Consider the following 72,089-nt stretch of genomic DNA (forward strand, 5'->3'; position numbering starts at 1 on the left):
TAAAATTCTCTCTGGAGGGTCAATTTTGATGGATTTCCAGAAATTAGCGGGGTCTTCCAGCCCAATGTATTGTGAACTGAGGGGCACCCTTTGTGCCATGGATAGACATCGAAGATTCATATGTCATGTTATTGTCTCTGCTCACGCAGCTCCTCTCCAGTGAAAGGTATTGCCGTAAAAATGTTGGCGGAGGGAAGACTGCTGTTTTTGGACGAAAATCAACTCTGGACAGGGATCGGATTTTTCAATTCAGAAGTGCCATGAACATCTCCCTGCGACGTCTTGTTGCCGAGATATTGACGGTTTAATGGGACAACTTTGAGGTCATGTTACCCATTTTTTAGTTTTATGGGGTTGAGGCATCAGATGTATGGGCGGCTCTATTGGGACACAGGTATTCAGAAAATAAATCGGAAACATTGCTCGTGCCGATATTTCCTTATTTATTGTTAAAAATTCTCTCCAGATAATCATTTTTTACTCATTTTCAGAAATACCTGGAAACTTCCAGGCTAAACTATTGTGTTAAGTGAAACCCTTTAGTGTCTTGGATGGTATTCGAAGAGTCCTACGCCTTATTATTGTCTGCATCAATGCAGCTCGCTTCTAGCCCGAGATATTGCTGTACAAATGTTGGCGGAGAGTACGACTAAACTCTACCTCTTTTTGGACGAAAATCAACTGTTGACGGAGATTGGATTTTTGTGAATTACTTTAATCCCAGTACATCGAGAGGAATTTAGAGAAGTCATGAATGCCTCCCTGCAACTCCTGGTTGCTGAGATATCGTTGGTTTAATGGGAGACAATTGGAGTGCATGCCAATATTTCTCTATTTATTAGCAAAAATTCTCTCCAGATAGTCGATTTTGACTCAATTTCAGAAATATCTGGGGTCTTCCAGGCTAAACTATTGTGACTTGATGGGAACCCTTGGTGTTGTGGATAGTGTTCGAGCAGTCCTCCCCATATTACTGTCTGCGCCAATGTAGCTCGCTTTCAGCTGGAGATATTGCCGTACAAAAATTGACGGATGGAAAGACTAAAATCTTGCCTTTTTTGGACTTAAAAAGTTTTTGTCAGGAATCGGATTTTTGTGAATGACTATGCCCCTAGTACGTCGAGAGGAATTCAGAGGTGCCAAGAACGCTCCCTGCGACGTCTTGTTGCCAATATGTCGTTGGTTTAATGGAAGACGGTTGGGATCAGAATGCCCATTTTTGAGTATTGGAACTTTGAGACTGCTACCCTATTGGAGGCTCTATTACAACTGAGGGGTACAGGAAACATATCGGACCCATCGCACGTGACGCCATTTCTTCATTTGATGGATAAAATTCTCTTCAAAGTCACTCCCTAGGGGTTGCATGACCTTAACGGTGGTGGGAGTGTTTGTGTGGTCTGGTGATCCTTTGGGCTGTGTCGGCGGTAGCGTAGCTACTGGCAGGGTCTCCCATGCCGGAGAGGCCAAAGGTGAAGGCCCAGACAAAGAAGCAACCCAAAAGAGGAGATCCAACAGCTCTGAAGGCGGATGAGAAATGAGAGTTCCAACGGCAGAAGAGGCGGAAGAGATCCCTCAACGTAGAGAGAGGCAGATTAGGCTCTGCAGCTGTAGAGAAAGCAACTGATCTAGGAGATGGTAATTCCGAAATCAAAGGACCCAGCCCTCCAGGTTGGGGGTTGGGCATAGGGCCAACGACTCTACCCCGTAAAAAAAGTAATCTGTTCAGAAAGCTGAAGCAAATGAAGCCGGATGGATAATTAATAGACGATTAAGGCATAAGAACAAAGGACGGGAATTTAGTATAGCTACTTGAAATGTGAGAACCTTGTTACAAGTGGGAGCTCTCAGCAATCTGAAGGATGTTATGAAAAACTTTACGAGATATATGGTGAACTGCATATAATGGAGTAATTAGAAGTGCAAGGTTGAGATGGGCTGGCCATGTTGAAAGAAGTGAAGAGGGATCGTTACTTAAAAAGATTTATACAGGGAAGCTGGATGGTAGTAGATGTGTTGGGAGACCTAGGAAGAAATGGATTGAAGGCGTTGAAGAAGATATGAAGCAGATGGGTGTAAGGGCGTGGAGGAGAAGAACTCAGGACAGAAGAGAATGGACTTCTATTGCTAGGCAGGCTCTGTTCCTTCAAGCAACGTAATTGCCATGGAGTAAGTAAGTAAGTATTCTCAGAAATTTTGATAGATTTCCATTGATTTCCAGGGTCTTCCAGCCCAAACTATTGTGACCTGGGGGGTACCCATGGTGCTATGGGTAGATATCGAGGACCCATACGCCATGTTATTGACTCCGCCCATGCAGCTCCTTTTCAGTGGGAGATATTGCCCTACATTTGTTGGTGGAGAGGGAGATTAAACTCTCTCCTTTTTGTGCGTAAAAACACTTTTGTTGGGGATTGGATTTTTGTGAATGTCTATGCCCCTAGTATTTCGAGTGGAATTTAGTGGTGCCAAGAACGCCTCTCTGCGACACATGGTTGCCGAGATATTAGGGAGAACTTTTGGGGTCAGATAGCCCATTTTTTTGTTTTCTGGAATTGCGCCCACCTGTACTGGAGGCTATATTGCGACACAATGATACAGGAAACATGCCGGATTCGTCTCACGCGCCACTATTTCTTCATTTCTTAGGTAAAATTCTCTCCGGGGGGGGGGGGGGGGTAAATTTTGATGGATTTTCAGGAATTTGCGAGGTCTTATAGCCAAACTATTGTTAGCTGAAGGGCACCCTTTGTGCCATGGGTAGACACCGGAGACCCATACACCATGTTATTGTCTCTGCCCATGCAGCTCTTATGGGAGGTATTGCCCTACAAATGTTGGGGGTGGGGAAGACTAAATTCTTGTCCCTTTTTGGACGAAAATCAGCTGTTGGCGGGAAATGGATTTTTGTGAATTACTTTGCCCCAATACGTAGAGAAAAATTCAGAAGTGCCATGAAAGTCTCCCTGCGACGCTGGTTGCCGAGATATTGACGGTTTAATGGAGAACTTTGGGGGTCAGATTACAAATTTTTGTTTTATGGGGTTGTGGCGCCAACCATACTAGGGGCTCCATTGCGACACAGGTATACAGGAAATATGCCGAAATTGTTGCGTGTACCAATATTTACTTATTTATTGGTAAAAATTCTCTCCAAATAGTCGATTTTCACCCAATTAAAAAAATTTCTGGGGTCTTCGAGGCTGAATCATTATGAGTTAAGGGGAGCCCTTGGTCTCGTGGATAGTGTTCGAAGACTCCTATGCTATATTATTGTCTGCGTCCATACAGCTCGCTTCCAGCCAGAGATATTGCCGTACAAATGTTGGTGGAGGGAAAGACTAAACTCTTGCCTTTTTTTGGACGAAAATCAAATGTTGTCTGGGATTGGATTTTTGTGAATTACTTTGTTCCCAGAAAGTCAAGAGGAATTCAGAAGTGCCATGAACACCTCCCTGCAATGCCTGGTTGTCCAGATATTGACAGTTTAATGGGAGAATGTTGGGGTCAGATTGCTCATTTTTTAGTTTCATGGGGTTGAGGCGTCAACCATACTGGGGTTTCTATTGGAGAAAAAGGATATAGGAAATATGCCGGAATTGTCGCGCATACCGTTATTTTCTTATTTATTGGTAAAAATTCTCTCAGGTCCGTTTTTTCCCTTATTTATTAGTAAAAATTATTTCAAAATAGTCGATTTTGACTCAATTTAAGTAATTTTCGGAGTCTTCCAGTCTGAACCATTGTGTGTTGTTGGAAATCTTAGTATCATAGACAGAGATCAAGTAACCGTTGGCCCTGTTGTTATCTACGTCCATACAGCCCCTTCTAACAGGAAGTATTGCTGTACAAACGTTGTTAAAGAGGAAGCCCTTTTAATTCTTGCATTCATTTTGATGGAAATCAACTTCGTATGGGTAGAATTTTTGTGGATTAGGCGTACTTGCATCGAGAAGAATTCAGAGGAATGAAGAATGCCTGTCTGAGATTCCTGGTTGTTGAGATATGATCAGTTTAAATGAGAAACATGATTTCAAAACATATTCAGTCCACAGGTGTACGAAATTGAATTTGATACATTTTTCTTATTTTAACTTTCATGCTCTGAAATATGATCATTTCAAGGTGTCATATTTTTAAAGTGTGCAACATATGCTTAATCAAAATGAAGGAGCTGGAGCAGGCGCTACTTGCCAATACTTTTCTCTTTATAAAAATGTTGGCAAGTACACAACAAATTTTGATGGCGAAGTTGAAGCCATTTATACATCACTTCAAAATGTATTTGTTTGGCTAAGCCAGTGCAAAAACATAGTCATCCTGTCTGACTCCAAAGCTGCAATCCAGTCCATCAGCTCAACTACATCCCCTAAAATGGAAAAAGTAAAAGAAATTCATTGCATAGTAAAACAAATTCAAATGCTAAATAAAAAAAGTGGTCTTCCAATGGATCCTGGCCCACTGCGGACTGAACGGTAACGAGAAAGCAGATATGTTAGCAAAGAAAGGAACTAAAATCAACTTAAAAACAAATTTCAAGTTCCCATATGAATCAATAAAGCGAGTCATAAAAAGAATAAGTTACAGCGAACAGGCAAAACATCAAAATTCAAAATGGAAAGAATCATTCAAAGATCCAAAACTAATTCCTGATCTTCCTCGAAAATCTGCCTTGGCCATGTTTAGATTGATTACTGGTCATGATTGCCTCAGTAAACACCTCCATCGTATTGGAGTACTGAATTCACCTAAATGCTTACTATGCACCAGAGAAGAGGACATGGAGATGGAGCACCTGGCTAATTGTGAAACTCTTAGGACATTTGTGGACCTTCCATCAAAATATTGGGAAGCAAGAAGGATGATGACTTCATTGTTAAATCCAGAGCATTAGATACACACACACACACACATATGCTTAAAGTGGTTGTGTTAAGTGTAATGAAAACTTGTCTAGTTTATGAGTAGGTCGGTTTTTCATTATTCCTGTAAAGAAACTGTTTCTTGTACATAATACGATTTGAAATGATGCTCCTCAAATTGAGATTTTTGGGTTTGAATGTCCAATTTTATTTGTTAGGAGAGAGTGAGGTCGAAGCAACAACTATTGATATCATTTCATTTTTTTCTTATGGTAACAAGATTTTATAAGGAAGATCTTATGAAGTATGGCATGTGGCTGCATACTCTTCCCCATTTTCTCTGAATTGAACTATTTCCCGTAACGTAAATTGAAGTAAACTTGGTTGCTGGGGTAAACTTAACCATAAAAAAATTATTTAAAATCATATGCACTGAACATATTTTTAAAGTCCATTATTTTTTTCCCATTTCTTAATTACAGTACTTTTTATTAATTTGTAACATATTGCGCTTATATGATGATAGATAGATAGATAGATAGATAGATAGATAGATAGATAGATAGATAGATAGGTAGGTAGGTAGGTAGGTAGGTAGGTAGGTAGGTAGGTAGGTAGGTAGGTAGGTAGGTAGGTAGGTAGGTAGGTAGGTAGGTAGGTAGGTAGGTAGATAGATAGATAGATAGATAGATAGATAGATAGATAGATAGATAGATAGATAGATAGATAAGATAGATAGATAGATAGATAGACAGACAGACAGACAGATTAGATAGATAGATTAGATAGATAGATAGATAGATAGATAGATTAGATAGATAGATAGATAGATAGATAGATAGATAGATAGATAGATAGATAGATAGATAGATAGATAGATAGATAGATAGATAGATAGATAGATAGATAGATAGATAGATAGATAGATAGATAGATAGATAGATAGATAGATAGATAGATAGATAGATAGATAGATAGATAGATAGATAGATAGATAGATAGATAGATAGATAGATAGATAGATAGATAGATAGATAGATAGATAGATAGATAGATAGATAGATAGATAGATAGATAGATAGATAGATAGATAGATAGATAGATAGATAGATAGATAAAACTTTTTTGTCGATGGCATAATGTATGCATAGACATAGTCAAATATATACAATTACAATTTAATGTAAAATAAGTCAAATATAAAAAAAAAAAAAACATTATTCATTTCAACGGCCCATGCGTGCATCCTCAAGACTGTAGGGACACAATTTTATTAATTTCGTTTTTATATAATTCTTAAATTTCAGAGAATTTTTTGTATATTTGATGTCATCAGGCAAACTGTTGTATATTTTAATACCAAAGACCATATATGTTCTACTAGTGTTTGTAAGGTGGTGAACTGGAATAGTTAAACTATTTTTGTTACGAGTGTCGTAGGTATGGAAATCACAATTTTGATGAAAATCAGACAGATTTTTATAAATTAGTAGTAAAACATTAAAAATGTATAAACCATAAACAGTAAGAATATTATATTGTAAAAAATGTTCCCTACAAGAGGTCCTACTGTCAACACCCGCTATGCATCTGACAATACGCTTTTGAGCAATAAATATATCATTCAGCATGGTTCCAGATCCCCAAAAACAAATACCATATGAAAGCCTAGACTCGACGTGTGCGAAATAATAAGACATTAATACATCGTGATTTATTATCGTCCTCAAAATTCTGATTTGATAACAAATGCTATTGAGCTTAGAAATTAAACTTGTGCAATGGGGTCTCCAAGACAAACAATCATCAAATGTAACGCCCAAGAATTTAGTAGTTTCCCATTTACATAAGTATTGATCTTGAATATAAATATTGATGTCCTTCAAATTTCGCTTTTGATGGTTTAATTTTTATGGTGAAGTTTACCCCACTTCACAATATATTTCCGATTTCCACAGACAGATCTTTTTAACTTCTTATATTACTTATGAGATACGTTGTTGTTTTCTAATGCCAGGCGTTTGACAATAAAGTCATTTGACCTCTTGCACTCCAATATTTTTCGAAGATATTATCATGACCAGCCACTGAAGCACAGATTTTGAGGTATTCCGAATCCATTTTTTGGTTTGAGTTGCACAATGGACAGTTAGGGGACTGATATATTCCAATTCTATGCAGGTGTTTGGCCAAACAATCATGGCCTGTTGCCAATCTAAATGCAACTACAGACGATTTTCGTGGTAAATCGAGAATTAACTGTGGATTTTGATGCAGAGAGTTCCATTTTTTCCCTTGGGATTGAGTTATCAAATTTTGTTTGTTGAAGTCTAAGTATGTAGATTTAATAAATCTCTTCACAGAGTAATACGTAGATTTAATACAGGTCTGTAAGTAGCAGTGCTGCCCTTCTTTGCTAAAGCATCCGCATTCTCGTTTTCCAGGATTCCACAATGGGATGGTATCCATTGGAATACAATTCTTTTATTGAGTGATAATAATTGAGAGAGCATTTTAGTTATTTCTGCTGTTTGAGATGAAGGTGTGTGTTTAGAGACGATTGATAGAATAGCTGCTTTGGAGTCTGACAATATAACTGCATTCCTAAATTTATTGATGTGGCATAGAAGATTCCTGAGACATTCACTTATTGCAATGATTTCACCATCAAAACTTGTTGTTCCATATCCAAGAGATCTATAAAGTGAGAAGAGACAGCACGTAACACCTGCACCGGCACCTTGTTCTCTGGAGATCAAGGATCCGTCGGTGTATAAATGAAGCCAGTTTTGTGGCTTTTGTGAGATATGTAATTCACATGAACTTGCTGTTAATATGACGTACATGCGAACAAATGAACACAAAGTTTTACTGATAAAGAATTAATTTTAATTTCAGTTAACATAAAAAACTGTACATTTATTTACAATAGATAATCACTGGAATTGTAAAACCAACACTAAAAACAGCCATGCAAATTATTACAGAAAATTATCCTATTTTATATTGAATTAAAAAAAATTGCTCTTTTATTATTTGAGAAATAAATGTCTGCTACATGATAATTCCTGCAGAAGGTACAACCAACACAATAGATATTTAATAACACAGTCTGGGTTTATTCAAGAAGAAAAAAGTTCACAAAAGATTACAGTACCTGTACCAGTATTCGATCAATTCCAGAAAAACTGATAACTCCATGATACACATTAACAATAATTATATAATATATGGAAGTAGCCATATTTTGTGATTCGAAATCTGCGATTCAGTCTATTGTTTCATTAACATCAGAAGAAAAGGGAGTGAAAGAAAGCTGTACTAAATTTAAGTTTCTACAAAAATAGTTGCATTGCAATTTGATACTTTCTGATATTTGAGCCGAGCTCGATGCGCCAGTCATCCAACTAGTACATCATCTCGCCCGACAGAGTTCACTCCGACAGCATATCATAGATAGCGCCACTTATCCTTTCATTTTCGTACCTAATTTCCCATTGGCCAGTTGGGTTTGTTAAACAAAAGAGAGAGAAAGGCGAGGTTTCTTGGTTACGCTCAGTTATATTTGACTTCACTCAGAAACCAGGCCTCGGATAAATAAGTACATTCAGGAACCGGCGATTGATTAGCAAACTACATTGAGGAACCAGGGCTCGTATAGATAGCTACACTCAGGAAGCAGGGCTCGAATAGTAAACTACACTTTGGAACTTAAGTTCGATGTGTAAGATTGTTCCGAGAATTGTACATTATTAACTTCACTTAGGAATCTACGGGCAACATGAAAGATTGTTTGGAATCTATTTTGGGATTCAGTGCTGTGCGATAAGGTTGTATTAGATTGATTATTGGAGCAGTTAAATTAAGGTGGTGAAATTATTCTGATATTTGGTTGTGTGTGTTTGCAATATATTGGTGGATCGTGTATGGAAATCACTCGCTGATGATAGGTCTTGGTTTATGTATTTGGGATTGTGTGAGGATATATAGTTGTGATGAGTGACGTCGAATTGAAATTCCAAGACAGTCTGGTGAAATCGCGGTGATTACGATCTCTATTGGTTACATCGTAATAGGCGGTGTAATGAAACTAGAATAGTATGGGTCTCGTAATTATTCTAGTATTTACTATTCCAAATTGGTTATCATTATTTTCTACACGCTGGTATTCATGAATCCGAGTGTATTGAGTTTCAGTTGGTATTTAGACGAGTACACATATTTGAAGCTATTGTCGGTCATATATTATTCATCGTTTCTCTCTCTCTCTCTCTCTCATTTGGGATTAGGTTGATTGTAATAGTACAGAGATTATTACTGTGTGTAGAGTTTATGCAAGATTAATGTTTAATTAGTTATGTGTACATTGATCAGTCGTGTGACAGCTTCATATTGGGTTACCTTTGTGGAATACTGAGTCAACATATATGTTGAATGTGTTAGTTGCATTTCATGGTAATTGTAATCTAATGGGGCACGTGTTAAGAGTTATATTTGCTGGGCATTCATGTTGAAATCTCATATGTTGTTGCATATATATATTGCGAGAATGTTCCAGCGGGTAAACATTTAATAGGTCAGGAACCTATTAGTGGGAATTGGTTAAACAGATTGTATCATGACTTGTAGGTATATTGGTCTCGACGGTTCAGTGATTTGTTTATTGTATATTTGAGATTAATTTGCAATATCTTTCCTTTTCATTTAACTTCATACTTAGATGTTACTTTCATTCAATCATTCATGTAATTGTTATTCATTATTTGTTAATTATATTTGTTACAAAAATTCACACTATTTATTTGTAAGTCTTCCACTGCGCATATCCCAATTATCTGATGCACCATTCCATCTGGCGAATAACAACCCGGTTAAGATGATCGTCCCTCTCATGTTGTGGACTGGAAAGAAATGAAAATGCATACTTTTTGGTAAAGAAAGAAACCCCAATCCAACAAAGACTTTATTCTGAGATTTTGTATTATTCAGCAAAATTATTAATAAAGAAAAGTTATAAACAAACAATATTAAATAATAAAAAATATAAAAAAAACCATTACTGAAAATAAACATCGATGCGAAATAAAAAAACATAATAATAAAAATGTGATTCCTAATTCTTCAAGAAGAACAGCAGTGGCTATCTACAGACTAGTAACTGGACATGACTGTTTGGCAGTGTGTCTCTTCAGAATTGGAATTTATACACCACCAAAATGTGTTCTCTGCAGAGAAGAAGATTCAACTATTAACTTGCATCACATACTGAACTACAAAGCCATTAACACTTCAGATAAAAGTGTTAATAACTTTACAGACGTTTACTGGCATATTAGAAAACAAATGAAGAAAAACCAAGGTTCTGAACATTTTGATTAAATGAATTATTTGCAATAGCCAACAACCACTAATTTAGGAAAGGGTAGTGCCTTTGTTTCATTTAAGCAAAGTTTTTAACTGGTTCGTATTTTATTTCTTAATCGTTTATAAAAACGGAATATTTATAATATTAAAAGTATTGTTCTCATAATTTTTCTTCATCTTAAACTCGAGAGGGGGAAATTTTCCACTTTCTGTCCCTCTTAATGACTCCACTGGACAAGAACTATACTTTGTTGGAGGCTTTAATTGTCTCTTCGTATTCCTTCAACTGATGGATGAATCCTGGATTAGGTTGGATGGATGGTCTCACTTCCTTCAGATGGGAGAACGCATGCTGTAAGCTCATACCTTGCCGCTTCATGAGATATGCAATCACCACTGAGGGTGATCTAGAGACCCCGGCATTGCAGTGCACAAACACATGTCCTCCTGTCTCAATCCCACTGTCTATGAAGGAGAAGCATTCATCTAACACGCTGCAGAGTCTTGTTTCAGGAAGGTCTAGGAGCTCCACAAATCTGTACGTCATGGCTCTACGTTGTAACAGTGGTCTGATGCCAAGACTCAGGATATGAGTGACTGAATGTCTGGCCAGCAGATCTGAGTCTTGTACGACGTCCTGCGAGCCCACGCTCAAGCCTGGCAACACTACCGCTAGCTGCAGGTCGGGTTTTGTGTCCACAACAAAGCCGAGAGATGCATGGGGCTGTGCTTCTGATGTCACTAAAATCCCACCTGCTGAAATCTTCTCTTTGTGTCTTTCTCCAGAAGCGCTGGTAACTAAAATTTCGCAAGGCTGCAGGCAAGATATACGAGCCTTAATCTGTTCCAAGAAACTCATTCTGAAACGAGAAAAAAAACAAGTCCCTAGAATATGAATAATTACAGTGGAGCTTCGACTCATTTCTGTTATAAATCGATCAATAGTTACTACTAGGGTTCCCATAAAAGCTGTAAAATAAGAAAACACCCTTTTTTCGCTAATGTGTCCCAGTGTCCTGAAAGAGGTCGTCAGGACATTTTTTTTTTACCCATACTTAAAAATTAGAGACTAAAAAAACAAAAGTGAGAATATCAATTGCTACTTTATTACAAATATCAGTCTCCATCACTGTTGGTAACATTGGAATTTGCTACATTGGTAACACTGGAGGTGACACTGAATGTATACAGTGTTCATAGTGAAGCAAACTGCTACAAGATCAAACACTGTTGAATCTCGCTTGTTTGTTGAGATCATGTTGTAAAAAATGTTCTGAATTCCAAAGATGATAGTGAATTGAAAGAGATTATATAAAAAAAATATGAAGTTTAGGTAGATGTGTTGAAAGTATTGATGAAAAGCTCCCAAATTTAAAAAAAATATTATTTTATATTTTACTCATTTTCTGCATTATTTACTCCAATGTGCAACGATGATCAGAAGATGTAAAGAACAAATTCATTTTCTTTCCTGAACACAGGAACAACTAGTAAGATGTTTATCAGCGAGCTTTGTGTTGAATGTCGGAAGGAGGAAAGTCAGTGGTGGAATTCTACCTACTGGCTAAATGTTCCTGGATAATGAATAATGAATATTTTATATGAAGAAGTAACAAGCCTCATGATGTTGTCTTATTGGTGTCACTTATGAGATTGAAACCTGTGTTCGGACAGTTGATTGAATAACAAATATATATATATATATATATATATATATATATATATATATATATTCATGAATATCTGGTACACTTTGTCAGTTCTGATAGCTTTTAAATAAAGAAAGTTTTTTAAATGATTATGATAATGATAATAGATACTCTATCTGTGTTTTGACTCATGAAAACAAGAAAAGTTGCCAGCCTTACATAAAACGGATTCCTTCAACTAGCAACTTCACAAGACACACTCAGTTCGCTGCCAGACAAGTTCTGCTGGTGATCTTCATTAGTTTCTTGAGGCATCACCATGTCAAGTGGATCATACTCCACGTCAACTAGGTACAGTCCGTGGGGAGGGACGACCACGATTTTGTTATTCCAGCTATCCTTTGAAGGGTTCTCCAGCATATATCGCACCTCCTCAACAGAAATGTGTCCTTTGGCAACAGCAATGAGAGCACCCACTATACGCCGCACCTGTGGCAAAGAAACCACATCAATGTGTGGGAATGTCAGCCCAGATAGTCGCAAAAACTAATGCTAAGGCAGACTTGCGACTTAAGAGTATCTACAATTGAGCCAGATTTCACAAAGCAACATGAACCTTGTTAAATATGTAAGTGTCATTTATATTTGTTACTGTTGAAAAGATTCATTAAATATACATACTCAGACTTCAACAAACAAAATTTGATAACATAATCTCAAGGGAAAAAATGGAACTCTCTGCATCATAATCCACAGTTAATTCTTTATTTACCACGCAAATAGTCTGTAGCTGCATTTAGATTGGCAACAGGCCATGACTGTTTGGCCAAACACCTACATAGAATTGGAATATATCAGTCCCCTAACTGCCCATTGTGCAACTCAAACCAAGAAATGGATTCGGAACACCTCAAAATCTGTGCTTCAGTGGCTGACCATGACAATATCTTTAAAAAATATTGAAGTGCAAGAGGTCAAATGACTTTACTGTCAAACGCCTGACATTAGAAAACAACAACATATTTGTTACTGTTGCTCCAAGATATTTGAATTTTTCCACTTCTTCATAGGATAAATTTCCAGTTTAATATACTACAGTGTGCAAATGTTTTATGAGTAGAACATGATTACCAGCATAACTTATACAACATTTTCTGGGTTTCTGGCAAAATAAAATATGAGGTGACACTGAAAAGGTTTGCATAGCACATTACTTGTATAATGCATGTGAGAAGGGAATGAAGTATGTGCTTTTTCATGTGCTAGAAAGGAAAGTAGCACCAAGGCCAATGAAAGAGAGGGTAAATAATTTGCTATTATGCAAACTGTAAAATGTATAAAAAAATAAATTATATTTCAACAAAATCTTAATGCGCTATAACATCTAAGTAATGAGTAGCCATCACTGCTAATTTAATCGAAATTGGTTATCACATAATATATGAGCGACATTGTCATAAAACTAATGCAGTACCCACTTGTCTGTAAAGGAATGACTTGGACTGGCAAGTGATGTTCCAGAAGGTGTAATGCGAGCAGTACGGGTCGAAGTGTGAGCCTAGCAGAGGTGAGCCCGGAGTTATGTTCAGCTTGAACAACTGTCTGACTGTGGGAATGTCACGCAGAGTCGCCTTACTGTTCATGAACGTCCGGAAGTCCCTAGTGCCAGGAAAGAGGGCAGCTGCATCTTTCATGAGAGAGACATCGAACTGGTCCACCATCCTGGCAAACAACAACAAATTCCAGGCTTCAGTGTTGAAACTCAGAACTATAGATGCACAATATTTCTTACCTTTATATATAGGATGTTCTGAAAAAAGATTCCAATATTTAGAGGGGAGGTACTATGCATTAAAACAAGTAATAAAAATCCTTTAAATAAGAGTCCTAAAGAAAGTGGAAACAAGCAAGGACCTCACTAGAAACCTGAAGATGGCCGAAATCAAGCTGAAACTAGTCATTAACTAAGATAAATACTTCCTTACTTACTGGCTTTTAAGGAACCCGGAGGTTCATTGCTGCCCTCACATAAGCCCGCCATCGGTCCCTATCCTGTGCAAGATTAATCCAGTCTCTACCATCATATCCCACCTCCCTCAAATCCATTTTAATATTATCTTCCCATCTACGTCTCGGCATCCCCAAAGGTCTTTTCCCTTCTGGCCTCCCAACTAACACTCTATGTGCATTTTTGGATTCGCCCATACGTGCTACATGCCCTGCCCATCTCAAACGTCTGGATTTAATGTTCCTAATTATGTCAGGTGAAGGATACAATGCGTGCAGCTCTGCGTTTTGTAACTTTCTCCATTCTCCTGTAACTTCATCCCTCTTAGCCCCAAATATTTTCCTAAGAACCTTATTCTCAAAAACCCTCAATCTCTGTTCCTCTCTCAAAGTGAGAGTCCAAGTTTCACAGCCATACAGAACAACTGGTAATATAACTGTTTTATAAATTCTAACTTTCAGATTTTTTGACAGCAGACTAGATGACAAAAGCTTCTCAACCGAATAATAACAGGCATTTCCCATATTTATTCTGAGTTTAATTTTCTCCCGATAACTAAGATAAATAACTTCAATTAAAACAGGAAAGTCGTTTATATAACAAATTTACCAAATCTTTATTAAAATATGATTATTGCTGAAATCACTAAACATATACTTACGGAATAAAGTGACATCTGTTCCATTCTAAAAATGGAATATCTGCCTGCCCGCTACTGTTGATTGGTGGAGCATTTGGATTCCGCACAGCTAGTCTGTACAAGTAAGTTCTGGATACGACATTGTGACGGGCATGGAAAGTGTCTGGTACAATGTGCGCACTCTGAACTCTGCAACAAGAGATTTTAAGCAATTTTCTAAAGCCTGGTGTTGAAAAAATGACATATATATACAGAGTGTTTCAGTGGGACATCCCACTTCTTAATGAGCTATAACTCTGTGTCCATAGGTGACTTTTAAATCTGTTACTGTAATTCTGCGTCCATATGTAACTTTTAAATCTGTAAGTACATTCAAATGATGCACAAAATCAGGAGTTTCAGTGGATAGGATAACGGCAGATGGCAGAGTGCCTTCAATACATTGTTATAATAATTTTCATTGTTGTCACATAACCATTTATCTCTCAGGCTATGCAAATTCTCAAAACACAAAGATATGGACGTCAGAAAATCCTCAGGTGTACATGACACATAAAACGTTGGAGTGTGGTGTGCAGTATGCAGTCACAGGATCATTTGACTAATTTTCTTTAAAAAAACTGTAAATACTGATGAGTATAAGAATATTTTCATGGACTTCTTGGAACAGCTAGACTACATCGAACTTACGCAGGGAGATTTTGAACAGAATGACTTCATATGCCACACTTCTAATGAATCCATGGCACACATCAGCAGCTTCTTCGAGGATTCTAAGATAGGTTTGTATCCTTTAAGGTCACCAGACTTGACACCAGTGGATTATTTTCTATGAGGCTATCTCAAGAAAAAAGTCTACAGAAACAAACCACGAACCATCCAAGATCTCCGGACATCATAGATGATATACAAATGTTGGGGCATGTATGTGACAGCATGGTGAAAGAGACAAGAGTGTGTCTCTAGGAGGAGAGGGGACGCTTCCACCAGATCTTGTAACTCTAAGTTATTTTCTCAGAGGTAATCTCTCATTTACACTGGGTTATGTCAATGTTTTGTTACTTAGTCAAACAATAGACCCATTTATAAAGTGGGATATCCCACTGAAACACTGTGTGACTGCTATCACATAAATCATGATGATAAATGCGTGCAAAACTTTTATCTCAAGTTATGGAAAATAAATTGGCTACTGGTACTCTATTCAAAATAAACAATCTCTACTATGCTACTTATCCAGTTGCAAGATCGATTCTGTTAATTACATAATCTACTAGTAATAATAATAATAATAATAATAATAATAATAGATTTTCTTACCTAAGATCAAGTTTTGCCTTTGCAAAATAGCGGTTGAACCCAACGGTTAAATATTCTGGAGTGTACTGCAGCCTGCCTTTAGGTTCCAAGTCAACATGAGCAGATGAACGAAGTGCATGGACACCTTGATCAGTTCTGTTATGAAATGGCAATAATATTACTATTATTACTAATATTACTCTAGAATAGCTCAGTAGCTAAAACCTGTGTTGTAACATAGCGAGAAAGAAGGCCAATTTTTATAGAGAAGTTTGTGAAATAATTATTCCAGGAAAAATACTTACTGGTACCTATCATTGGTTAATTTTTTTTTGGTTCAATGGAAAGTACAATTTTTTGGTCTAGGAAAAATACTCGACTATATTCGCTGATCATACTCATTTTAGCTTAATATTTTGCAACATCTACTAAGCTAGCCAAAATCTTTAGTCCAGGGATAATTATTCGGAATATAATGCATAACCTCTTTACTCTTCTTAATTTCCTGTCCTTTGGGTCAAGGCTCGACACAGCAAGGTACTTATGCTGGAACGAGTTGCGTACCTGTAGGCCTATATCTAAAGTTTAGCAGTGGATACAATTATTTTGCAAAGTTTAATATAAACCTATAGTATATACCTGCTTGAAACATAGACATATGGCTCATTTACTGGATTAAAACGCCTACAACAGATTTCAAGAATTCCTTGAATTGAGTCAGGATCCGGTTTTATTCCTTCTGCATGTACTACTTGTTTTTGAACAGCCCTGAAAAAAAGGAAATTGAGACAGTATAACATTAAATGACTTACATGGATGCAGTAACGGATAAAATCTACCATTTGTCACAATAATGTTGGAGATATTTTTCTTGCATTCTGTACAACTCCCTTATTAAATGATCATTTAATTCAAATTTCGCATGGAAGTCACCTAACCTAAAGTTCAATACCGGTAACTAGAATGAACAAGATTCGTTTACTCTTTTGAAATAAGTTGCAGTAAATGTGCAACTAAATAAAATACCGTACCCGGTAAGACGAAGAATACCGTTTTAAAGAATTTGGAGAAACTTGGGCAAGACAAGTTCAGGTGATTGTATTGTCTTTTTGGTCCAGGGAAAACATATTATCGTGACTCATGTAGTAGCCACCTTAAACATTAAACTTATCTCCACAAAAAAATACCTTATAAATTTGACGCTTTCACTTCCAAAATCACCTTAACTTGCGTGTGTTAGAGGTTAAATGCGCAAAGGCCATTGGCTTTCTAAATCTTACCTTACCTCACCCAACCTAACCTAAGTTAACCTAACCTTGCGTAGGTACAACATAACCTATGACTTCGTTTAGAGCCAGAGTGTGTGGCGTCTGCCATGTGAAAATATTACAGATCACGTTAAAAACAACTCATTATAGTTACTAAGAAATACCTAAATTGTGTTCCAATGTAGGATATAAATAATAAGTAGCGCTTCATTATAGCTTTTGTTTTAGCAATGCATCCAATTTATGAGCAACTACAGGATAGTCGTTTTGATAGCAAATTTATTCACGGAAATCTCATTAATGACTAAATAGAATAGCTGTATATGTCATAAACTATAACATAAACAGATTATCCCATTTAATTTTAAAGTTATAAGCACATATTTGTAGCTCTCGCAATGTGTTGCCCAAAAAGAATTGCAGCAATTTATTATTGAAGGTTGGTGTGATTCAGAGAGCGTAGACTAGCATAGACAAAATAATGAGTAACTGAATTTGAGATTTGGTTATATTTTGCGTATTTTGTGGGAAAATAAACTGTTGAATTGTTGTTTCAATGCTAAATGTCAAAATAAATATACTTTACTGGCAGTATAACAGTTGAAAAAATGCTTATTCCCTTTCATAAAATGGATTTATTCAATTTTACGTTCCACTGATACTTCTTATTTCAGTGATTGCTGTGACAATACATTTCACATCCTTAAATATATAGTTTCAAGCTATTCTTGTAACAGAAACTTATAATAATGTGATTTAATGTTTTAAATAACTTTAAAATGGAATTGGGTAATTTTTTTGTGGCTTTAACTTTGAGTTCTACTTTTGTCACAGAAATAATGACGTTTGCCATTTCGACCATATTGATATCTTAGCGATTTTATTTTATCTGTGACTAGTAATCTATGGCTGTGTATGGTTGATCGTTGATCTACGTGGAAATTTTCATGTAAGTATAAAATGACAGTTTAATAGTTTCAGCAAGAAATGTGAATAACTATAATACTTGTAACATGCTCAGGATTTCAACTAATGGTATTAAAATTCATACTGGACAAAATTTTGGAAAACATCCTGAAGGCGACTTTCGTCTGCTTTCTGGCACGGCTCGCATTAATGGATGAGGGAAATGTTGTGTAATTTTTAAATATATACATCTAAAATAAGTAATGTCATGTTCGCCGTCACAGCTTAACTATCAGTTATTTAAGTAGTTCAAGAAAGTGAGTTGTAGTATGTTGCATAACAGTATAATGGTCCGTTATGAAACATAACCTAATACAAAATTTATGTCACACAGGCCTGGAAGAGTATTTTATTGAACGAGTGAATTAGTAGATGTGGTGCGATATTCATCATGATGCAAGGTGATGATACGGTTTCAAATTCAAAGGGGAATGTTTTGTCTCAAGCATGGAAGCGGCTACAACAGGTATGAAAATGTGCATTCTTATATAACCAACTATATAATTAGACACTGTATATGTGAGCATATGATGAGCAATTAATATTATGACCAATCTTTGATATCGCCCCACACCACACACGAGTTTGACGTCTGATTTAAGTTTCTTTATGAGTTAGCTGGGTTAAATGAGGGCATAGCTAATTGACATTAATAGGCCGAAGTATGTGACAAGTCCGTGACGTGACAAAGTGAGTTAGTTGAGGGGATTATTTAAGTGATATGAGGCCGAGGAATTCTGTATTGTGGGGAGATACCAAAGTTTCACCAATTTTTAGTTCCTTGAGATGTCTGTGGTTGCCACAATAATCACGTGTTTTGCATAAAATAGTTTTCAATCTTTTTCAGTAATACTTTATTCTTCTTCACCTTGTCAAATATGTACATATTGACTAGAGAAACAGTTAAACATTTATTGCCCTTGTAATTTTATAATGTGCAAAAAAATTACATGTTTAAGAGCATGCCATTAAATATTAGAGATGGCTATACTACATATGCAGTGTACAAAATACGTGAGAAACCATTGCCTTTTCAAATACGTACCTAATTACTATAGATTGTAGGTTGGACAAATAGTTTGGAAATTATGGGAACATAATTGTACAAATAAAGGCGCTAAAACTTGTTAACAATAATAGCTTAAGCATTGCATCATCCTATATAGATATAATATCATTGCTGTCCTTGTTAACAACTTAGTTCCCTTACTAGTATATTAACTTAAGAAGAAACACATATTAACATCAATATATACCGGAACTGTTGATTTTACTGCTACTTTTTTTTCTTTGTTTTCACATAGAGGGGAACTTATGTACCGGTACACTTTTTTTTTCTATAGCACTCATTGAATTGTCACTCGCTATTTTTAATTCCTGTTCCTCAATACAGCCCTGAGAAGTAATTTCTCTTTTACTGTTTCTCATTTAGATTTCTGCAGTGCAGTAAGTGGTTTTTGTTCATCGTTGCATTGTTATTACACATGGCAGTTTAGGCCTTAGCTGTAACAGATAATTCTGTAGGACCAAAAAAAAAAATATATAGATTATTCGCCAACAGTGCATATATACTGTGGAGTCCTGGCCACTATAATCACTCAGATGAGTGCGCTCAGAGTGACAATTGACTTAATATATATGTCGAACATGGAGTAAGGCCACTAAGGGAAAGTACCAGAGGAGAAAGATTCAATCTGGTGCTGGTGATTGAGGTTTGGCGTAGCTCAGTGGTTAAAGCACCCAGTGCATAGTACTGGGGGTTCTGGGTTCGATCCCCGATGCTGGAACGAATTTTTGTTCATTAATAAGCAATTATAACATTAACAGATAATTTTGTAGGGTCAAAAAATTAATCTTTACGAATGTTTTAAACGTTTAGAATGAAAAAAAAATCCTTCAGAGCCTCAAAATAAATTACTAGAAATGCATACTGAGTGTTAGTTGGAAGACCTGAGGGGAAAAGACCATTGGGGAGATCAAGACATAAGTGAGGGGATAATATTAAAATGGATTTGAGGGAGGTGGGATATGATGATAGGGACTGGATTAATCTTGCTCAGGATAGGAACCAATGGTCTTCCGACGAGGGATAGGAACCAATGGTGGTAAGGGCGGCAATGAACCTCCAGGTTCCTTAAAAGCCATTTGTAAGTAAGTAACATGTTTTTTAAGGAAGTCTTTTGTTATGTTAAAGGAATACTCGTATTAATGGTACCTGCCTGAAACTAAGGTCCATTTGACAATATAAACATTTAACGTCCCTGACAATATAAGCATTTAACATTCCTATCTGTAAATTGATCGACATCTGATTGTTTACAATTCCTTCCATACATTACTTTTAGGGTTTGATGGCCATTCCTTGAAACTGACAGTACAGTACTTTTAGGTAGGATTGTATATTATCATCAAACAGTAGTTCTAACAAAGAGACAATAAGTCGCACCAGGAATATTTAAATGTTGTTGTTGTTTTCTAATGCCAGGCGTTTGACAATAAAGTCATTTGACCTCTTGCACTCCAATATTTTTCAAAGATATTATCATGACTAGCCACTGAAGCACAGATTTTGAGGAGTTCCGAATCCATTTCTTGGTTTGAGTTGCACAATGGGCAGTTAGGGGACTGATATATTCCAATTCTATGCAGGTGTTTGGCCAAACAATCATGGCCTGTTGCCAATCTAAATGCAGCTACAGACGATTTTCGTGGTAAATCGGGAATTAACTGTGGATTTTGATGCAGAGAGTTCCATTTTTTCCCTTGGGATTGAGTTGTCAAATTTAGCCACCCTATTTAAATGTATGAGACAATGTGTCTCACCTTCATGAAATGCCTACAATGAAATTAAGCATTCTTAAGATTTTACAGAACCTTTGAGTAAAAGTTTTTATTTTCAAAATGAGTAGATATAATTTAATTCAGAAAAAAGACAAATAGGTTAGAATTGTTCATCATGTGCTTGTCCCTGAAACAGATTAACACATCCTTGTGTCTACTTATGGCATAAATTATACTTCATACAAATGTATGAGAAAGCGTGACTTACAGATAGTGTGTATTAAATAACAAATCATATCTCCTACATAGATAAAGTAAAAACTGGGATAGTTTTACGATATTCAAAGGACATTCCAAAATATATTCCCTCTTTTGTATCAGTTCCAAAATATGTTCTCTCAAAATTAAATTTCTATCTATCATTGCCTTTGATTGAGGTTCTAGCTGATATGTATTGTCTATTATCAGGCAATACATCTCACTTGACGATATGTGTCAGAGGAAGAACAATTGTTTGTATATTAGAAATCTGATTAGTATAATATGTAGCTAATCGGCGATGGATGCAATGGAGGGGGGAAAGGAACTGGCCACCCTACCCCATTATCTCCTGGCCTGGTTGCCCCGTAAGTGATGCCTTGTTATCAGACCTGTCTTCCAACTGTTGACTAAACAACAAATGGGTACCTATTTATGTTGAAACAATAATCCATTAAATGAACTGTTTATTATTTTGGTTACTTACTGGTACACCATTTGGCCATAGTTACTTTTCTACGAAATAAGGGAAAATAATCACACCTTTTCTATTTGATACATCAGTTTTTAATAATGTAACATTTTTTGAGGAAGAAACATTGCACACTAAAATGAGAATTAGCTTGGAATAATGGGTCATGTAGGATGTAAAAAAAATGTGTGAGCAGTTACTTCAAAGTAAAATTAATTAGCACTGAAGAAATGCTTCATGTGACACATTGGAAGCTTCCCCCAACTTTTCAAACATTTTGTTTTCTGGCAGCAGTGGAAGAGAGTAATCCAAATTTCTTCTCATTATTATGCCATCGTTTCTCTTTCTTCTTTAAATGAATCATGGACATAATCGTGTGTAGAGTAATTTTTTTTTTATTTTACATGAGATTATACAGGTATTCACAGATACAACAGATTAGCTGTCCTAGCTATTCAAGCTGTACAGACTGTATTGTTTGTTTCAGATGTACCAGAAATTATTGGATGATGTCACACCTTACTCGTTGGCAAGGTGGTTGTTTGCAGCTGTTCTGACAATAGCCTTCCTAGGAAGAGTCTTTATCTTACAGGTACAGCTTAACCTACATAGATTTTCTTTAATTGTGTCTCATTAATTTGACAGTCTATTAAATATTTCTGACTAGGGAGAGAGCCTCGTGGAGTTTGGAAGATAATGGGGAATATGCAAATAGGATATTTCAAATTTCCAAGTCAAATTTTAGTAAGTAATCATTTTCCACTTTATGTCTTCTGTTAGAAAATATCACTAGATACCGTACATATCATGTAGAAAATTTTAAGAACTGGGTTGTATGTAACTGAAGGGGGATGATTTATTAATCTGAACTCAGAACTAAGTACAAATAAGAATTGAATATAAGTTAGTTTTCGAGTAACTAGGAATCGGTTTGACAGAATACAGAAAGCTGTAAGCACTTAAGGATTTTTTTAACTTGTCCAAATGTGTTTTAATCAGTAGAAACTGACTAGAATGCTTAATATAAAATACACTGCATACATTTACTGCGACATTTTTTCTTCAATCATGAATTCAGACTTAAAGGTTTCTTAATTACTATTCTTTGTATTAAGTTATACACTTTTATTATAGATCTCTTGCAATTTCACTTTTTGTTTTGTTGGGATTTGCCTTAACTTCTTTTATAAACCTAACTTTGTCTTCTAGCGAGTAGCTCTTTCTTTTACTGTCACATATGATTGGTAGACTGATAAGATTACTGAGTGACCTGCAACTGTCTTCAAATGTTTGAAACATATGCTGTGAGATAGAAGATAACCTAGTACCACAGTCTAGTATATACAGTCACGAAGCTTGAGTTGTGAGGGTGCTAGGAACAATAGACTGTGCTGGTACTATTTCGCATTGTTGTAATGAGGCTATAGTAGCGGTCCTAGTAGTTAGCAACTATCTTTGGATGCATATTTACTATGTACTGAGCTTCGTGACTGTATATACTAGAGTCTGCTAGCCTGTAAAGACAAAAGCATGCTGGCTCTGTATTCGTCTGGGCTGTGTGAGTTTGCTGTCTTATCAATACCATGTCCCATAACCTTGAGGTCACTGATGAAAAAAAGGCACTGTCACATGGATTATATGTTCCCCTGTATCCCACAGTTGACCTTGAGGATTGTAAGAAATTATTAAAATGTATTCAAAGTCATAAGGCAACTCATGTGAAGTTAAATGGAACTTTTTATTTACTTATTTATTTTTTTTTTTATTTATTGAGTATCCCCCAACGAGTATAACTCATATATAGGGGCTATACAAGAACACATACACATGTTATACAATGTAATTGAAAACGTCATGAAACTACAGTCTGTGAAAACAAACAATAACACAAGAATTTATTAAAGAAAGAAAGCAAAATAAGAACAAATAATAAGATGACAAAGTTTTGGGCAGAAAGAAGAAAAAGTTTGAAACTATGAAATAAATAAATCAACTTAGAATTAAAATAAATAATCTTCCCAAAAACTTTATTACGTATCAGAACTTTGAGTTCTGAAAAAGACTTGCATGTATAGTTCTTCAAAACTTATGAGAGGCATAGAGCATTAGGTATTCAGGGATACACAAAATAGCAACAGACGGACATTCTACAGTCTTATCTCTCACGCTAAATGTAATCTGACCCAGTTCGTTGTTTTTCTCTGTTTCAGGGCTGGTATATTGTTACTTATGCATTGGGAATTTATCACTTAAACCTGTTCATAGCATTCCTGTCTCCGAAGATAGATCCTGCGGTAGACTATGAAGGTACTTGTGCTGAAACATTCCTAGATGTCCTGGTCACATTGGAATACAGCTTAAAAGTATGCGGGTCCATCTCCCTAGCTTATTTGAATAATATTTACCGTTATAGATGAAGGTCCAGAGCTGCCCACAAGAGCAAACGAGGAGTTCCGACCGTTCATCCGTCGACTTCCCGAGTTCAAGTTCTGGTATTCAGTGACAAAGTCAACGCTAATTGCAATAATCTGCACTTTCTTCGATTGCTTCAACATTCCCGTGTTCTGGCCCATCCTCGTCATGTATTTCATCACCCTCTTCTGCATCACCATGAAGAGACAAATTAAGGTACGTTATTTATAACAGCTTGAAGTCAATAGAAATCTTGATTATCTTCCCTCTCTTCCTCATCATAGGTAAGAGTTTTGGTTTTAGTGAATAATGAGAAAATTATTTAAATTAACAAGAGAAGTGGTCCACTGCTGTGAAATAACGGTTATCATGTCTGATTATGAAGTGAGTGGGTCTAGGTTCAAATCCTGGTTGCGACAAGTTACCTAATCCCCATTTCAGTTTGGTTGATAGGCTTTCCCCTCTACTCACACTCTTTACATTCATACAGTCCTCTTTGTAGATTGAAAACTTAAAAAAGTTTCATATCCATTGTTCAAGAATTAAAACAGAAAATCAATATCCCGAATTTAAAAGGAAACTTACAAATTAAACCAAACCCTTTAACTCTATTAAATATAGAATATAATCTAAATTTAACAGAAGAAATACTGAAATCAGAAGTAAACACTGAAATACTGAAACATTTGTCTTTAGAGACAATTAATATTAGGTACCCTCCACAAAACTGGCTTCATTTATACACCAACGGATCCTTGATCTCCAGAGAACAAGGTGCCGGTGCAGGTGTTACGTGCTGTCTCTTCTCACTTTATAGATCTCTTGGGTATGGAACAACAAGTTTTGATGGAGAAATCATTGCAATAAGTGAGTCTCAGGAATCTTCTATGCCACATCAATAAATTTAGGAATGCAGTTATATTGTCAGACTCCAAAGCAGCTATTCTATCAATAGTCTCTAAACACACACCTTCATCTCAAACAGCAGAAATAACTAAAATGCTCTCTCAATTAATATCACTCAATAAAAGAATTGTATTCCAATGGATACCATCCCATTGTGGAATCCTGGGAAACGAGAATGCGGATGCTTTAGCAAAGAAGGGCAGCACTGCTACTTACAGACCTGTTACTAAATCTATGTATTACTCTGTGAAGAGATTTATTAAATCTACATACTTAGACTTCAACAAACAAAATTTGATAACTCAATCCCAAGGGAAAAAATGGAACTCTCTGCATCAAAATCCACAGTTAATTCCCGATTTACCACGAAAATCGTCTGTAGCTGCATTGAGATTGGCAATAGGCCATGATTGTTTGGCCAAACACCTGCATAGAATTGGAATATATCAGTCTCCTAACTGCCCATTGTGCAACTCAAACCAAGAAATGGATTCGGAACACCTCAAAATCTGTGCTTCAGTGGCTAGTCATGATAATATCTTTGAAAAATATTGGAGTGCAAGAGGTCAAATGACTTTATTGTCAAACGCCTGGCATTAGAAAAAAACAACAACAACAACACTACTCTTTACCATCCGTGAAGGGGAAGATGCTACTGTCTATCTTATTAACGTTCGACTAATTGACTTTGAACATAGTGAAAATTCTTATTATTGAAAATGTTTACCGGTAATCTATATTTCGAAAATCTACATTAAGCGTTTGTATTTCATTTGATTGTTGTTTATATCAACTGGCACATTAAAAAGCTACCGACAGCAGAAGATAAATGTTTTCTCCACCACTAGTTGCTACTCTAAGCATACACAATGGGACAATCTACACTGTGTCGCTCCCCCCTGACTTCATAATACAGAGTGATTTATATAGAACTGACATATTTCTTTCATTAATTGTTTCAAAACGAATTGTGCTAGCGACAACTTATTATACCTAAAATGTAGAGGAATTTTGGGAGATTATTTACCTCTATAGCAAATGTTGAAAATGTCCTCCATCCTGCATAAGGCACAAGTCAACACGTAGTTCCATGTTAGTGGCCACTCGTTGTAGGACTCTGTTGTCAGTAGCTTGAATCTCCTGTGTGATGTTGTGCTTCAGATCGTCCAATGTCTGGGGATGTGTGGCGTAAACCCTGTCTTTTAAGTAATCCCATAGAAAGAAGTCCGGCGTTGTCAAATCCGGAGATCTCGGTGGCCACAGGTTCCTGGAAATTATTCGGTCGTCAAAGAAACTTGCAATTAGTTCCATGGATTCATTTGATGTATGGCATGTAGTGCCATCTTGCTGAAAATATCCTTGACTCAGCTCTACATCGTCCAGTTGCTCAACAAACTCCATGAAAATCAGTCGGCACTCTGCAGTGTTCACAGTCTGGTTAAAAAAAATTGGCCCCACTATTCTCTGTGCGGATATTGCGCACCAAACTCCGATTTTAACCGGGTGCATAGGTGCTTCATGGATGACATGTGGATTTTCGATGGCCCAATGAAGAGTCGTTGATTTAATGTGTACTGCATTTTCACGTTGACACAAAATGTCGAAAACAGCTGCCAACAATAGGAATAAAACATAAACATCTGCGCATCTAGTGACAAGGAATCGAAACTCCAGAACACTCTGCTTAATTTGGTGCTAAAAATGGGTCATTGAATGAATTTCCAACAGAATAATTAAAGAAAGAAAAGTGTCAGTTCTATATAAATCACTCTGTACAAACTAGCATCCCTTTATTTAATTAATCATTAGTTGAAAATATTGCAAAAACGACACTGAAATATACTGAAACATGTAATTGTCAAACATCTGTGTCCCTGTATTTTATATCCATTTATGTACTTTATTTAATATTTTATTTTCTTGTGTGTACAACTTGGGGGGTGCAGGTGTAAGAGGTACCAGCTACCGGTCTGTTATAGTGACGAACTCAGGGCAAGTAGAAGGGGAAAGAAATGCCTTCGCATCCTCTCAACTTGTATGAAATGTCGTTTAGTTGAGGTTTTTCTGGGGTTTTCCCTTAACCCATTAAGAGTAAATGCTGTACCCTGGACTCATTTTGCTGGCATCATCACCTTCTTCTCACTCAGACACTACATAATCATCGCAGTTGATAAGGCGTCGTAAAATAAACCAATAAAGTTAAATACAAGAGAAGTTTAATTGTATTTTCAACTGTTGTACAGCACTTGCAGCATAGTGAATTTCTTAGAATTTGGCTCATTTTCAAGAAAAATATAATTTTAGCGATACACCAGAAATGTATATTCCTCCCTCCCTTCCCTCCATTTTAACAAAATACAAAAATGGCGTCTTTTATATATAGCAAGTTTGCAGTAATGCCACTTATCTTCTTAATTTGAATCTGACAACAATCAATGTTTACTAGAGTAATTGAATCACAAGTAATATTAATTCTGATCTCCTTTTGTGTTGTAAAGAATTTTGCAATGTCGTCAAAAAGTTAAGCTATGACTTCGATTTAGTGAGAGAATCATTGGCTTCAAAAGCAAAATGATTTTGTGAAAAACCTCTGTAATATCTGTGGTTGTCCATATCATATACTGATAGCGACAAATTTTTTTTCTAAATATATGTAACTTCGTCATAATGGTAACAGATGGAAGACTATAAAGATAATATCAAAATTTGTTGACTTTTCAAAATACTCTTACAAAATATGAGTGACAGGCCTGATAAAAATTGTACAGCATCTTTGATTTGCATATAATTTAACAGCAGAGCTATAATTTGAATTTTGAATGTATGAGTGACTTCAGAAAATTTAATCCAGCCAGTTACATTTTTTCTTGCACTCACCATTAAACCAATGACTTCTATATCCCTTAGTTTATACAGTGTTTTGTAATAAGGGGTAGTCAGTTCATAAATTGCTCTTTTCTCTCGATTATTGTATATTTTCTGAAAAATTTTCTTATTATGAAATGAGGTCATTCGTTCGTGAGTCAGCTAGCCCTGCTATCTGTGATGTGGTTATCATTTTGAAGTTCAAGCTTTGGTCATTCGAGTATCTTGCTTGTTCGTAGTATTCAGTCTGTTCTACACTGACTGAATAAGCATGATTTTAGTGTTTTCTGTTGTTATGAGATAATAAGGAATATTTCTTTACACTATGAAGAATTCAGTAGTGTATAGGCTTAGTCTTTGTGACAAGGACATTGAAATGCCATACACGAAATATTCTTTACAACAACGAGTGTTTCTATACATTACATTTTTGTTAAAACTAGTGGCGAAGCTCTTAAGAGGCTTTTCAGACTCAATCAACCCAAAAAATTTGAGTTATTATTCCTAATAACAGTAGGCCTATAACTTGGTGATAAGATGTATTTTAACACTTGGTTACATTCCGATCCTGACCAGCCTCATGTTCTAGTGGTCAGAGCTTCTGGCTATAGTTCATGAGATCCTGGGTTCGATTCCCGGTTAGAGCACAGGAATTTTTCCTTAAAGGGGATTATTCCTGTGTTCGTCCATGGTCTGGAATTTAGGTTAAGTTTAGATTTAAGACGTCTCCTGGCACTACATTATCATAATCATCCTATCACATCATCGGGGTAATGTAACTCCGCCTTCCAGGCGCCCCAACCTCAGAAGTGGGTTACAACTAAGCCACGGCCAGGAGAGAAGACCAGAAATGTCGAAAAGACAACCTGGTGGCATTGGATTAAAAAAAAAAATAAAAACATTTTTTTTTAAGTGTCTGGTTAGTATATTTTATTTTGAAAATATTTACTTCATTCAAAAAGCAGACTCTGTAGTTTTGTTAAACATACTTTTCAGAACATGCAGTAAAAAATGTCAGTGGAAAAATGACTTTGAACTGTCGATTTTTTTTTTTTTGACAATACAACGAAAAGGAATTTTTACTCGAAAACTGACCAAAATTTCACCCATTTTCTCCCTTAAAACGGGAATCAGTTATATTGTTTTTATGGTATGCTAGAACTTATGGAAATAAATCATCCCTAAAAACCGGGAATTTCTTAAAAGTGGGGTTCTTAAAATGAGGTTTTACTGTATTTTTCTCTGTATGATTTGTGAATGAATTATTATTAATGCTGTCCAATCTTTGTCTCTTTTCAGCATATGATTAAGTACCGATACCTTCCATTCACGCACGGGAAACCAAAGTACCAGGGGCATGAAGACTCTGGCAAGGTGATTAGTTCTAAATGACATTAAACTTATGAATATAATGGGCAGTGAAGATAAATAACACTCTGCAATGCATTGCAATCGAGATTTGGAAAACCCCCCACTGTGACGGGAAATATCCGATCCAGTCTGGGCTAGAACAAAATTGGAATGACTTCAATTATTGCTGATTCAACGATGAGCTTGAGGAGCAAATTGATACTAGGGAAAGCGGATATGAAAGCGGATTGCGAGAGTGTGTACACGTGCGCTGACATTTAGAAAAAAAAAATTATTTGAACACCTGTTAATTTCCTAGTCACCTGTGATGATGTTTTGAATGAACAAGATTTATCATTGTTGGTCATCTTTAGTGCTACATTTTTTGCATCTGTGTGTTTTTACTTAACGTATCAGTTTAAACTTTTCATGATGATTGCATCAGGGAAGATAAAACAAAATAAAGCTAAACTAAATTAATAAATTAATACACATTATATAATAATGTTTCAGGTCATTTAGTTACATACTTTATAGACTTTGTAGTGAAATTTGGGGATGTTGTTTTATTTCATTGTAGTCGGAAAAAGTATCGTTGGTGCCCGGAGCCGTAAGAGAAGAATGAAGCATTCTTCAATCCTCCAAATATCATTGTAAGGAGGTAAACTTGCTCAGAGAGTCCAGCATTATTTAGGTTATTTGTAATTACTCATAATAAATATCATAACACGTAAGAAAAGAAACATGTAATGTGCATTTTCTAGATATCATATTTTATCAACCATATCCTGTGTTATAATCATTTTGGCAATAACGTTGAAGTGCATGGGTTGTGCCTTTTATTGTTTTGGGGGTTTTACTGACTCAGTTTCATTCAAGGATCACAGTATTTCAAAACACCCAGTAATATAAGACATTGTTCGCAACTCTGTGAACATATGCAGCAGATACAGTGTGTTCCATTGCAAGTACATTATGTAGATTTTCAGTTTAAATCTTCTTATTCAGTCAGTCTTATCTGTTTATCCATTAATTACACCATTGTTTGAGTTTTATAGAAATGTCATTACAAATCTTTCCGAGTCATTGCTTTTATATTTTAAATTACTTTTCTAAATTGGTTTAGCATTAATGGTATTTTCTTTTTCCAGAGTATTTAACACGCAGACAGGTCACAGTCAAAGAGTTATTTTGTTAATTTTGTATACATACAGGGTCGATCTTATTCCTGAATTCATTTGGAATAAAAAAGATATTCATGTGAAAGTAAATACTAGTTTAGATAATAAATTACTATAACAATTTGAGTCTTAAAACGTGCATAAATTCTTGTAAAAAATATCACAACAAATTCTTAAAAAAAGTATTGTTAATGTGCTTATAATATAGAAAGTTGGAAGTTTTTTCTCTTGAAAAATAGTATTTACTTTCTCAGTGCTTTGTTCTCTTTTATCAAAATGACTTTTAGAGCATATTAAAAAATATATATATTTTCTGCTTGAATTATGCGTCTAGATGACCTTCATAATAAACAGACCAATTATCTGACTGTATAGAACGTCCTCTTTGTTATTTTATCTGCCTATCATGCTACATTTGATAATGCTGTGGAGGCAAAATGCTTAGTTTGTAGTGATGTTCTTAACACGAGGGATAACTGCATTAATTATTCAGAAGCAGATTCGTGTTTGTATGAAATATAACTAAAATTACCTCAAGAATAAGATCCCTTAAGTGCCAGTGGATTTTAAGCACACTATTTTATATATTTTATCTCAAAAATTAACTTTCTATGATAAATGGCTTTTTATCTGATTATCATTATTATTTAACATTGTTTTAAACTGTTTCTGGCTTGTTTTTATACATTTTGACATTATCGAGTGAAAGTTCTTAATATTTTGTATGTCAAAATTGTTGTATGCATTAAATTATTTGTGACAAAATTGGAGCATTGACAATTTTTCTTTTAGAAGAAATAAAGAAACTTAAATCTCGAATTGTAGACAAAAGAATACTTTTTATGTATTAATTACATGAAAACTCTGAAAATATAAATATAAATTTGTACAACATAAACATGTATTTTCTTTCCAGAAATCACAGTACGACTTTTAGCTATTAGTAGCAATAAGTATTTATAATTCGTAGACTGTTAGTGATCGTTTTAAGTCCGACGACGTTAGCATTTATGTAAGCTGTAAGACTAAAAAGAGAACAAACTTGTGATATGTTATCTACTTACATGTAACGGTAAATTATCATAAAAGACTATTAGGAAATTTAACTACTGGCTGAATGACTGAACATGGTTATCAGTGTTAGTTAATGACTCACTAATGACGTTTACAATGATATGTTAAATATGTTATCAGAGGTGACTTTGACCTTGGAATGGAATGCACTGTATTCTGTGGACCATGTTTTAATTTTTTATAACTTAATTTTATACACACATTACAACTTCTTGACTATTTTCTCATTGTGTGAGTTGGGTGCACTTGTAGCAAGGTGGAGGGTATCAAAATGTGAAAATATGAACATATTAAACAATTAAGAGAGACCTGTTAACAGAGTATTAAGTGTGAACAATAGTTTACTCTGTGGAATAAGCAATGTCTTTCTCACTGAACAATCAGGATTTCTATGCAGGATATTAAGATTTTTTTTTTTTTAACTAATGGCGGATACTTGACTGTCATTCACTCACATGAAGCCAGTTCTGTAAACCAATTTACCAACAGATTTGTTGCCCAGGGTGCGTCAAAGGAGGCTAGTCTACACTACACCCGCAATGAGATGAGAGGATGGAGATTTGTTGGGATGCCATAGGGGAACTGGAGCTTCTAGAAAAAAACCCTATGTTACCTGGACTACAGGCTTGCCCAACACAAGTTATAATTGAGGGTATGCCGGGGAGCGAACCCAGGTCCACAGAATTATGAATTCAAGACTTCAGGCACTGAACCACTGTAATGATTTCTTAAAAATATTTGCACCTCACAATCAGAATTTTAAAAATACAAAGCAGAAATGTTTGTGATTAACAACAGAGTCGTTGGCTGATCTCACCATTTTAAATTTGTGTATGTCACACATATTCATTGACAGGTGTTATGCATATAAGGCTATGAACCAGGAGATTCTGAATTGAGGGATTCCCACATGTTTTTGTACCAGAAACCTCCGGAGTAGTTGCCCTTCTATTGTCCAAAATTACTACCTCTCAGCATCAACAAAACCATTTAGTATTTTCCTGTACTACTTATGATTGGACAAGTTATTCACTCGTAGTACAATCTTGTTTACTCCCTGCCATGCCAGCTATTTCAGCTAGCTGATGTGATCAAATAATAATTCTAATAAATTCATTAAGGTTTTGTCTATCTTAGTTACAGACACGTTCAATATTAGTAACATAAGCAGCTAATTTATCTCAAAGTCCTTCAGCTAGTCTCAAAATATCGCGAAATACCTGCCAATATGAGCAAAAATACCCTCATCCCCTTCAGCTCAAACCTGGGGTTGCTAACCAATGACAGAGAGTTTCGCACATTTATCTGACAAAATTCACATATGTGGGGGAATGAAGGGGAAAGGCATACATCAATTAAATCACAATTGTTTAGAATCACTTTCCTCAAAATTTGGATTTTTCTTCTGCTCTGATTTAAAAGGAAAAGCAAATTACTTGTATATGAAATTACAATATTTGTAACTGCCATAGTTTCACATTATGGTGCCATACACAGTTTGTTAAAGTTTCTTGACACGTGTGTGTTTTTTTTTTTTGCTCATTGCCTTCTCACTCTCACACCCTGTCTTCCTTCTTTCATGAGTTGTACACGGTTTTATCTTTTGACACTGATATCTTGCTGTTGTGAGGAATGTGCCAAAACATATACAGTATATTAGTTTTCTTTCTTTTTATTACATTGTATTTTTTTTATCTATAGTTTATTTATTTTTTGCGAGTAATTTTAAAACTAGAAGAATTCGGTTTAATTTTAATGGAAGTATACAGTATGTACTTGCATATCTGACAAGCGACCGTCTAGCTTCAACCATTGACCACTTGCAATCAATCAAGGGCAGTAGTTATTTTAAATACAACGTAGTGCCAGTGTTAAAACGTGGGAGCTCTATCTACTTGCCCCCCTGTGCACGTCGGTAGTGTGTACACAGAAAAGTCTTTTTCCGTAATTGGTCACCATATTATGTCAGTGACGTCGACAGTTAAAAAAATACCTGATTATGCGCACTTGTTACTGTTTTCATTTATATAAACACAGAAACTATTTCACACTCTATTCTACATATTTTTGCTGCTACTGGTTTCTTCAATTGGTTTAATCATTGGCTGTAGTCTGTTTCTGAGAAAAATTTTTTGTGTTGAACATTCTAATAGTTTAGCAGTTTATTTATGAATTATATAATATTAATTTTATATTAAATTAATATCGACTGATTGGAATTTGATAAACAGTATTCATGGATGAGTTAGTAATAGGATGCAAAAGTATAGATTCCTCATTTCAAACACTAGAGCTCTATTGTGGAAATTCATCTTTCTGTTTTGTGTAGGAATAGCGAATAACTAACTATTCATGTCTAGCAGTGCACAAAGTGGCAAAAGTATAATGTGCATAAAACATTTACCACCTTTCTGAAACTATCTAATTTAATTTAAAATAAATAATTTCTGTTTTTATTACTCCCGTCTTTCACTGAAAATCCGAGTTGGAGCCAAAAGGAAATGTGAGGATCCTGATGTAACTGAGAAAAAACATAATATTTTACACTACCTTGCAATACAACTTTTAAAATATATCTAAAATGGACAGAAAAAAATGTTAGATTATTGAAATCGTATTGCACTATCTACTGTTTTGCAATACATTTTTTTTTATTTTTTTTTAACACTGTTTCATTTAAGGTCCATAAACATCAGCATATACACAGACATATATTTTCCTCGATTTTTCTTCATATTTCTTGTATAAGTTTGCATTCTTCATTTTTCCATGGATGTATCCATGTAACAGATAACTACAAGGAATTTTGCCATGATGTAGTTCTAATATTCACCCCATAATTTTTTTTTTTTTCCCCTCACATTCAGTACCATATATGATACTAAGCAGCAGTTGTTACTTCTTCCTGTAGAAACTAGAGGGTGTTGATCAGAGTTTTGCATCCTGTTTTCCATCCATGCATTATTCTTTTAGGTGTGTGCAATATTACCAACATAATTATGAGGTCATTCTCTTAGAAGTTTAATATGTTCGAGTCAAATAACTTTTTATATTGAAAGTTGAGATTTATTAACATGCATGAAATGTTTCTGTTTCTTTCCTTTTTCTTCAGTGAAACCTCCAATTTACCAAAACAGGAGGCCCATTATCCTTAGACTTTGTTATTTCAGAAACATTAGTTTAGGGATTATGCTGTCAGGAGTTCCCAACCATTTCCTATGGATAAAGGAATTTTGGTGCAATATTTGTGTTATTTACAGCTAGTTCCTTATTATGAGGGTGTTAAAAGTATCTCATGCCTCGTTTGGAGATTGTCCGCAAACATGTGGTTGGGTGTTCCTGCCCTTTTTAGATGTGTTGTATCTCACTGGAGTCCAGTATTCTCCTTGTTGTAAGGACATTTTTTGTTAGAGTTTTGCAAGATAGAAGTTTTACTGGGAAGTGTTATTTCTTATGGAAAATGTTGATATGAAACTGAGCAGCCAGCTTACATGGAAAGAAAATGTCATTTTTATTTTACACAAATGAAAACAAGAAAATAATAATAACGAATCATATGACCTGCACTAGTGTTTATTTTTTAAAATCCCTATCACTTTCATTTGACAGGCAGCATCGTGACTTGTGACTATCTGATTGTTATGATTTTGTGGCGAACTAATTTATCTTTATACATGGTCCAGAAGTTGGTTCTGACGAATTTCAGCATAATATATCATAATATTGTTTTATTTGAGGTTCAGTCTAATTGACATATCACAAGTTTAAAATCAATGACATTTACATATGTAAATGATCATTGTGTATTATGAAAATTAAAGCAAACGTTTTCGCCCTTCGGGCATCATCAGGCAATTTGCATACAATATCTTGTACATTTTTAAGTCTTTGTTGTGGAATGTGTACAAACTGATTAAACACAACCTTTATATAATAATAAAATGAAACAACTATTTATGATTAACTTATGATGAATAACAATCTAAAATATAAAATACGGGTATAAAATTTAATATAAGTAATAAAATTGTGGCTGAACTGGTCTTATAATGTCATAATTTAAACATAAGACCAACAGTTCAGCCACAATTTGATTACATATATTATATTGTATACCCGTATTTTATATTTTAGATTTTTATTCATCGTAAGTCAATCATAAATAGTTGTTTCATTTTATTATTATATAAAGGTTGTGTTTAATCAGTTTGTACACATTCCACAACAAAGACTTAAAAATGTACAAGATATTGTATGCAAATTGCCTGATGATGCCCGAAGGGCGAAAAGTTTGCTTTAACTTTCATAATACACTATGATCATTTACATATGTAAATGTCATTGATTTTAAACTTGTGATATGTCAATTAGACTGAACCTCAAATAAAACAATATTATGGTATATTATTATTTCGAATAAATTTTATTTTTTATTCAGCTTCCTCCAACTGAAGGCTGCCTAGAAGACAAAGCTTACCATAAAATTGTTGTTATAATGGGGAAAAAAAAATAAAACAATGGAGAAGAAAAAGAATAAGAAATAGCACAATTACAAATAATTGGAAAAGACTAAACAAAACATCATTAATTCCAGAAGAAACATAAAATTTCCTTGTATCTATTAGCTATTGGATGATCACAGTCGTCTATTTAGCACTGGTTGCAAGACCCAACTTAAGTGAGCAGATCGCCATAGCAAAGAGATCAATCTATATAACTGTAGAGATGGTTTCTTAGGATTTTTATAGATCCCTTCACTGCAGACATAGATACTTTAGTGACAAGAGTTTGTCCTAGACCAAACTGCTTACAAAAATGCGCGAATCTGACTATCTGAATATCTTTTTCATCATGCTTTCTAAGAATTTCAGCATGCTATTCGAAGCTAACTATAAGGGTTATAAATATCAAAATAACACAGGATATGGGCTGAACAATGCAATTTATTGGCATGTCATTATTTTTTTTAAATGACACATTTCAAATGATCTCCTTAGTATTTTATGGTTTGTTGCAATTTTACCTGGAAATTCTTCATGAAATGTTGGTTCTAACAAGTTTGGCAAAATTGTCGAAATGAAATGAAAGCAGCAACAATTAAACGTTGTCTAGGCACTGCATGAACGGTCAAGGTCAATACACAGTGAAAAGGTGGCTGTATGGTGTACTGTTTTTGCTGGAGTCATCATGGAGTCCTTACATTTTTGAAGATGAAAATGAGAGAGTTGTTACAGTGAATGGTGAAAGGTATCAGCAAATATTACAGACATTATTCAGAGACACAATAAACAGGGATTGCATTTGGTTTCAACAACTTGGGGCTATGGCGGTTGTTGAGAAATCTTTTTCCTGGGTGCTTAATTTCTTGGTTTGGTGATATCAACTGGTTGGCTCGATCCCCAGATCTTACTGCTGCTGATTTTTCTCTGTAGTGTTACCTCAAGGAAGGGGTGTTTTATACCACGACACATTGTATCCAGGATCTGAAGAACAGGGTACAGGCAGAAGTCCAAGAAATCCCAGGTTTATTGCAAGGTGTCATGAACAATTTCCTGCTAAGATTGCAACAAACCATAAGATAGTAAGGGGATCACTTGAAATGTGTCGTTTAAAAAAAATAATATGCCAAAAATTGCATTATTCAATCCCTATCCTGTGTCATTTTCATGTTTCTAAACCTTATAGTCACTGGAATAGCATGCTGAAATTCGTCAGGACCAACCGCCATGTTACTGGAATCTACCATGTATCTATTTAGTATCAGATTAAAAATTGTCTAAATCTTGACTTCTGGTAAGTTGTAGTAGAAATGTGAGTTGCTACAATAATAATAATAATAATAATAATAATAATAATAATAATAATAATAATAATGGTAGATAACAAAAAATTACAGCTGACCTTTCTAAGGGTTACCATGAAGATAAAGCCCACTGATCAATCCAAACAAGATAATAATTTAATTTATGTATAATAATAATAATAATAATAATAATAATAATAATAATAATAATGGTAGATAACAAAAAATTACAGCTGACCTTTCTAAGGGTTACCATGAAGATACAGCCCACTGATCAATCCAAACAAGATAATAATTTAACAAAAAATTACAGCTGACCTTTCTAAGGGTTACCATGAAGATACAGCCCACTGATCAATCCAAACAAGATAATAATTTAATTTATGTATAATAATAATAATAATAATAATAATAATAATAATAATAATAATAATAATCATCGTAGATAACAAAAAATTACAGCTGACCTTTCTAAGGGTTACCATAAAGATACAGCCCACTGATCAATCCAAACAAGATAATAATTTAATTTATGTATAATAATAATAATAATAATAATAATAATAATAATAATAATGGTAGATAAGAAAAAATTACAGCTGACCTTTCTAAGGGTTACCATGAAGATACAGCCCACTGATCAATCCAAACAAGATAATAATTTAATTTATGTATAATAATAATAATAATAATAATAATAATAATAGTAATAATAATAATAATAATAATAATCGTAGATAACAAAACATTACAACTGACCTTTCTGAGGGTTACCATGAAGATACAGCCCACTGATCAATCCAAACAAGATAATAATTTAATTTATGTATAATAATAATAATAATAATAATAATAATAATAATGATAATAATAATAATGGTAGATAACAAAAATTACAGCTGACCTTTCTAAGGGTTACCATGAAGATACAGCCCACTGATCAATCTAAACAAGATAATAATTTAATTTATGTATAATAATAATAATAATAATAATAATAATAATAATATATCCTCTGATTAAGATTCTGACTGATATGTACATCTATCACTTGACGATATGTGTCGGAGGAAAAACAATTGTTTGTATATATCTGAAGTCTGACTAGTGTAACATGTAGCTAGTCGATGAATTATGCAATGAAGGGGGAAAGGAACTGGCCACCCTACCCGTTATCTTCTGGCCTAGTTGCCTCATACGTGGTGCCTTCTTGGTATCACTTGTGAGGTTCGGACAGTTGACTAAACAACAACAATAATAATAATAATAATAATAATAATAATAATAATAATAATAATAGTAATAAAAATCACAGTGGAATATTTTTAATTCGAACTCTAAAGAGAATCTGGGGGAAAGAAATCGAATTAGTCAAAACTGATTTTCTTGGAAAACATAGAATTAATCTTACTTTGATACTATTCAATAAAAAAAGGGTGCAAAAAGATTGTACTCATATAAATCACTCTTTGCACCTTATAAAATACATTACACTGTAGTGTATAATATCCAATTTAATACTATATACAAAATGGAAGGGGATCGATGCACCAAAATTTAAGAGGTGATTCTACATGTTAAATATAACAAAACTTTTATTACGCTTTTCCTTCGATGACGCACCATTAAGCAGGAAAAAAAAAAATAGTCTTTGCACAATGTTTATAGCACTCTATTGTGGTAATGGCCCAAGAGAAATCTCTCCTCATGACCTATTACCAGTTTTATTTTGTAGTGGTTTATTGATTACTGCAAAGAGGTCATCAAAATATTTAGGAATTGGAGAAACGAAAAGCATCTTGAGACTTCACATGAATAGGACATTCTTCTGAATATATACAGGATTTTTAGAAAACTCTTCAAAAAAAAAAAAAAGACAACAATAACAACAACAACAAGGATCAAAACTATTAAAATCATTTTAGAAACTTACTCAAAAGCCAAATGGGGTACTGTTTCTGCAAGCTAACCTAGTCTTAATTAAGGTTCAGTTAGATCAAGGTTTTTTTAGTGAGCAGTTGTACACAATTTTGCAGTAATAAAAATTCAACAGAGTACTTGAAAGCAATAGTTCAAGATTTATACAGATTTACATTGTACAAGTTAATTGATACAATTACAAAGTAATGTAAACGATTACAGCAGAATTATGTAGAAGTAATGTAAAAAATTATCTTGCAAGATTCATCAGTACCTATCTTAGAACTTATTATTCTTTGTTGTGGCATTATCTTCTTGCGAGTTGTCTTCCTGACTCTCAGGATGGCTGAATATACCAGTGAAGTACTCAATCGAAATCATCTTAAAACTGAACTCTATAAAAATATTAACTCATCAAGTTGGCAACCCTGATCATTGTAGTTAACGTGCTTGCTAGACACTCAATTTTTAAACAATGGTATGTACACTCATATACCTAGTACATAGTTAAAATCTACAATTTATTGTTGCCATTATAATTATTTCCGGAGTCTGACATTTCACTGAAAGAGTCCCATCTAATAGTTTGAATAATAATAACTCTAATAACTTAGAGTATTCTCCATACTTGTGCTGTTCCTGGTTGGTATTTTTCGAACTTTCTGTGTATGTTACTTCAATAGAGTGCTTTATACTAGGTGTTCAGTTCAAAATGTATCATGGCTCGCTGTATGCCATCATGTGGCTAGCCGATGAGCCTAGAGAATTCAATCTTCCTACACTTCCGCAGAGGTGTATAACCTAAGAGGTAGAGAAGTTGCCTAGCAAGTACGGCGTTCATTCTGAAGAGTATGTACCGATACGTACGGTAATGCCGGTAGTGGCAGGAATGTGAACTGTTTGGAAATACGTACTGTCGGGATATGGGGAGAGGGTTAAGATGATTATTTACGTATTTGTTGACATTAACTTCGACGGTCAACATGGACACGGAGCATTTGATTTGTGTTGTGGAATGTTACCGTACGCAACCGATGATAACAAATACCCTGCATATGACTTGCCGGCGCAAAACACAGTTCGAAAGAGGTTATGGTAGCACACAGACCGTACAGACCACACAGACTGCCATCTATTGCTACGACGTTCAAGTTATACCGTACACGTTCTCAAGTTCAGATTGAAGAACGCCTTAAATAATAGGCAACTTCTCTAACATATAAGCTGAAACTCGCTTCAAATCGGTGACCCAACAACAGTGATGTCATGACACACTTTGAAATGAACACCCAGTATGTAGTGTATCTTAGATATTCTGTCAGGCTACATGTATAATCAGAGACTTTGTAGCATCAGTAATCTTACTAGGCACTAAAAAGATTCAAATAGAAATGTTTCAGATATGGTATACATACACATAATAGCAAATGTCTACCATCTGAAAATCTCCAAATTTCATGTTGGACAGAGGTAAGAAATTTTTATTATTATTATTATTATTATTATTATTATTATTATTATTATTATTATTATTTCAACTTTCAGATTAGTTCTAGGACTCTCAGTCTCTATGAATTGTAAATAAAGAGTGAAATATCAAAGGGTGAAGAGGCCGAAGTATGATACAGCTTTTCCTGGGATTGAAGCAATGATGACAAAAGGTTTGTATAATCTCATGCCACTTGATTTTTATTTGTGGGGATACTTGTGCGCTCTTGTCTATTAGAAGCCCTTAAATACTCTGGAACAACTAGCTGCTGCTGAAGATATCCGAGATCAAGCACATGAACTGTTCTTCAGTGTCCAACGGTCCATGATCCAATGATTTGAGTTGTGTAATCAAGGTATTGGCCGACATTTGAACACTATCGTGAGATACTCTCCAGTAAATCTGAATAAAAACTGATTTTTCACCTCTTATTGTCTTCTCTTCTTTAGACATCCTGTGCCTAAGACCCCATACCACTTCAGTATTTTTTAAAATTCCTCTGTACTGCTCTCTCTTTCATTCTACTGCCACATACCACGACACCACCTGCTGCATATCCTTCACATTATGCAGTGACAACTTGAGTGTTACATTTGGGACACCATGTTCCTGTCCTTAAAATGATCACCTAGACACAACCTATCATCCTTAAAACTTAATTCTGAAACATTATTTCTTTGCAGCAAACATGTCAATAATGTATATGAAGTCCATTTCATGAAATTCAATATGTCACTTTCCAGTCCAGTTGGGTTATGTTGGCACGGGATTTTTAGGAAGAGAAGGAAATATTCGTCCACACAGTTGCACACATCGTATGTGGCCACTGAATTTAGCAGTGGTGGAGCCGTCCCTGCCATCTGATTGTAAAGTTTTGCCTTATTTTTCAGTATCAGCTTCAGTAATTACGAACAGAAGTGAAATTATTAATATTCAATAAAAAAGTATTTATTATATATGCCGTTCCGGATTAATAATAATAATAATAATAATAATAATAATAATAATAATAATAATACTTTATTTATACTGGTAGAGTTAAGGCCATAGGGCCTTCTCTTACACTCTACCAGGTCACAAAGTATACAAGCAGTTAAAAATTTAACAGAAATTTAAAGAACAGAATACTAACATATTACAAATAATAATAATAATAATAATAATAATAATAATAATAATAATAATAATAATACTTTATTTATACTGGCAGAGTTAAGGCCATAGGGCCTTCTCTTACACTCTACCAGGTCACAAAGTATACAAGCAGTTAAAAATGTAACAGAAATTTAAAGAACAGAATACTAACATATTACAAATAATAATAATAATAATAATAATAATAATAATAATAATAATAATACTTTATTTATACTGGCAGAGTTAAGGCCATAGGGCCTTCTCTTACACTCTACCAGGTCACAAAGTATACAAGCAGTTAAAAATGTAACAGAAATTTAAAGAACAGAATACTAACATATTACAAATAATAATAATAATAATAATAATAATAATAATAATAGCATAATAAAATCGACACTAAACAACATGAAAATAATACAAAAATAGAAAAAAAGGAAGTAAAATACATTGGAATATAGTAAAAGCAATTCATTTAGTACAAATGGTTAATATGGAAAACGTAAGGTAGAATATAACAAAATGGAATGCTCATGATACTTAGGATCTATTCAAACTCAAAAACGTACAATGTGAACACCACTGATAACCATCAACTGACTCGAGTAGTGAGACAGCTAGGAATAAGATAATGACGACTGCATTTACTGCTTATTGAAAATCCTAAGCCTTAATGAGGATTTTGCATTGTGTTTCGATAAGGATAGAGGCAGGTTGTTGGTGAGAAAATTTTCTCTCCCTAACCACCTGTGCCAATATAAATGTATAGACAGTTTTGGTGTTCATGGTTGTACGGAGCTGATTTTATATCAATTTAATATTTGCAAATACCATCTACCATCAAGAGAATTAAAATGAAAAATTATTCTTCAGTGGATCCCAGCACATTGTGATTTAATTGGAAATGAATCTACAGGGTTTTTGGCTAAGAAAGGCACAGAAATCCTATTCTATAAAACTGCTAATCAAGAGAAAATTTCAATCAATGTACATACAAAATTGAAAAAACAATGTTGAAGGCAAGAAGTGACAAATTCTTATATCTGATCCAGGAATTGTTTCTCATTTACCACGAAAATCTGCAGTTGCAATGTACCGGTTAATTACTGGCCATGACTGTCTGGCAGAACATTTAAACAGGATTGGAATACTTAACTCTCCATTTTGTGTGTTATGCAATTCTAATGAATCCATGAACTTAGAACAATTAGGAAGATGTAGAACTCTACAAAAAGAAGATTCTATACCTCAGAAGTACAGGAGTGCAAGAGGACTAATGGCCTCACTGCCAAACATCTAGACATTTGAACAACTACAACAACAATATTTGAAAATGACCTGTACTCTTGACAGTTTGACACTATAAGTAGCGTACTAAATATATCGTATATCAACATTAGAAAATGTTTCTTTAAAATTGTGTTCGTTCAGGATTTCATAAAATAATATTTCCTTTGAAAAATTGTCTGTATAGTCTTGGATTTCGACATGAGTTCAGTAACAGTTCCCTTGTAAATCTTATATGCATCCAGTAATTTGATGTTCTGTTTTTCTTTCTTGCAAAAAAAACTGCGTGTAAGAATTGTAGCTAGCTTTATTTAATCTTGAAAAAAAAATCCATCTTGGCACCGCTCCAATCCTTAGTACTGCAAACATGAACACATATTGCTGTAGATTGTTTTACTGAGGGCCTGCTCTTTGTCTAGCTCTTGGGTCACTTGCTTTGCCAACTCTTTGCCACTGATAAATGTTTAATAAACTGTACTTATCAGACTTAACCGACTACTCTGATGGAGACAATGAAGAATAAACCTCATGTCACAGACCAGTACACAATTACCTGGAGATGCAATGAAGAGAACATCATAGTATCTACATTGTAACTAAACATTGAAATCGGAGCAGTCAAGGTAAGTAGCTTATTTTTTCGCAGAATACATCTGTGTTCGCACTGAGTATACAGGAGCCTAATTCATTCAGTGTGTGTGTTACGAAATTAGACGAGATTAGAAATTGTGAGAAAAATAATCCAAATAAAGCAAATTGTACTTCAGAGTATAAGAATGAACGTTTCTGAATGAATGGCTGGAAGCATATGATCACATCATAGATCTACAGACTTCGACAATGTAAAGCTCGTCAATGATAAAATCTTGTAAAATACAGACATTATTCTCATTCTATCTCTACATGCAAAATAATGGCTTAACAATGCACGACACTTGGACAAGAATGTGAAACTGAAGTAAGTTACTGTACTGGTACCTAACTTGGTACTTTAACCCTCCCAGTCCAAACACAAAAATTACCTTTCTGACATCTCGACAATCAGGTGTCTCAGAGAGACTTTTTCACACTCTGAATTTCTATACATTTTCTTTTTAGTTGGTTATTTAATGACTCTGTACCAACTACTAGGTTATTTAGTATCGAGATTGGTGATGGCGAGATGAGGCCGAGGATTCGCCATAGATTACCTGGCATTCACCTTACAGTTGGGGAAAACCTCGGAAAAAAACCAAATAGGTAATCAACCCAAGCGGGGATCGAACCCACGCCCGAACGTAACTTCAGACCGGCAGGCAAGTGCCTTAACTGACTGAGCCATGCCGGTGGCTTATGTTGTTCCATGTCCAACTCTTATTTTCAGGCTGTTGCTCCTTGTATCATAGATAGTGTCTTGAGACCATCATACGTTTACCAAGTGGATGCACGTTGTATTCATTAAAATCTTACAAAACGATTGCTTAAGGTGGAAAATTCCTTCGAACAAAATTGTGCTCATCGTAAATGGAGCGCATATAGATTAATTATTATCCCTGATCACATAATTATAAAATCACACATTAAGCTATTTATTTATAATTCCAAATCTTGTTATGAATCTTTATACATATCGTGATTAGATATATTTCGAGTTGCATAATAATTAATCTACATGCGCTCCATTATTACGATTCGAAGGAATTTTGCGCCTTTAGCAATAATTTTGGAAGATTCTCATTAATACAAAGTGCATCCGCTTGGTAGCGCTAGATGTATCGATACAAGGAGCAACGGACTGAAAATTAAGAGTTGGAAGAGGCATTGACAATCACAATGGTAGATTTTAGCTTAGCATGAAGTTCAGAAAGTTCAGAGCAGGGTGCAGCACATGATAGAGCGTCCATATGCTGCCATCTGTCCTGTATTCCGTAACCTACTTGCAAGTGAATAGCGACCGGATTTTGTTTACGAAAAGGATGCGTATGGTGATCGTCATTTTTCATTATGAGAATAATTTACATACAATCAGTAAAGCTAGTCTGAATACCTCCTCCAACTCTTAATTTTCAGTCCGTTGCTCCTTGTATCGATACACCCAGCGCTACCAAGCGGACGCACTTTGAATTAATGAGAATCATCGCTTCCAAAACAAGAATAAGCTACTTCATCATGCCAACCCTTTACTAAGAAACATAACATAAATTCAAACAAATACTTCCGTCTTTGACGGTCTTATTAATCAATTTTCTGTAACATAACATATTTACATTTCAATTTGTAAAATCATATTTTTGTAAAAGGCAAGGGTCCAAGAGACCCGGTACTTTTAATAAAAACATCTTAAAACTCACTCAAAAATTATTGTACAAGGAACGGGAGTGTGAATGGGAAGAAATGAGACAAATGCTGGCACATTACTTAGAATCGACATTCTGAAAGCACATCGCACCCCCAGTAAAATATTGTCGTATGTCGAAAATCACAAATTATTTTCGTAAATTATTTTCAACACAAAATATATTATAAAAAGAATTCTAACAGTCATTACATCACCCCAAATTAATTTTTTACCTAAAAAGCCAGAAACATGGAATTTTTTTAGAAATGGGAAATAATGTGTATCATTGTTACGAACTATGTCTATTCTATTTGGAGTGACTCCTTTTTCTTTCTTTCTCCTTTTCTAGTTCATTTAGTTATTTGTTAGACTTTAATAAATCAGCATTTGTTCTATTGCTTTGTAGATTTGATTGTTATTCTTTTCATTCTTGGGAATAACGTTTCGCTGTTTCACTTGGAAGTAGGTTACACAATTCAGGACAGATGGCAGCAACCGCACGCTGCATCATGTGCTGCACCCAGAGGAGACTTTCTGAACTTCGTATAAAACTAAAATCTAACAAGACCACTATACCTCTTCCAACTCTTATTTTCAAGCCGATGCTCCTGGTATTTCTTCAACTTTCGTTCATGAGAATCATCGCTTTCAAAATGATTATATATTTCTTTGAACAAAATGGTTCTCATCGTAAACGAAGGGCATGTAGATTAACTATTATGCAACTCGAAATATGTCAAATCACGATACATATAGAGATTCATAGCAAGGTTTGGAATTATAAATAACTGAATGTGTACTAGGCCAAATTGAGAGAACTACCGTTCTCTACCGTACTTACAAGAACAGGAGCACGCATGGAAAGAAATGAGACAATTGGAGGCACATTAATTAGAATCGACCTTCTGAAAGCACATCACACCCCCAATAAAATACTGTCGTATGTCGAAAATCACAAATTATTTTCGTAAATTATTTCCAACACAAAATACATTATAAAAAGTACTGAATTCTAACATTACATCACCAAATTAATTTTACCTAAAACGTCAGAAACATGGAATTTTAGGTAAATGTGAAATTATGTGTATCATTGTCACGAACTATGTCTATTTTATTTGGAGTTTCTCTCTTTTTTTCTTTCTGCTTTTCTATTTCATTTAGTTATTTGTTAGACTTTAATAAATCACAATTTTGTTCTATTGCTTTGTAGATTTGATTGTTATTCTTTTCATTCTTGGGAATAACGTTTTGCTAGTCGCTGTTTCAGTTGGAAGTAGGTTACACAATTCAGGACAGATGGAAGCAACCGCAGGCTGCATCATATGCTGCACCCAGTGGAGACTTTCTGAACTTCGTGTAAAGCTAAAATCTAACAAGACCTCTATACCTCTTCCAACTCTTATTTTCAAGCCGTTGCTCCTGGTATTTCTCCATCTTTCGTTCACAAAGCTTTGCATTCATGAGAATCATCGCTTTCAAAACGATTGTATATTTCTTCGAACAAAATGGTTCTTATCGTAAATGGAGCGCATGTAGATTAAGGGCAGAGGGCGGAATTTTTTTAAACTTTTTTCTATTTGGTGTAAAATATTAATTATATATATAATATTTCATTTAGTTATTTGTTAGACTTTAATAAATCAGAATTTTGTTCTATTGCTTCGTAGATTTCATTGTTATTCTTTTCATTCTTGGGAATAACGTTTTGCTAGTCGCTGTTACACTTGGAAGTAGGTTACACAATTCAGGACAGGACAGATGGCAGCAACCGCACGCTGCATCATATGCTGCACCCGGTGGAGACTTTCTGAACTTCGTGTAAAGCTAAAATCTAACAAGACCTCTATACCTCTTCCAACTCTTATTTTCAAGCCGTTGCTCCTGGTATTTCTCCGTCTTTCGTTCACAGAGCTATGTATTCATGAGAATCATCGCTTTCAAAACGATTGTATATTTCTTCGAACAAAATGGTTCTTATCGTAAATGGACCGCATGTAGATTAAGGGCAGAGGACGGAATTTTTAAAAACTTTTTCCTATTTGGTGTAAAATATTAATTTTTTATATATAGAGCGCTCATGGCTCTAGCAACTCAACCAAATATAAATATTTCGAAGAAAAAAATATTTGGATCCAAATTAAGAGAAAGGTACACCGTACTTACAGGAACGGGAGTGTAAATGGGAAGAAATGAGACAATTGGAGGTACATTAATTAGAATCGACCTTCTGAAAGCACATCGCATCACCAGTAAAATGCTGTCATATGTCGAAAATCACAAATTATTTTCGTAAATTATTTCCAACACAAAATATATTATAAAAAGTACTGAATTCTAACATTATATCACCAATTAATTTTTACCTAAAATGCCAGAAACATGGAATTTTAGGTAAATGTGAAATTATGTGTATCATTGTCACGAACTACCGGTATGTCAAACGGGAGAGGAAGTGGCAAGATTCTACTATTATTGAAGACAATTTTAAATCAAGAAACCTAATTTGATTTCTTATTGCATTATTGTTATAATTATTCGAAATACATATACATCAATCCTGTCAACAATACAGCTAATTATGTTCTTTGCTGCTGATTGAACATATTTTGCTGTTAATTTTATTTATTGGTATTCTGTAGGGAGCATTTCCCTTTTCTTTTCTTCTCAGTCAGTTATTTGTTTTTTTTTTAAATTTTTTTTTTTCATTTTAGTGGATTATTTTACGACGCTTTATCAACATCCTAGGTTATTTAGCATCTGAATCAGATGAAGGTGATAATGCCGGTGAAATGAGTCCAGGGTCCAGCACCGAAAGTTACCCAGAATTTGCTCATATTGGGTTGAGGGAAAACCCCGGAAAAAACCTCAACCAGGTAACTTGGTCTGACCGGAAATCGAACCCGGGCCACCTGGTTTCACGGCCAGACGCGCTAACTGTTACTCCACAGGTGTGGACCAGTTATTTGTTAGACTTTAATAAATCAATACTTGGTTTATTGTTTTGTAGATTTGATTGTAATTTTTTCTCTAGAAATAACCAACGAGTTAGAAAGAGATTCTCTTTCTAACTCGTTGGAAATAACGTTTTGCTGGTCACTTATTCACTTGCAGCCTGTAAGTTGCAGGTAGATTACACAATACAGGATAGATGACAGCAAACATACGATCTATCTTGTGTTGCACCCAGCACAGACTTTATGAACTTCGTGTAAAGCTAAAATCTAACATTACCTCTATAGTTCTTCCAACTCTTATTTTCAGGCCGTTGTTCCTTGTTTTGTTCCATTTTTTGTTTACAAAGTGAATGCAAACCGATGGTGTGCCGCTATCCTACTAAAGTTTTTTAAAACATTCTTTACTGTTGAGTTTGTGTTCCTCTACGCCTGTAGAAAGACTGTTCTCTGTTGCAGGATTTACCGACAAGGGGATCTTTGTCTGATTAACTTTTTGAGAATTATTTTTAAAGGAACAGTAATTATCAAGTTTAGGATAATGATTGAATTGCTGATATGAAAAAGGAAGAATGTCTAGGCATCCTATTTAGATATAACATTAAGAAACTTGTTAGCGAAAAATATTTTCTTCCAATTTTTTTTTTCAATAATCCAGCAGGTGTACTTTTTATGTTAACATTCTAGATTTCCAATAACTATATAAAAGCAGTATTGTCTCACAGAGACATCAAACATTTTATTTTATCTGTTCTAGAATACTGCACGAATAGCACAATAGTAATATGTATTTGATTCATAATTTTCATTGATCATATTAAAAAAAAAAGACCATGATGGCAGTTTTCACTACGGTACTTCAAACATGAAACATTTTAATCAGAATGTACATTGTACAGCATTGCTCGATAACCATTGAATAATGTTGGTGTAAAATTCCTGATACCATCAGAAATATATTTTATGAATAATTATGATTTATGATGTGTAGTTAATTGCAATGTTAATAAATTATAATCGAAATATTTTAGCTTTGAAACGAAATGTTCATATTTCTTGATATATCTTATCGAGTATTTTGAGGTATTTGAAATAGAAATATATTTTGACAAAATTTAAAAAAATGTTTTGTATTTGTATTTAAAATAATGGGGCTCGGTAGCTTAGTTAGTAGAGCAACTGGCTATGGACTGGAAGGTCCGGGGTCTGATCCTGGGTGGTGAAGGGATTTTCTCATTCCAGACTTCCAGAACAGCACCGAGATTCATTCAGCTTCCTATCAAATTGAGTCTTAATCCCTTCTATCTTCCTCACTTCTTCTCTACCTACAGTTTAATCGGTTTTAATTGTCTTTCATATCCCATCTGTGTCTACGTTAAAATCTCTGCTGTTCAATTCTTCAATGAATTCTTCCTTCCTTGGCGGCTTTCTTTGCATTTCTGTCACGAAACTTTGCAGTTTCTATAATCCACAAGCCTTCGTGAGTTTTATACAACTTCAGAAATTCAAATATTTGGTTATTATTTCACTTACTATTGTTTCCCATTATTTTTATATTCTCAAGAGAACAGAAAAACAATCAGCTGTTATAGGCATCCGACAAGGAAAACTCAGTGCGCAGAAACCAGTGGACGTGACTCTCTCGCGCAGATGACGTATGCTCCCGTTCCTAGCATGCTCTCACGCCTACTGGACAGAGGGGAGGGCTGAGAGGTATAGCATGCGCGCCGCGAGGAGTCTGAGCTGAGTTTTCCTTGTAGGATGGCTATAATTTAACGCTCATAAAACAGCTGTTAATTTAAATTCCCGCGCTTTTCTCCTTGAATTCAGGTTATCAAGTGACGTTCACACTCTTCAAGTTTAAAAAAATGTCCTTTCAAGTCAAGTGAAAAGTAGAAAGGGATTCAACTTCACTTGAAACTTGAATTCAAGCCATTATTTGAAACCCGAGTCACACGGGGATAGTTTACAGGAGTCAAGTGCTTGAAGCCTCTAAACTTGATGCTATATTTGTGATCACACGGTTGACATTAAACTTGAAACCATGCTTGAAAAAAAGCGCGCGTTGAATGTTGTATTCGTAGTGGTGTTTGATTTCTTGTATTCTGTTATAGTTAATAAAAATCAATAGTGACCTGGCATTTTTAGTTTGGTGAACTGAAGTTGCCACCAGCACATATTCAAGCATGTGTGTAGCTAATTGTATTGTATGAATTACAAAATATTCTTGAAAAAAAAAAGGAAAAGAGAACATGGGTTAAGAAATGGATTCGTAGAAGAATTATGCACGGTGCATCTAATACCTTGTTGAAAGAATTAGCTGAAGAAGGTCCTGCAGAATACAGGAAACATCTCAGAATGAGTCCTGTTTTAAGGGTTTTTAACTTTTTTCGAACAACTTCTACGTCTATGTTTTGGAAACCTTGTTCCATGAGTTCACTGACTAGTTTCTGGAATAATAATTCCCGCTTGTTTTTATTCAGGTATTCTTCGTCACGTATATTCCATACAAGTTTATACTTCTCATACACTTATGATATCGTTGGAATTCCACTTAGGGGCGCTTATTATTAATAATTATTAATTTACTTCGACAGTAGGCCTAAAACTACAAACTTTCTACTTGCCAAGTTGCTACAAGTTCGCATTCACACGCGGGAAGTGGTGGAGTCAAGTTGGTCACGTGACGGGAAAGTGGACACAAAAGTTGACGGGTCGTCAACTCGAATTCTGCTTGACCGCCAAGTCACAACTTGACTGTCTCGACCATATCACACGGGGAAAGTTGAAGGAAAGTCGACTTGCTCTAAGCACTTGACTCCTGTAAACTATCCCCGTGTGAATTAGCCTTGACTTCACGTCAACTTGGAACATGTTGAATCAAGCGACTAGAATTCAAGTTACTTGAAAAGTGTGAACGAGGCTTAACGAAAGTACGAGACAAGTTTCGGCATTGTTTTTACGCGAAATGGCGTGTTCTGTGCTACGGATAGTGAACAGATGACGATGTTTTTCCTACAATTTCCTTTTCTTTACTGGGAAGTCTGCATTGAGAACAATACTGGTCGTCGTTTCAACTATGGCGACCCCATATATGAACACTATGGTCCGGGGCGGAGTTGGACTTAATTCAGACGTTACACAATAGAGTGCAGTACAAAATCACCACCGTTATATCAAGATCTACTTATATATAATCTTCGTTTTTTCCACTTTCGGGCAACTATGAGAAGTTATGTTAGTGGATAAACTTAATTTGGCATTCACAATTTCCGGCATGTGTAATAAAATTCAGTGAATTTAGGTAAGTGATAAAAAACGGACGCGAGACACTTCCTCAATATTCTCCTATGTAGGCCTATGTAAGTTTTATTACGTGACTTTTAGGATTGTATAATAAGCCTAATTACCGGTTAATATGTTAGCATGACGTTTTGGAGTTGTTTCTACCTTCCTTTTTTATCCTCCTTAAATATCCGAATCAGATGTCTAAATCCTACCCAATTGAAATCTATCACATCTTCTTACACAGAAATTACAATATAACCACAGTCTAGTATATACAGTCACGAAGCTCAATACGTAGTAAATATGCATCCATAGATAGTTACTAACCACTAGGATCGCTACTATCGTCACATTAAAGGCAATGCGAAATAGTACCTGCACAGTCTATTGTTCCTAGTACCCTCACAATTCAAGCTTCATGACTGTATATACTAGACTGTGATATAACCTAACTCCAAAATTTGTCAACTACCGGTACGTAAGATATAAAAAATAACTCAATGGTGTCTTAATTTGAGAGAAACAAGAAAGAAGTAATTAAAAATTACTTCAAGGACACCAACGAGTTTATATTTTCCTCCCTCCATATCTTCAGCACCAAGCCCTTCACCATACTGACAACAAATCAGTTTTCTGGGTTCAACAACATTTAGTTAGTATCATCGACTGTGTTCAATGCTATTCCTCACTCATTTACTATAGCACAGAATATGCCTCTCTCTACTAACTTCAAGGTAAGCAAATCTAGATCAGTAACTGTTATACTAATACCTAATCGGCAACCTTCAGAGCTTCATATATTAACAGGATCTTAATTCACTCGACAAAGAATGAAGATCTTCACAAAAAACCTCTGATTATGTCTTAGAAATAATCAGGCATCTGTTGCCATTGGACGTTTCAATCACAAAGGTATAATTCGTACAGATTTACTTTCAAAATGAAGATAGATTTAACACATTTAAAAAGGCATTCTGCCGAAGTTCCGGTCTCTGCTAATAAGTAATAATTTGTGGGCTCCACGAAGCCCAGATCTAACACCCATATGAGAAAGGTTCCTTATATGTATCGAACACGATAGTGAACAAGTGGAGAAATTTTGAAGTTAGTGAATATAAGTGTGAATCACTACCAATATGTTTTAACATTTTTTAGAGAGACTGTGTGCCGGTATAAGGTATGAAACAGTATATGCGTGACATATTTTTATCTATGTGAACAGGATGGCGTCTACTCTACATGATGCAGTGGAGGAGCAGGAGGCAATACAGGTGATAGAAGATATACGCATCAAGGTAACACAATTGCAAGAGATGGAGAAAGATCTTAGGCTTGAATTGAAGAGTGAGAGAGAGCAGCGCTGGTGTCTGTTAGAGGAGCTGGAAGACAGGGATAGGAAGTTGGGGATATATAGACGGCGGTGCAATGAACTTCTAGAATATCTAAAAGTTGAAAAGACAAAATCAAAGGATCTCATGCATCAGATTCGTTTGGAGCAGATTAGGAATGAAGAGCTGACGAGCCAATTGGAGTTGAAGAAAAAGATAGACAACAATTTGTCAGAAAGTCAAGTGAAGATTAAACTTGAGCCATGTGACACAGAAGATCTTCTTCCCAACCATGTGGTGAGTGAAACACCCTTAATATTGATTAGAAGTATGTTGAGTCCTTGCATAGAACTACTGATTGAAGTCTAGAATTCTGTTAACGACTTAAGACTCAGTTGCACGTAATCTACACAATTATGCGCTCCCATGACATGGGATTCTGTAAAGATACCAACATATGCGAATGGTTTCATGTATATATATATAATTATGAGCATTACTTTTGTGGTAAATTTCCGAAGAATCATCAGTTTCATGTTGGATAATAATTGAAGCATGTAAATAACAATTGCAGGAACTTTTTCATGTGAGTTTTTTTAATTTTTTACAAACCATTTCATGGGAAGAGAATTGGAATGCTTCCTTTCCTTTTTCATTTCCTATCTTAGGTTAGATATTTTTCATTTCGGAATATGTATGATAAGACTTTCTTGTGTTAAATTCTAACGTACCCTGTTTACATGTTTCGACCTATTTATGGGTCATCCTCAAAACTGGTCGTTGTTGGTCTTGGCACCTCTTGTTTTGTTTCCTGTGAGGGTGTGTTCGTGTGGTATAGTGTAAAGTCAAAGAGTATGTGTGTTCTGAAATTGAGTTGTGTGTTGAGAATTTCGTTGGGGTGTGTTTTCGTGTGTCTGTAATCAAGATTTATATTTTTCATTTACTGAAATTTGTTTAAGCAGAACTGGATTTTCTTTTTAATAATTTATTATGAAAATCTATACATGTCATGTTTTTTAAATTCTACTGCACAAGAAATGTTCCCATCACAGAAGTGGGTAATAATCTGTTTCTTTGTTTCTTTCATCTGGCCATTACACTCCAATCATTGAAAACATTCTTTCTACACTTGAATTGGAGCCAGACAATGAAAAATAAATTCACAAATTTAAAAAAAAATCCAGAAAAACTGTCCTTCTTTTAAATTGAAGAAAGAATTCACTCCACTAAGAATCCATCCCCCCCCCCCTCCCAAGACGAAATTGTCGCTTATTTAATGTTTTCAGTTCTTAATATTGGTCAAACAACTTAACATTTTCAATTTCAATGTGTCTGTATTTTCTGTTATATCTTAAGCAGGGATAGAGTTCATCCATTGTCCACACCTGTGGAGTAACGGTCAGCGTGTCTGGCCGCGAAACCAGGTGGCCCGGGTTCGAATCCTGGTTGGGGCAAGTTACCTGGTTGAGGTTTTTTCCGGGGTTTTCCCTCAACCCAATACGAGCAAATGCTGGGTAACTTTCGGTGCTGGACCCCGGACTCATTTCACCGGCATTATCACCTTCACTTCATTCAGACGCTAAATAACCTGAGATGTTGATACAGCGTCGTAAAATAACCCAATAAAATAAAAAATTCATCCATTCTCTTCTAACTCTGTTAAATAATAAAGATTTGACTTTCATGGGCAAGAACATTAAACATTTATTATGTAAAATGGAAATTTCGAGACTAAAGCAGATCAAAACAAAAATTGAAGAGTGAGTTTGGCAAAGACAACTGCTCTAGAACATTATACTTTTACATCATGAAATAACTTGATACCATAGCACGTTTAACTCAATAAATAACACTAGTTACGAAGAGCCCAGTTTTTAATAGTCACATTTTTTAAAATGTCGGACATTTTGGTAAATTTTTAAATACTGTAGGAGTATAGGAAAACAAGGCCAAAGTGAGGAAGACGTATCATCCAAAAGCAGGACGCCTGATGACCCTGGTAAAGGCACATACTAAACCTATGTGACAAGAGTACTGGTAATTAATCTTTTTTATGCTTTTGGATTCTCCTATTTATTACGTTTCCGAACAGTTCTATGAGTTCTGTCAGATTTGTTTAATGGATTGGAAGCTTCTATCCTGCATAGGCATGTGATTCTTTACATAATTGAGGTACCTAGAAGCAAAGTCAGCAATCTCCACTATGGAAAATTTTACAGTAGAAGCAAAAAACTTTTTGAGGTGTTCACTGAACGATAATTCCATCAAAAACTATTTTCATATGTAAATAGACATCGGAAAAGCAATTTTACATAGTATCTTTACTTCAAAGTAACTGTGGAACAATATATTAAAGCTTTTCATATGGAGATTGCTGTTTTTGCTTCTCAGATGTGGATATTACAGTCTTTGCATGTAAGATGAGGAAGATTACCAGGTTTTATTGCAGATTTCAGAAGTCATGTGTAATTAGCAAATTTAATTCTGAATTATAAACATTATTTTAGGGATAACAAAGCATACATTTTTTTTTTTCACTATATTCAACATTTGAAAAGTCTTACTGTTCATCTTGCTACACATACAATCCTGGAGATTCTTCCATGAGTTCACGCACACAGTCATTAGTGTCTACCTCATTATATAAGTCCAATGCATCAACATTGTCAATTAGTGGCTTGTAAAAATTCAATTTTGCGTCCCGACACCAGTTCTCACTGAAGTGGATTTGAAGCAGTCATTTGACATCAGAAATTTTCTTAGGATGCACAGGATTTGGTTGTAGAGGTGGAATGCGTTTTGGAACTATTTGAGTGACATGAGTTTCTTTTTTTGTTATGTATTTAAAGCAGCCTGTGTCATGCATATAAAAGTTTTCACCTCTCACCCGGATATTGCGATTATTGTTGGTTGGTCTCTTGAGAATGTTTCTCTATGCTATTCATTTTACTGGGAATTTTATGATAGCTGTCTTCATTAAAACAAAGTAATTTAGTTTACTTTTACCTCAGAGAAATAGAACTGACACTGTAATAACCATAGTAACAATGAGAAAAAGGAAAGAAGACAGCTGACGGTCACATGACCAAAAGGGATTCTCTGATTGGCCAATGTGGATTTTGCTGGCTTTGGTTCTCAGATTGTCAAATTTGAGCATGGAGATTGCTGCCTTTGCTTCTAAGCCCGGTTTTCAATATAAAAATTAAACCGTTTACAGCTGCTTTTGCTTCACATACCTCTGCAGATTGCTAGAAAACACCAAGGAGAATCCAATGCTGCCATAATATATGTTTCTAAAAAAAGTGGAGATTGCTGACTTTGCTTCTAGGCACCTCAATTATAGATCCATGCTGCTCTCTAGATCAATTAATGCATGTCAGCTAGAAGTAACTAGCACGGCCATGTTATTAAAATTTAATGCACTGTTACATCTTTCAATTGAAGAGCTTCTAATGCGCAAATCAAGCTTGCAAGGAAAAAGTCAGCTGTGGAATAATGTGCTATTTCATTGTTTGAAAGTTTGTATGCTTGGTCTTCTAGTCAGTCTTTCCAAACAAAACCTAGCCGAAGTCGTTTTTCATTTACTAACATCATACCATCGTTTTACTAGTGATAATATTGAAAATGTAGGTAAATAAAAGAAAGGATAAATTGTTCTTTAAAACATACCGTACTTTTATGTTCGAATTAAGTGAAGATACTGCGGGTCTTTTATTCCTGTTAGTAGTTATTTTGTATAAATCTTCTACATATTTTATGTTGCTTCACATGTGACAAAATATGTGTTGAACATTATTTTTTTCAGGCTGGAGAAAACACTCATGTCTTTGGAGCTGAAAATGACATGGAAGATCAGAAAATCAGTGTGTAAGTGCATAATAATTTATGAATTCATTTGCTTTTGTAAACAACATCGCACCTAGACAAGAGCAGCAGTACCTCCACTCAAGCGAAACAAACCCCCCCGATCTCCACTGCTAATCCAGCTACTGCACACGTAGCTATAGTGTAAGGGTTGTCCAAACCTTTAAACTCGTAGCTATTTTATCATCAGCCAAGGGAAAACGTAGGTACATACCGTACTCTTTCATTCATAATTATTTAATACTGTACCCAATATAAATAAAGTACATATAATTTCTGTCATAAATACAAATAACATAATATTCATTAGGCCAACTCCTGGACATAAAAAATGGATGTTTGCTCTCAGGAGATGAGACCGAGGATTCGCCATAAATTACCTGACATTATTTGTCTTACTGTTAGGGAAAACCTCGAAAAAAAAACCCAACAAAGTGATCAGCCGAAGTGGGAATCGAACCCATGCCTGTACAAGTCATCAACCGAGCAAGCATTTTCGTTTACTAGCTACTACGGACTTGATTGCCATGCACTATGTAGCTTTGGATCATGACTTCTGACGTTACATCCGGATATTTAATCAACTATCTAGTTCATTTCGGCTGTAAATGTAGTTTTGAAACACAGCCTCAGTATTGGCGTATAAAACTCACCCTGAATAATTTCGAGGGAAAAATTGTTCCGGGGCCGGGCATCGAACCCGGAACCTTTGGTTTAACGTACCAACGCTCTACCAACTGAGCTAGCCTAGCCGGGAACTCTACCCGACACCAATCCAATTTTTCCCTCTATATCCACAGACCTCAAAATGGGCTGACAACCGTCAAGCAACCAACTTCGAGTGCACACTAACTCCGTGTGACTTAAAATTGTGGTTTTCTGTTAACGAACAGTGATGTATATTATGCAAATCAAGATTTCAGGTATAACTGCCTGTAAAGTTGATTTGAATAATTTTGAGGGAAAAATTGGATCGGTGTCGCGTAGAGTTCCCAGGTAGCTCAGTTGGTAGAGCGTTGGTAGGTTAAACCAAAGGTCCCGGGTTCGATGCCCAGCCCCAGAACAATTTTTCCCTCGAAATTATTCAGATCAACTTTACAGGGAGTTACACCTGAAATCTTGATTTGCAAGACTCAGCCTGTTTTCAGACCCATTTTCAGTGGGAAAAATGCATGTTATACGAAAGCAGATATGGTAATTCACGGTGCCATAAATTAACTAGGTACAAGAAACAGTAACGTAACACTTTCAATTTCATTGACATTTTTTAGAAAAATTTTGATATTCTCTGATTTGAAGCAGGAAGTTTTATGTCGCTTTTGTCATTATTAAAGAAAATACATTCAGAAAAATGTGTGGCTGTCGCATAGAAGCGTTTCTGTAAAAGTTTCTGCAGTCAGTAGTAACTGCCAAAATGAGGAAATCTTTATGTGAACTTTATGGAGAATTGAGTCTATAAATGATTGTTTAGTGGAGATGGCCACTTTGGCGGGTTTTCCAATATGTTTCTGACACAATAAATAGTGAATTTCTTATTTTAGAATATTACCAAAGTTCTTTTTTTCCCTTCCAGCATTGATACTGCAGCAGAAGACGAATTTTCATCAGAATATATTGACATAGATAACAGTACCATTGCTTCAGAAAACACTGTCAATCAGAACCAGGATGAACATGTTTACCACGTTGATAGCAAAATGACTGAAGAAAAATCACTTATTGTTGAGAGACTAGGAGATATATCGCCAATTGTATTCGCTAGTCCTAGTAGTGATAAGACTTTCAAAAACACTGAAAGTGTTGCAAGTGTAGGAAAAGATCTTGCAGTAACAAAACATGTTTCTTTTTCCAGCACTGAAAAAACTTCAGAAGACTTTGAAAAAGTTGACACTTCAGATGATAATCCACTAAATGACGGCATATATAGTAGTAGTGTTAAAGATACGTCAGGAACTTTTGAAAATACATATTATGCTAGTCCAAGCAAACGCTTTTGCCATCAGAGTCTTACAAGTGAGTCAAGAACTCGTGACTACAAAAATGTGTTTGAAGCTTCTGAAAATAAACATAACGACCTTACGAAAAAAGGCATGCGCTTCACAATAGCACAAAAGCTATGCGAAGTGTGTGATGAGGATTTTGAGTGGCATGTGGACTCTTCACTTTATGGAGACCTGAATGATTTCAGCAACGAACCATTTAAGTGTGCTGTTTGCTGTAAGAAGTTCATGACGAGAACCAGCTTCATGAAACACATAGACGATCACAAGACTCTAGAGAAGCCCCACAAGTGTGAGATGTGCGGTCAGAGTTTCACAAACCACGAGCTGGAGGTCGTTCATAGATCTTTTCATCACGGAATTTATCCTTATATATGCGAGATTTGTGAAACGATATACAGACATGCTCGGACCTTTCTTAGGCACAAAGAGAGACACAATATGCCTTTTAAGTGTCGTTTTTGTCATGAGAAATTCCCCACGCGACTACTTTTTGTTCTCCATCGCCAAATTCATTTTGAAGACTAAACTGCGGTCAAACGTCTAGCTGTGGCATTGTTGGCACATTTGCAAGAAGTATTATAGTCCCGATGCTGTTATTTCCAGCGTGACTCCGCCTCTTTGCTTACGTCTTAGAAAGTGAAGGCTCTATAAAGTCTAGGTAGGTAGTATCGTTCGCCATTTTTGTTCTTACGTTCCCGAGCTACCATACGAGGAATCTATTTGCCACACCGTTAAACATTATCATGTCGTAGCTCCTATGATTATAAATCAAACGCAATGTAATTCAGCAAATAATTGAGTGGCAAATAACGTCTTCGTGTGCTTTCTGCGAACGCCAACGAAAGAGCTAAAATGGCGGGCGATTATATTAAGTATTTATCGAGCCATAAGAAATGAATCAGCGAGTCACAAGACGCACACGTTTAAATGTAGCCGACCTGCATCGCGATTGGCTGCCGGAAATTAGAGCGACGGGACTATAGTTTTATTACTTGATTAGAAACTGTGATTAAACTGCAGGGTTCAGTATAGGTCCTGCTTGTGGATCAGATATAGGCGGAGTTATTGGGGGGCACTGCCCCCCCCCAAACTTGTCTGAACTCATTTCTTTTTTATTAGCATTATAAAATCTTGAATTCAAAAAATCTTTTTTGCTTTTGTTTATGATCAAGTTTCTGTGCTTAAATTGACGAATTAATGTCTTCAGGTGATGTGTCTGGACTATAATATTTATTTTAAATTTTTGAATGTAGCCTATAATAATTTCTATACCTCATTTGAGGAATGGAAGCACTGTAGTGTTTCTTTTGTAACAGCCTGTACTCATGTGTTAGAAGTCTGCAGGTATTCAGGCCGCCATTTGGAGAAATATGAATAACATACTGCATAACAATGCATAAAGAAGAAAAGTGATCCCGGTATAATGTGTAAACTGAAAGACGAGATTAAATAAAATAATTAGAGTTTACATTTCATATCATATCTTCAGGAAAGCTAACTATAAAAAGTTTCTGTTAGCACTGTTACGTAGTTCTATTGATATATATATATATACAGAGCGTTCGCCTATGGGTGGGGCCAGGAAAGCGGCCTGCCTGCGGTGTTGCTTGCGGGAATCGTCTATCCGTAAGCTTCCGCTTTCTATACTATACTCTGTAGGTTTTTAATTTTAAAAGTTTAGCAGCAGTAAAGACTGATGTTTTTGAAACACTAACTTCCTGTGAAACATGTCTTAGAGATTTATTAGGAGAGCGTGTAAATGATGCACTGATTTCATCAATTTTTTCTCCCGTCAATACTCTTCGTTTTCGCTTAGGAATTGTAGCATTTATCGACCCTGTCGTCCTTAATTTGTTAACAAGACATCTAACAGTTTCTCTACCCTGAATTGGAACATCCGGATATTTCACTTCAAATTGCCTACGCACCTCTCTACATGACTCTGTTTTCACATATGCATCATACATAAAAACTCTCTGTTCAAGCGTGAATTTTGCATTTTGCATTGTTAACAAATTTTACACACACGCTGAATATTTAAGCAACTGTGTCAAGAAACTGCATTGTACGTGTTAAATACTGCAACATCTGGCTCACAACTGAAAACTTGATGTCCTTGATTGTCGAGCGTGTCTCAACAACTGCGCGCACAAAGCGGCGTATCAGTACATGCAGAAACCTGGAGAAAAGTATATTCTATTATCCATGTGCTAAAAAGGATAAATGTTCATCTTCCCTCTTGCTTAAAATGTCCCTTGTGCAGACACTTGTATTTCCCTATTTCGACTATGCGGACATTTTACTGACTGACCTCTCCAGCGACAACAAAATGAAACATGCTCATAATTTGTGTGTACGTTTTGTAAGCAATGTTCGTAAATATGATCATATTACCCCATTCCTGGAAGCAATAGGTTGGCTTAAACTAGATAAGAAAAGAAATTTACATTCACTTCTCTTCGAAATCTTGAACTCTTCTATTCCTTCGTACCTGTCGTCTCGCTTCCCACCACAATATGAACACACGCTCTCGTCATGAAACAATACTAACAATACCATCCCATCGCATCTCCTCATACTCATCTTCTTTCACAATAGCCCTGCCAAGACTCTGGAATTCGCTACCTGCTAGCATCAGGGACTGTCGAAATAAAATGGAATTCAAACGCAAACTTACTAGGCACTTGGTCAGTAATTGATTTCTTGTAAATAGCTTCCTTAATCTATCACAAAATATTTCAATATTCAGTAATTTAATCGCTATACAATTTTGTTATTCTAGATTTAATTTGTAATTCAGTAAATATAAAATATTCTTTGTTTTTCTATGATAAATTATCTAGCTTTAATTAGTCAGGTAATCTTTTCGTACCTTAATTTTATTGTAATTGTAATTGTAAATTTAATACTAATTGTAATGTTATTTGTAATTGTAATTATAAATTTAATACTAATTGTAATTTTATTGTTCATATTATAGTTGGAATCTCCTGGTAGAGGGGCAGAGAAGGCCTGACGGCCTTATCTCTACCAGGTTAAATAAATAAATACTAAATACATGCTGCTTTCCTGGCCCCACCCGTAGGCGAACGCTCTATATATATATATATATATATATATATACTGTATATGTGTGTGTGTATGTGTATGTGTTTCTGTACGAGAGAGAAAAAAGAGAGAGATTGTTTTAAATTATTCCGTATTATAACTTGTAGTAGACCTACAGTTCAAGTCCTATACAATTCGGTCTGAAACATCGCAGATATGGATGTAACACTGTAATAAACATGCCCCCCGAAAATACCTTTATAAAGTGATCATATTCCGATATATATTGTACTGTACCATGGTCAACTTATAGGGGGGGGGGGTTAAATGATGTCCCCATAACCTCGTTATATGGGGATTCTATGGTTTTGCTTTTCCGCCCCCCCCCCCCCCCCCCCCCAAGGAAACGTTTCTCTCTCTACCTGTGGTATCAGAGCATAATTCAATATTCAAGATTTGATGAACATAAGCTCACAAGTGCCATATGGCAAACAGCTGTTGCGAAGTGGTCACACCTCCAGCTTGTCGTGCAGACGGCCCGGGTTCAAGTCCCGGTCAGGTCTGGGATTTTTCATTGAAAAATTCATAGTGACACTTGTGTTGAACAAGGCTGTAGTTGGGGTTTTTCTCAAAATCCACAGTTACACTGCGATGCAAAAGTAGCGCCTTGTGTGTGAACAGACTTGTAACCACAAGTGGACTTAACTCTGTCCAGCCATACACACTGGTGTGTAGCATGTAATGAATTAATTGAAATGAATTTAACGAAGGGGGGCACTGCGACCTGTAAAGATCTATTGCGCTGACCCTCTGGTGACGCATTCCCAAACCACACTAAGGTTCGCTGCGTACCCAGGTTTCGAGCGGGCAACCCCACTCGTCCCTAGGCCAGCACCCTCCGTGCGTCGCCAGCCGGCGTTCGGGGAATGCTACGGAATGATAACGAAATGGTGACGGAATGATGTAAATGCCTAATTTAGGGAAAACGGGAGAACCCCAGAAAAAATCCCAACTGCGACCTTGTCACTATGGATTTTTTCAATGAAAAAAAATCCCAAACCTCACCGGGAATCGAATCCGGGCCACCTGTGTGACAGTCTGAAGGTCTGGCCGCAGAGTGTCTGTGTAGCATGTAGCTTTATTAATATTTTTTAATTGTTTGACGTTTTATATTTTCATAGGCTATTAATAAATATTGTAAGTAGTTTTTGTAGTGACTTAGTTTCATGAAATAAATTGACAACTTAAAAATAGAACAACTTTTATTGCGCGATTCTATCTCATAGGTTTTTGTTATGGAGAAAGAAAAAATTTGTATAAATAGTAATCATCCTTAGCAGTTTATTGATTACAAACAATGCGATTAGACACAAGGTTCATGGGTTCAAATCAGCCAAAGACAAGAATTTGTGAAGCAGTAAAAATCATTAGACTGGCTTCCTTTGCAGGCGAGTTAGTCAAGGATCCTGTGTTGTAGATAAACCCCACATAGGGTAACTTCGAATGAGAGAGTAAAAGTCTGTTTGCACGCCATTAAGGTGTATAATTCCCGTGATTTCTTGACGTTGTAGAAAGTATTTCGAACGAACTAGTGATGATCTATTTGAAGACAAATTTTTTTGAAAGAAACTTGAAAAAGGTTTCTAAGAAAGTCTAACTATAGAAAACAGAGTTTGGCAGTTTTAAAATAAAATTTTATTCTAAACAACTCTGGAGTTTGATAAATCAACTACTGAAGCGCCAAAACTTCTGACGACGTGGAAAATATGCGAATCACTACTGTAGAACGACTGACATCATCTGGCTGACCTTTCACCCAGCCGCTAAGTCCCAACTCAGCTTGTTGAGTTTCTCTCCGGTGTTGCGTGCTGGGATTATTTTTTATCACTAATTGCTTTTCAGTTATCACTGTTCTTTTGTATGCTTATTATTACATTTGTTATATCTAGTGAGTGATTTAGTTAATTCAATTAATTTGTTTCCTTATATAATTAAGAATATGCTTAAAACATTTCACAGTGATGAAAGAAACTTAATTACAATGTGTGTGAGGAAGAAAAAAGAGATGGTTGGAAGTTTCCTTGAGATCAAGCTGGGAAATCAGAATCGTTTATAAAGAAAGTAAAAATGGAGAAAAAGTCTTTGCACACTGCAGAAGAAAAACTATCGACTTCTGGAAAGCGTAGGTGTGGTATACATAAAGTGAAAATGGACAATATGGACAAATGTATCTTGAGAAGAAAAGGTCCACAACTGTGGAGTAATGGTTAGCGCGTCTGGCCGCGAAACCAGGTGGCTCAGGTTCGATTCCCGGTCGGGGAAAGTTACCTGGTTGAGGTTTTTTCCGGGGTTTTCCCTCAACCTAATATGAGCAAATGCTGGGTAACTTTTGGTGCTCCAGTTCCAAGTAGCTTGGCACTCCCACATCCCAGTTGGTAGGTGATAAGTATTGCACTAGCGCTCGATATTCTAGATCAAAGCCACAAAAGTTTTGTTAGTACAGTAGTACGTAAAAGGGAAATGAAATTATATGATATTATTAATTTTTGATCCTACAGAATTCTCTATTATGGTCATTATTTATTAATAGCAGAGAAAAATTCGCTCCAGCACTGGGAATCGAACCCAGGACCCTCAATTGTAGGGTCCTAGATTCGATCCTCAGTATCAAAGTAGGAAATGAAAGTGGAAATTCGGAAATTCTCCATATATGTGGTGTTTCAGAATAACTATTCCTAATTTTCAGATGTAATAGAGTGCGAGTAATGAAACATTTTTTTTCGTGATCAAGTAGATTCCGGAAATGCTTCTATATCGACATATAATGAGATGAAAAAATGAGGATTTCAAAGAATCTCAATGTGGAAAGGTACTGTAACTGGCCACTTTCTCTTAGACCAGCGATGTCATCCCATTCTGTTATGTGCTTATTACTCAAACATCCTTCCCCCCTCCTACAACGACTTCAGCAAGACGCCAGAAAAACGCTTAAATCCTCACTAGACTTTGAAAATGACACACACCACTCCCGAAACTAGTCACAAAAGTATAGTACCTTAAATTTTAATAATTAACACAGTAGGCCTACTTAATTAAAAGTTCTTAATTTAACAAGTTTTTAACGTGTTATCATCTTTAATATATTCAGTTGGAAAGGTTATTAAACGAAACGATTACTGATACCATTTTGTTTTTATAGACTCCACAGTTGTAAAGTTCTATGAAAAATTACAATAACATTTCGTGATGGGAGCTTTTCTTTTCTGCATTGCGCATTCACGTGCCTATATTTGGTATGTTTTTATGGAGGTATTTATCTTAAAGTCTACTAGGTGGCAGAGTTGCACAACAGTCAGTTTGATGGTTAACTAATACTTGCAATACAGAAATACATAAATCAAGTGTTTGAAATTGACAAGTTTTTGTAAACTTTCCATTCAATATGGAATTTCATATGTCCATTTCCTCTAACAATGACTATGCCCTATGTTTATTAAAGAGAGCACATACAAAATGGAAGTGGCATCAGTTTCAAACGTGACAGAAAATCGATGGAGGCTTATTTATCTACAAACATAACATATTGACCCATGTGAACAGTTTATTGTTACTAAAGAGCAACATATATTTATATACCCACCCTATTTTTGTCTCTGTTTCCATTCTCCCTTTCCCAGCATTGTCTTACGTACTGGTACACAATTTCAGGATGAATTAAATAAATCTAAGTAGACTATCATCTACAGTATACACTATGATTTTTTGATTAGGTATTGCATATTATTCTACTCGAGCACTGCTAAAATAGTACTTAATTCCATTACATTTGTATTATTATTCATAGATGGACATATTTTATAATTTTACGGAGTATTAAAATAATTTGGAAGTCTTACAAGGTTTTTGGCGCAAAAGAATGTCGCATATATTGATATTGAAAGTCTTGAGTTATTAAAAATTTGTCAGTGAATCTATATGCATATGTTTTTTTTAGTAGGTTATTTTACGACGCTTTATCAACAGTTTAGGTTATTTAGCGTCTGAATGAGATGAAGGTGATAATGCTGGTGAAATGACTCCGGGGTCAAACACCGAAAGTTACCCAGCATTTGCTCATATTGGGTTGAGGGAAAACCCCGGAAAAAATCTCAACCAGGTAACTTGTCCTGACTGGGCATCGAACCCGGGCCACCTGGTTTTGCAGCTAGACGCGCTAACCATTTCTCCACAGGTGTGGACTATATATGCATATGCTTGTATGATTGGAATTAAAGTGTGTAATACCGACATTAAGTAAAAACGTAACAAGTTACAAATTTATGTAATATACAGCAAATATTTAATCATACTATATATCACCTTACCTACAAATACATGTAGCAGCAACCATTTGACAGTTGTTATTTTTTCCAGTAAGTGCTCTTTTATTAAAAATGGCTTTTCTGAAGTATTCTTGTTTGTACAAATGGAACAAATTGTCAGTAAACATTTACATTTTTCAGAATGAAAAATGAACGAATATAAAAAATTGATTATAATTATAAACAAACTGGTCACTCAAACTAACTTAAAATATTTGCTTTTCATATCCACCAAAATTATGTTGCACATTTATTTCATAATTTTGCTGTTATATAAAGTTTGGAACAAAGTAAGTTCTTGTAATAGTGGCCAGAATCACAAACAAGCTGGAAAGAGTTCGTATAACGATACTATGAAGAAAATCTGCTTTTACATAAGTAGTAGTGTCATTGTAGTTTGTTTCTTGCCTCATGTAGTTTTACTTTCATTTAATTCTTTGTCTGAGAAAATATTACAGGTCAAGAGTTTTGTGTACCAGTACTTCCATGTTCGAGATTTCCTCATGATACATCACTTGGATCCTGAGAAAGGTTGGTAACAGGAAAGTACGCCTAAATGGGAATATTTTATGAGTATTAAAGGATGGCTTGGTTTATGTTCTATGACCTCTGCAAAACTAAGGAGCTCTGTAAGACAATATTGACACTCATAAACAATAACTAATCAACTAAAAAATTTAATTTCTGTTGGTAGCTGCCTCTCGAATTTCTTCTGGCAAACTTTCACCGCTGGAATCACTCATTTTTCAACCAACATTGAAATGATGCGAGATTTGGATTTAAATACTGTAAACAAAAAAATGAGTTGACATATTCGAAAGGGCTCAAATGCCCTAGAGTTCAGCATTTAGAACATCGCTACAAAACTGCAGAATTGATACAGAGTCTTTAAATGACAGGCAAAACATTTCACCAACACTGACTGACATTTGCATTTCTAAATGGATACTTTAAAGTAGAAAGGTGCAAAGTGCCAAAATCATAGAAAACGAAATTATTATGCAGAAAAGTGCAATGTGCCTAGGAGGATGATGTATGAAAGAGGCTACATCCACTTGTGTTTCTTAAGCTAGATATTTAGATGTTACGTTGCCAGCACCATGCAGTTCAGACGGTAAGCACCCTATTGAGCTGCATCATAGAATGCAATGGATCTTCAACAGGTCATGTTTGTACCCAAACTTACACACAGCGTAATGTTTTACAGATGTCAGCTTTCACGTTATAACTTTGGAGTTTGTGTATGTGATACAATGCAGTCTTATATGTGTATGTGGGCTGAAAGCATCGCGAGTAGAGGTGCCAATGAGATTGCCTCATGTGTACTAAAACTGATTAATATGGACATAACAAACAAGAAGAATCTGATAACTGTGCAGCTGAAAATAAAAATCGTGTAATGGTTTTCATGTGTCTCTTTTTAGTTGCCATTGGTTTATTTGAGCACATAGAACAATGTTTCCTTCTCAGCGGTCACAGTTTCTTGCAATGCGATTCTGATTTCGCTTCGATTGAAAAACGACAGAACGTGACAAAAGCCTTCATTCCTAGTGACCTGCTTAAAATCGTACAAGACTCTTAAAGTTGTAAAACCATTTCAAACCGTTTCAATGCTAGAGTCATATTTCCTTAATATGCAAGATGTTGCTGATCAACTAATTTCCATCAAGAACTTGAATATTTTTAAGGCATGTTGCATTCAGTATGATGTTAGTAAAGCAGGTAGTGTTTCTGTGAAACAGTCCCATGATAATGAAGCAGTGCATACCATTAAAGTGCTTAAAAAGGAAAAAAAAAAAAAAAAAACATGAAAGCTGTGCAGTCAGCATTGTTTCAAGTTAAAGCATAAAATAGGGAAATTACTGAAGAAAAGAAGGGGGTCTACTAGCAATGACTCCCTATCTTCCAAATGAGGAGCATAGGCAGTTCTACAGGCAGATCTGTGAGTAAAAATTGCTCCAGAATAGGAAAAAATAGATATTGGACTTTGCACCATTCTACTGCAACTGTACCCATTACTTAACCCTTTTCACAATCTGTGTTATATAATTAAATATGGAGAAATAATGTCTTTACATACCACTATTATTAATGAGTAAACACTGTACTATTGTTGTTTTCTATCAGTAAAAAAACATGACACAAATATGTGTACAATTATTCTTATAGCTACATTTTTTTATCTTATCTCCAATGTTTCATTTTGGCACTTTGCACCCTTGTACTTTAAAGTATCCAAATATCTTCACCGTAAAATGGGGTGATTAGGAATGCAGGGGTGAATAGAAATGGCTTTTTAATGTTTTTTATTTCTTAATTTCAGAGAGTAAATAATAATAATAATAATAATAATAATAATAATAATAATAATAATAATAATAATAATAATAATAATAATAATAATAACAATAATGTGGTAATTTTTTTATTCCTAATAAGTGGGAAAATAATCACTCTTCTTATTATATTTACTCTTTGACACTAAGAAATAAAACAATAGTAAAAATTCATTCCTATTCACCCCAGCATTCCTATTCACCTCATTTTATGGTAATAGGGATACGTTGTTAAACCATACTTTCATGTACATTTCAGCTCAAAAGTGGGCATCCATAACTGTGAGGGAGTATAAGTCACGAGGATGTGCACAAGAAGCTGATATTGTCTTTGTGGACTCAAAAATGCTGGACAAATACAGAGCTACCAGTCTCGTCGTGTTATTTTATGAAGATTGCGATCCAGAGCCAGTTGGTTCTCTTCTTAATCAGGTTGGCAAGACTAGAGATAATCTGAAGAGTATGTGTGCAGAGTTGAAATTAAGGCGATTGAAATACATTACAGTAGGAGATAAATAAGGTTGTAATTGATATTGCGTGGGCGAACTCTCATGTGTGGAGATTAGGTATTATCTTGCCCAATAACAATTCGTGACCTAGGGGTGACGTAAGGGGGTCACAAATTGTTATTAGGAAAGTTAATGCCGAGCTTCCACACATGTGAGTTCGACCATGCAGTGTCAATCACAACCTTATTTATCTCCTACTATACAGGGTGATTCACAGGATTTACCGTCCCTTATGGAGCTTATTTCCGAAGACATTCTAAGCAAAAAATGTCATATAAACTTTTGTCCTAATCTCAATATTTTCAGTGTTACACTAATTTGAAATTGTTAGTAAAATACCATTATTATTGAGTTTCAAGGGGAAAGAATATTAGAAATAAAGAATTAATTATTCAGGAGTATCATTTCTTTAATTAGCTAGTATTCTGAAGCTAAAAATGTGTTGTGAATTCCATAGTTCCTTCGACAGATTTTTTTTTTTTTTTTTCGATTTTTAACTACAAAATTACATTTTCTTACGCATTTATCACAACAATTGTTACAAATCACGCCACTCTTGTACATTCTTCAAGATTGTACATTAGGATGCATAATTAAACTGTAAAGAATCAAGTTCCTAAAGTCGTATGATTTATATTAATTTTTATGATAAGTGGGTAAGAATAATGCCATTTTTAGTGAAAAATTTAAAAACAAAATCTGTACAAAGCAACCGATAACAAATTTTTAGCTTCAGAACACTAGTCAATTAAAGAAATGATACTTCTGAATAGTTCATTCTTTATCTGTAATATTTTTTTACCCTTAAAACTAAAGAATAATGGTATTTTACTAACAACTTCAAATTAGTGTAATTCTGAACATATTGAGATTAGGACAAATGTTTATATGAGTTTTTTGCTCAGAATGTCTTCGGAAGTAAGCCCCATAAGTGACGGTAAATCCTCGTGAATCTGTATAGCCTCACTTAGGGCTGTCCTACTGGGCTTTCTTCTTATGTGATCTCTGGACAACAGTAAAGAAAACGTGCACCAATAAATATGAATGGAAATAAATTGTATGTCTTCACTTCAAAACATGACATTTATAATAAAAACTAATATAATCAGTGACAAAATACTTGGTAACGGTTACTAATAATTGGTGAATAAAAGACGACTTACTTTCCCAGGGTCAAAAATACAATACAAATGGAGTAAAAGTCATGTCGATATTTGTGCTATTAAAGAATTTATTGGCCACTTAATAATCTTTATATCGGATGGGCAAAATAAAACTGGCCTGGAAAATCTGTAATATTTACATTTATATATATTTATAGTTATAAGAGAGAGATTCGCATGCGCGGATATGTAACAGCAACCCATTGTTGCATCGAAATCACGGTTTCCTGCATTGTCAGGTCATTTCTGCGCCAGTCTTATACATATGAGCTGTTGAGGGCAGAAGTGGTGTAAATCAAAAACGGGTAATGAGGGTTAAAGTAAACATTCTGTAAAATACAGCGCAAAGTAGCAATTAATATTCATTTTATTTGAACTATTAGTAGTCAGTGGATAGCACGAAGGACATAATAATTGCTACTTTGCGCTGTATTTTACAGAATTTTTACTTTAAACCTCATCACCCAATTTTGACTTACACCACTTCTGCTCTGAACGGCTCATATAAATCCATATATTTCGTATATATTTTCCGTGGACCAGTTTTATTTTGCCCACCCCGTATCTAATTCATACTGTACATTCACATTACAATATCGCGCAATGCCTTCAGCCATCATTGTCATTTTCGGTTCTGTATAAATAAGAGAAATACTAAAGACTGCTAGTTCTGTGGTAGGCAAAGCAGCAGTTCAGAAGCGTGATGATGGAAAGTGAAGAACACATTGAAGATAAAGCTTCGACAAGTGGTGTGTAATTAGAAACCTATTCTGACAGGATGAAAAATAAAATATTATGGACGATATGAAAATATGCTGCAGTGACACGCATTTGTTCAGCGTACACTCTACAACCCTGTGATACTGGTATTCACCTCGTGTAGGTATTCAAAAAAAGTTTTCTGCACAAGTTTCTTTCTCTTCTTATATTTGTAGGAATTCCTATTACGACAAGCTAGTATTTTATTGATGCTATTGAAGTGTGTATAGGTACCGATACTGTTCAAGAATAATAGGAACTGACAACGAAATATATAAACTATAAAAAATATAGAAGAAAAATGAGAATAAAAAATCACACTATATTTTCGAACCATCAACCCTAAAAAATAACAGGCCAGCACTTTATTCACTATGCTACAGTACTACTCTTAATAATACCTTCTTACTTTACTTTTACAAGGCTAGAATGAAATTCAAACATTGAAACATTCATATCTCGAAAATTTAATGCCCTTTCCACAGAATTTTCGGATGGGTATGGGTAGGTATTTTTTCTTTCCATGAATATTGATGTTACAAAAGTTCAACAGAAATGGTATCCAGAACACTGAGGATTCCCCTTTTTAGTACCTATGCATAAGTAATATAAATTTATAAAAGTCAGTACTGTGTTGGAATGAATTTACACTTGATCATTAAGATGGAAGATATTAACTTCAACATTATTTTTAAATGTAATCTTCATCTTACGATGTTTGGTGACGTATACACGTCCGTTGATGTGACATATTAATGAATTTTTAAATACTATTATAGTCACAATCATGCCATGATATGAAAGAAAAATTTCACAACCTCAAGCGGGAATCGAACCTGCGACTTCCTGTATACGTCACCAAACATCGTAAGATGAAGATTACATTTGTAAAGATTCTTTCAAGCCATAAGCAGTGCTGACTAGATCAGATGCTATGGACAGTACTCTATAACAGAGTCGCCAGTATGAAAGGATAATTCCAAGGCTTTGGCATGAGATGAACTCGATAGCTCAGTGGTAGAGCGCCTGACCGGAGAATAGAAAGTCGCAGGTTCTATTCCCGCTCGAGGTTGTGAAAATTTTTCTTTCATACCATGGCATGATTGTGACTATAATAGTATTTAAAAATTCATCTTCAATTATTTTTAACTTTTCAACTTCCTTTCGT

The 72,089-nt window shown here is 35.2% G+C and overlaps 3 protein-coding genes across 3 annotated transcripts in view; 2 read left to right on the forward strand and 1 right to left on the reverse strand.

The window, feature by feature from the left end:
- Positions 1-9,811: 9,811 nt before the first annotated feature.
- LOC138701051 (tRNA pseudouridine synthase-like 1) lies at positions 9,812-17,534 on the reverse strand. The gene is made up of 7 exons (XM_069827597.1): positions 17,255-17,534; positions 16,462-16,590; positions 15,844-15,978; positions 14,545-14,712; positions 13,354-13,597; positions 12,095-12,364; positions 9,812-11,086 (listed from the first exon to the last, which is right to left on the reverse strand). The coding sequence occupies exons 1-6, from the start codon at positions 17,299-17,301 to the stop codon at positions 12,110-12,112; spliced, it is 978 nt and encodes a 325-aa protein (XP_069683698.1). The 5' UTR covers positions 17,302-17,534; the 3' UTR covers positions 9,812-11,086; positions 12,095-12,109.
- Positions 17,535-17,854: 320 nt separating this feature from the next.
- Positions 17,855-34,921, forward strand: LOC138701052 (protein RER1). The gene is made up of 7 exons (XM_069827598.1): positions 17,855-18,039; positions 18,391-18,522; positions 22,055-22,159; positions 23,778-23,874; positions 23,981-24,195; positions 29,050-29,124; positions 29,681-34,921. The coding sequence occupies exons 2-7, from the start codon at positions 18,448-18,450 to the stop codon at positions 29,723-29,725; spliced, it is 612 nt and encodes a 203-aa protein (XP_069683699.1). The 5' UTR covers positions 17,855-18,039; positions 18,391-18,447; the 3' UTR covers positions 29,726-34,921.
- A 33,782-nt stretch (positions 34,922-68,703) lies between these two features.
- Positions 68,704-72,089, forward strand: part of LOC138702182 (probable glutamate receptor) — a 19,655-nt gene continuing 16,269 nt past the window's right edge. The window contains exon 1 of the mRNA XM_069829786.1: positions 68,704-68,922. Within this exon, the coding sequence (XP_069685887.1) occupies positions 68,737-68,922 (186 nt within the window). The 5' untranslated portion in view covers positions 68,704-68,736. The remainder of the gene's footprint in view (positions 68,923-72,089) is intronic.

This window comes from Periplaneta americana, chromosome 6 (assembly GCF_040183065.1).
Source record: "Periplaneta americana isolate PAMFEO1 chromosome 6, P.americana_PAMFEO1_priV1, whole genome shotgun sequence".
NCBI lineage: Eukaryota > Metazoa > Arthropoda > Insecta > Blattodea > Blattidae > Periplaneta > Periplaneta americana.

Excerpts from the sequence above, each read along its gene's own strand:
- LOC138701051 (XM_069827597.1), bottom strand. The coding sequence starts at position 17,301 with ATGAAGCGCTACTTATTATTTATATCCTACATTGGAACACAATTTAG. Across the intron at positions 16,591-17,254 it reads TACATTGGAACACAATTTAG|GGCTGTTCAAAAACAAGTAG; the intron begins GTATTTCTTAGT and ends CCTTTTTTTCAG. Across the intron at positions 15,979-16,461 it reads TATGTCTATGTTTCAAGCAG|AACTGATCAAGGTGTCCATG; the intron begins GTATATACTATA and ends ATTTCATAACAG.
- LOC138701052 (XM_069827598.1), top strand. The coding sequence starts at position 18,448 with ATGATGCAAGGTGATGATACGGTTTCAAATTCAAAGGGGAATGTTTTG. Across the intron at positions 23,875-23,980 it reads TCCTGCGGTAGACTATGAAG|ATGAAGGTCCAGAGCTGCCC; the intron begins GTACTTGTGCTG and ends TTACCGTTATAG. Across the intron at positions 29,125-29,680 it reads GGCATGAAGACTCTGGCAAG|TCGGAAAAAGTATCGTTGGT; the intron begins GTGATTAGTTCT and ends ATTTCATTGTAG.